Source organism: Balaenoptera ricei, chromosome 9 (assembly GCF_028023285.1).
Source record: "Balaenoptera ricei isolate mBalRic1 chromosome 9, mBalRic1.hap2, whole genome shotgun sequence".
NCBI lineage: Eukaryota > Metazoa > Chordata > Mammalia > Artiodactyla > Balaenopteridae > Balaenoptera > Balaenoptera ricei.
The window spans coordinates 24,051,095-24,121,607 of record NC_082647.1 but is presented as its reverse complement, the minus strand read 5'-3'; the positions used below and the strand labels follow the sequence as shown (position 1 = coordinate 24,121,607).

The 70,513-nt window shown below is 46.9% G+C and overlaps 3 protein-coding genes and 1 pseudogene across 5 annotated transcripts; 1 reads left to right on the top strand and 3 right to left on the bottom strand.

Annotated features, from left to right (window-relative positions):
- Window positions 1–13,756: 13,756 nt before the first annotated feature.
- Window positions 13,757–14,394, bottom strand: LOC132371265 (ADP-ribosylation factor 1-like; annotated as a pseudogene).
- Window positions 14,395–20,602: 6,208 nt separating this feature from the next.
- On the bottom strand, window positions 20,603–50,037 carry RBM28 (RNA binding motif protein 28). Its single transcript, XM_059933466.1, has 19 exons — window positions 49,823–50,037; window positions 47,492–47,650; window positions 47,097–47,191; window positions 46,586–46,661; window positions 46,066–46,158; window positions 44,913–44,984; window positions 44,089–44,275; window positions 43,774–43,916; window positions 39,996–40,065; window positions 37,575–37,684; window positions 34,878–34,951; window positions 33,943–34,078; window positions 32,898–32,962; window positions 30,918–31,076; window positions 28,883–29,032; window positions 28,496–28,570; window positions 25,354–25,613; window positions 24,673–24,772; window positions 20,603–22,204 (listed from the first exon to the last, which is right to left on the bottom strand). The coding sequence occupies exons 1-19, from the start codon at window positions 49,938–49,940 to the stop codon at window positions 22,070–22,072; spliced, it is 2,277 nt and encodes a 758-aa protein (XP_059789449.1). The 5' UTR covers window positions 49,941–50,037; the 3' UTR covers window positions 20,603–22,069.
- An 820-nt stretch (window positions 50,038–50,857) lies between these two features.
- Window positions 50,858–51,441, top strand: LOC132371405 (chromobox protein homolog 1-like). The gene has a single exon (XM_059932649.1). It carries the CDS (start codon window positions 50,884–50,886, stop codon window positions 51,439–51,441), a length of 558 nt encoding a protein of 185 aa, XP_059788632.1. The 5' UTR covers window positions 50,858–50,883.
- A 5,869-nt stretch (window positions 51,442–57,310) lies between these two features.
- On the bottom strand, window positions 57,311–67,371 carry PRRT4 (proline rich transmembrane protein 4). Of its 3 annotated transcripts, XM_059932648.1 has the most exons (6): window positions 67,056–67,371; window positions 65,098–65,821; window positions 64,908–65,012; window positions 64,463–64,582; window positions 59,443–59,669; window positions 57,311–58,920 (listed from the first exon to the last, which is right to left on the bottom strand). In XM_059932648.1, exons 2-6 carry the CDS (start codon window positions 65,747–65,749, stop codon window positions 57,844–57,846), a joined length of 2,181 nt encoding a protein of 726 aa, XP_059788631.1. In that variant the 5' UTR covers window positions 65,750–65,821; window positions 67,056–67,371; the 3' UTR covers window positions 57,311–57,843. The 3 variants fall into 3 exon arrangements, with proteins under 3 accessions (XP_059788631.1, XP_059788630.1, XP_059788629.1); XM_059932647.1 differs by having other exon boundaries at window positions 57,311–59,669; window positions 67,027–67,371; XM_059932646.1 differs by having other exon boundaries at window positions 57,311–59,669.
- Window positions 67,372–70,513: the final 3,142 nt, after the last annotated feature.

Genomic DNA, 70,513 nt, shown 5'->3' with positions numbered 1-70,513 from the left:
GACTCGGAGGACAGATGCCCAGCCTGTAGGGGAGCTCTTGGCATTGACGCATCCTGCAAACCTCCCCAAGGTGACAGCTGCCTTTTTGGCAGAGGACCGGGGAGTCCTTAGCCCAGCCTCTAGGATTCCATCCTCTCCTCCTTGGGCCCCAGCACGGCTCTTGGGGCAGAGCTCCCTCATGGGGCACGGCCCCCTCCTGGGGCACAGCCATGAGGCCCCACGGTGCCAGCATGGACAGGAAGGGCAGAAACTGTGCGATATGCCAGGCTCTGGGGAGACCCTCATCCTGGCTCTGCAGAAACACAGCGGGAGTCGGGGTGCTCTGAGCTGCAAACCCCAAAGCTGAGACCTGTCTGTCTCCATTAACTCATTCAGCAGACACATTTTGGCCACTTCCTTCTCCCCCAGCACTGCGGATGGGGAGGCAAAGACAAACACAGGAGCTTAGAGCCTGGTCCCTCATGCTTTGTCTCTCCTGAAAGTCTCTCCACAAAACTTCCACCACAGCTCTGGGCTGGCAGCTTTCCCTCCTAATGTGCCAGGTTCTCTGAGATACAGGGTCTTGTCCAAAGCCCTTCCCTGCACACCCCTAATTCCATCCAGCTGTCAGAGAGGAGAGAGACAGGGAAAGAATAAGCGGCTGCACAGTGAGGCTGACTTACCAGCGGACTCTGACAAAGGCCCAGGAGACCTGGATTGACTTTTTACATGTAGCATATGTCTATTGCAGGCTTTTATGTGCTGAGCCCTAGGGATACAGGCATAAACAGGACAACGGGTCCTTGCCCTGATGGAGCTTATGGTCTAGCAGGAGAACGAATTAGATAAGTCATAACAATCTAATAATAAATTAGGTAATAATAACAATATAGGTCATAACAATGAGATAAATAATAACAGTGTGATGAGGGTTAGGCTGAGAGAAGTGAAATTGCTGTGGCATAAAGCAAGGGTCTCAGCCAAACCTAGGGGTCAGGGGTCTGGGTCAGAAAAGGGCTCCACAAAGAAGAGGAGAGTGAGACCTGAAGGCTGAGCAGGGGCTCTCCAGGTAGAGAAGGAGACAGAGTAACAGTGTTTTTGAAATTCCCAGGGCAAGAGAGAGGCTCTGGAACCTTGGAAATGTTATGCTTGTATGATTCCATTTATATAAAATGTTCAGAATTGACAAATCCATGGGGAAAGAAGGTATATTCGTGGTTGCGGGTGAGGGGGTTATAAAGAGACTGCTAACGGATTCACGTTTCTTTCCGGGACGATAAAAATGTTGCAAAATTAGGGGACTTCCCTGGTGGCGCAGTGGTTAAGAATCCTCCTGCCAATGCAGGGGACACGGGTTCGAGCCCTGGTCTGGGAAGATGCCACATGCCATGGAGCAACTAAGCCCGTGCACCACAACTACTGAGCCGGTGCTCTAGAGCCCGCTAGCCACAACTACTGAGCCCGTGTGCCACAACTACTGAAGCCCGCGCGCCTAGAGCCCGTGCTCCTCAACAAGAGAAGCCACCACAATGAGAAGCCTGCGCACCGCAATGAAGAGTAGCCCCCACTCACCGCAACTAGAGAAAGCCCACGAGTAGCAACTAAGAACCAACGCAGACATAAATAAATAAATAAATAGATAGATACATACAGAGATAGGTAAATAAATAAATAAGAAAAAAATGTTGAAAAATTAAATAGTGAGGATGATTGCACACCCTTGTGAATACAGGTTTCCCCCAACATCCAAAAGTAAAGTGTTCCTATGAAACATTTTGTTAGCCAAATGGCGTAAAGCAAAGATGCAATTGCCTTAGGACACATCCAGCTAACAGATGCACAAAATACATCAAGATAAAGCACAGATGCTCACAGACACCATGTAAAGCTATGGCGGCTCGATGCTGAGTGCAGTTCCCAGGGAAGGAGCTTGGCGGGGCCACTCTCACTGCTCAGGGTGCGCGCTGCCTCTATAACCACTTGCTGCAAAACAAACGCTGAATCCTGTTTTTGTTTTTCACCTCTTTTCGTCCACTTAGGATTGCTTTCCATTAGTGAAAATAGGTACTAATGTAGCTCTTTCATAAAGGTAAAGTGACTTAGAGCAAACTTTCAAAAAGCAGGAGATACTTATATACTAAAAGCCGCTGAATTTTACACTTTAAAATGGTGAATTCTATGGTATGTGAATGATTACATCTCAATTTTTTAAAGGGGAGACATCCTGAGGCCCACTGAGCAACTGAACGACGTTCAGCTCACATGGGACAAAAGTGAGGGTTGAGCCAGACCAGATCCTGCAGGACCCCCTTCAGATGGACTTGATCAGAGGGCTATGGAAACCAGCGGAAGGTTTGAAGCTAGAGAGTGACATGATCAGGCTGGCACTTTAGGAAGATGGTTCTGGCTGCAGTGTGGAGGGTGCATTGAACGGGGGCCAGGAGGACCAGTTAGGAGGTTGCTGCCATGGTCCAGAGGAGGACCTGACCCAGGAGTAGCGGGGAAGGAGAAAGGCAGGATTCAAGGGAGAGACAGGAAGCAGAACTGACAGAGCACGGGGATTGTAAAGGGAGGGATGAGAAGAGGAATGATTTGAGGGTGATGAGGCAGATGTCACTAAGGGTGAGGTGCCAGGGCAAGTGAGACTGGGGTCATTTATTGGGAAGGGGAAGCCTGGGGGAGGAGAGGCGGAGGAGCCCCGTTCCATCCACTTGGGGCAGGTGGAGTTTGAAGCACCTGCAGGACACTCGGAGGAGAGTATCTTAGACTGCGGAGGAGGTGGCCGGCTCTAGGAGACAGTGCTCAGGAGACAGCCTGGGCAGGCAGAAAGACCCAGAAGGCAGCAGCATGTGAGGTCGCTGAGGCCTTGGGAGTGAGGGAGCCACCCCAGGAGAGAGTGGGAGAGGTCAGGCGGAGCCCTTGGGAACCCCGGCACCTGAGCACAAGATGAGGAAGAGGCCCCTCCAGGAGCCTGAGAAGGAGAAACCAGGAGCCAACTAGACATGAGGGGCACGTGGCGGGGGGGGGAGGTCTAAGGGAGGGGGTGTCTTGAGAAAAGGGTGTGATCAGCCATGTGAACGCCACTGGGGGCCCAGCCGGTGGGGATACACATGTATCCACAGGGTTCAGGGAGAGGTCAGTCACTGGTGACCCTGAGAAGGTCAGGGTGGGCACCACAACCTGGAGACTAGAGTAGACTGAAGAGGAAGAAGCGGAAAGTGATTCTTGGTAAAAGTTTGTGAAGGGGAGAAGCGCTGCAGGGGGAGAGTGTGAGGCAGGGTGGCGGGGGGAGGAAATTCTGAGAGCCTGGAGAGGCAAGAGATACAAGTTGTGCAGAGCCCACAGCATGGGCTGGAACGGAGGAGAGGGCCCTGAGGATGAGACGCCAAGGATGTGAGAGGCTAGGAATTGGACAGGTCATCTCCATGGAGGCTGGTGTCTCCAGGGATTATGGCAGGGCTTGGAGCAGAGGAAACGTCAGAAGAGAGAAAAGTGAAAATGCAGAGGGAGGGAGGGAGAAAAGGACCCAAGAGAAAAAAACCTATTCTTCAGGGAGGCAAGAAAGGGAGACTAATGTGTAAAGCTGGAGGATGTTTGGGGGCATCATTTAATGATATTAAATGTCTCTATTTTAATCAAAAGGGCTAAAAGGCTTGATTGAGAATCTAAATTACCCCAGGGACCAAGCTAAATTCCTGCCTTTGCACTTCTTAAATTGTCATAAAGTCTGAAATTATCAGATGCTTCAGAGTGCATCCCAAATTACAGGACAAAGGGTAACCAAGAAAATGAAGAGTGGCCGGGACTATCCTCCTATTGCCCTGGGACCAGCCCTGCCAGCAGCTGACCACAGCTCCCAGACATGAGTGTCTGCTCGCTGGGCTAGTCTGAGGGAGGAGGCTTCAAAGGGGGCATCAACCAGAAGGCGGGAGCTGGGGCCAGATCTCAACTAGACAAGTCTGACTTCTCCAAGGACCCCAGTGGGGACCCAGGAAAAGCTCCGCTCAAGCTCCAGGGGTGAAAGCAGGGTGGGAAGTTCTGTCAAGTTGCAGAAACCATGTCTTTCTTACTTATGTTTATAGTGCCTGGCCCAGTGTCTTGCATATAATATGTCAGCAGGTGCTCAGTCAGTGTTTATAGAATTAAGCAAATTTTATTTAAAAAGAGAGAGAGAGTTTCAGTCGTTGGATTGGGGATGTGATGTGTTTCCCTTCCAGACAGATTTTAAATTTAAGATGGGAAAGGGCAGGAGATATTAGCATAACTAACTCTTCACTAGTGGACTTCCAGCTCTCCGTGAAAGGTTTTCTTGTTGGTGGAGAAAAGGTGGGAAGAGCCTTTCCTTTCTTCTCGAATTACCCCAAGGGGCACCGGTCAGTTCAGCGAGCCATGCTTGTATCACCTCTCAGTTAACCTCGCAGCTAGGTGTGCAGGGCACTGAACGAGCACTTTCCAAGGACCCAAGCTCGTCTCAACCTCACCACAGCCCTTGGAGGGAGGGATGCTGTTATGTCCACTGTATCTATCAGGACCTTCAGGTTCAGAGAGGCCCCTGGATGATGCCACTGGCCAGGGGTGGGCCTGGGACACCAACCCACCTTCTGCCCTCAAAGCCTGAACCCATCGCCCCACACCTGCCCCCCACACACACACCTGCCCCCCCCCATGGACCCTGAGACTGAAGTCACAGCAAGTGGCCCTCTCCTCACTGACTCAGAGCTCGCTCCCTGTGACCCCTTTGGACAAACACCTGCCCCATCTTGTCCCAAAACTTGTGCCAAATCACGTTCTTGTTCTACAGGTAGAGGAGATGGAAAAATCTGGATTCCACTGCCAAAAGAACTTCAATCTGGGGGCAAGGGAGGGGTGGAAGGAGGAGAGAAGTATAGGAAATGACTCAAAAAGAGCTGAACTTGCAAAAACGGCAGAAAAATCTCTCGGGTGCCGCAGAGAAGTAGATTTTTTAACGAAGCTGTGCTAAAGGACTGAAAAATTGCTTATGAGCAGAGGGCAGCGGCCTAGGGAGCAGTTTGACCTGACAGGGCAGACAGAAGAAGTGCCGGGAAGGCAGTGAGAGAGTGGCATGGACATGTATACACTACCAAACATAAAAGAGATAGCTAGGGCTTCCCTGGTGGCGCAGTGGTTGAGAATCTGCCTGCTAATGCAGGGGACACGGGTTCGAGCTCTGGTCTGGGAAGATCCCACATGCCACGGAGCAGCTGGGCCCGTGAGCCACAACTACTGAGCCTGCGCGTCTGGAGCCTGCGCTCCGCAACAAGAGAGGCCGCGACAGTGAGAGGCCCGCGCACCGCGATGAAGAGTGGCCCCCACTTGCCGCAACTAGAGAAAGCCCTCGCACAGAAACAAAGACCCAACACAGCCAGAAATAAATAAATAAATAAAAAAATAAAAGTAGCTATAAAATTAAAAAAAAAAAAAAAAAAAAGAAGCCTGACAGTATACTAGTGGCCCCATTTTAAAAAAAAAAAAAAAAAAAAGAGATAGCTAGTGGGAAGCAGCCGCATAGCACAGGGAGATCAGCTCGGTGCTTTGTGACCACCTAGAGGGGTGGGATAGGGAGGGTGGGAGGGAGGGAGATGCAAGAGGGAAGAGATATGGGGACATATGTATATGTATAGCTGATTCACTTTGTTATAAAGCAGAAACTAATACACCATTGTAAAGCAATTATACTCCAATAAAGATGTTAAAAAAAAAAAAAAAAGAGTAACAGTCTTGGGGCTCCTGAATTCACCTGTTGGCCCCATTGTCTGGGGAGCCAGAGTAGAATGACAACAGCCTGATGGCAGTTCGGGGCTGGAGGGAGGGGAACGGGGGAGGGTATTCATTCATTTGTACATGAGTCCAGAAGCCTCCCTCTCTTTCCTGGGAGGAAGTGATATTTCTTTCCCATTTGGCTGTCCCTTTGGCACACAAAGCCATCTCTACGCTTGCTTACTCACTCGTCTGGGACTGGGGACCAGGTAACTCCGCGCATTATTTTCGTTGAGGTGGATGTTTGTCGCCAAGACGTGTTTGCTTTTTAACTGAGTTTGGGGATTTAGAAAGGAGTGGGTATGGGGTTCTATTTTATTTGGGTTTTACCTGTGGCCTTGCTCCTGGGCAGCCAAGGAGTCCTGTGGCCTGTGGTTTTCCCGGCAGCTCCCCTTGGCCATCAGAGGGGCCGCAGGAGGCAGAGGAAGGCTGGCCTTGACGTGGCGGCCACAGGAACCCACCCCAGGCAAGGGCCTCCCCTGCTGCACGGGTCCCCCTGCGGAGTCAGCCTCGTCCACACACCCCAGCCTCCGTGCCTCTCTCTGCTTCTCCCCCAGCTTGCACAGGAGCACAGGATGGGGCCGTGTCCCCAGGTGCGCTCACAGAAGGGACCCGGCAGCTCCCGGCGCCCGCCTCGGCTGTGTGGAGAGACGGAGGGCCAAGGGGAGGTGGCACAGAGGGAGCCAAGGCCCCTTCTCATGTGCCTGTCCTTTCCCCCCCCCCCCCCGCTGCCTCCTTTTCGTCTCGCCCAGTGCTCCTACGGTGGGGGACGCTATAGGAGTCCCCAGCACCCCAGTCTGGCCCCGCAGCAGTTTGACTCTCCCGTTTGCAGGGGCTGCTCCACATTGAGGAGGGGAAGGCGGCCGCTGGCCCAGCTGAGGGTCAAGCGGGTGATTGCGGCTTGAGGCGTCCAGGCGCCCTACACTGACTTTTCTGGGGAGCCAAGAGATTCCAGTACTGTCTGAGCCCTCACGATTTGCTTTCTCAAGTCTTTTCCTTATCACAATGACACATGCTCATTGTAGAAAATATGAAAAATGCAGAAAACTATAAAGATGTTGAAAAACGATTACTAAGGGTCCATTACCTTGGAAGCAACCACTAGTAAAACGTCAGCATATCGTCTTCCAATCTTCTGTGCTGTTTCTTTTCCTTCACGTGGTTGAGCTCATACTGTACTCTTAATTTTGTGCAGCGCTTGTTTCTCTTAACAGTAGGTGATAAGCCATTCTCGATGACATGAAACATTTCGTAATGTTATTTTAAAGGCCAGCTGCGACGGTTCCTTTACTTTCATGTGTCAGCTTGACTGGCTGCGGGTGCCCAGATTAAACGTTATGTCTGTGTGTGTCTGTGAGGGTGTTTCTGGATGAGATTAGCATTCGAATCAGTGGACTCAGTAAAGGGCATGAATAGAACAAAAAGTGGAAGAAAGAGGAGTTTGACCCTTTTTTCTGCCTTACTACTTGAGCTGGAACATCTCATTTCATCTTCTCCTGCCCTCAGACTGGGATTTACACCAATGGCTCCCCTGGGTCTCAGGCCTTCGGACTTGGACTAAGTTACACCACTAGCTTTCCTGGGTCTCCACCTTGCAGACTACAGATTGTGGGGCTTCTCAGCCTCCATAATCACATGAGCCAGTTCTCCATAATATATCTGGATGATAGATGATAGATAGATAGATAGATAGATAAATAGATAGATAGATCCATCTCTCCTCTGGAGAACCCTGACTAATACAAAAGCTGTCACTGAGCCACCTCATGTATAAGAAAGGAGAAGTACATTCCACCTCTCAGCGGATGGATTAGCAAACAATTTGCAGCCACCTTTAATCCACCACAACAGGTGTATGAATGCTATGGTGCACCACTGGGTTCACCAGAGAAACAGAACCAATAGGAGATACAGATACAGATATAGATACAAATACAGTTATATATCTCATTTACAATTCCTATAAGGAATTGGCTCATACAATTATGGGGGTGAGAAGTCCAAGATCTGAAGTTAGCAAGCTGGAGACGCAGTGGTGTAAGTTCCAGTCCTGGTCTGAGTCCGAAGGCAGGAGAAGTCTGATGCCCCAGCTCAAAGACAGTCAGGCAGAGAGAAAGACTCCTTTATTACTCAACCTTTTATTTTATTCCCACTTTCAACAGATTGGATGAGGTCCACCCACACTGGGGAGGGAAATCTGCTTTACTCAGTCTACTTGGATTCAAATGTTAATCTCATCCAGAAACACCCTCACAGACACACCCAGAATAACAGATAAACAAATAAATATCTGGGCACCCCGCGACTGAGTCAAGTTGACACATAAAATGAAGCATCACGGTCACCCAGCACCTCCTTCCAGATGAAGGCGTTTGTTTCCCTGCTGGCAGTGTTGGCTGCTCACAGCTGGGTGTCTCCCCAGAAACTGTCCTCTCCCAAAGTTCCACCCCCCTCAAAGCACAGCTCCCTCCCAGTGACTGGTCAATGTGAGGGATTCCAGAGCCCAGCCCCCTTACCTCTATTTGGGACAACTCTGAAGGGCCATCCCATCTTTAGATCTCCTCATGGGATCAGCTGGTGACTCTGTCGTGACTATATCGCAGTTCAACTCTCCTCCTGCCCAATCTTCTTCCCTCACTCCCTGCCAGATGCTGCTCTCAAAGTCCTCCCTAATAACCAGACACAGATCTCTGCCTCAGAGTGTTTCCCACCAACCTGACCTGGTCAGAGGAAGAGGAGGCTGAGCTCTGACTGGGGCAAGTAGCCATGTAGACAGACTCTGAAATAAGATCAGAGCCTTCTGCAGCCAGTGGGATTTGTGAGGCTGCGGTCTGAGGGAGAAGTCGAGGCCTGGGGTGGAGTGGGTAGAATGAGAGGATCAGGAGACAGGTGAAAACAGAGTAAACATTGACCTAACCAATCCGCTAATGTTAATCATTTAGGCTGTCTCCAATGTTCACTGTTATAAATAACAAGCATTGCAATACATGTCTTGATTCCTAAGTTCTTTTGTTCACAGTTCTGATCACTTTTTTAGGACAGATTTTGAGCAGTGAAATTATGAATGAAAGACTATAAGTTTTTTGGAGGCTACCAGAACTTGCCAAGACCCCTATTCACACTGCATTTACACAGCATTCTCCTTCAGCCAAACTCCTAAATTTATAAGAGACCTGATTTAGGGAAGGTCATTGACTCAGCTGGAGAGTTAATTATTCATCTGAATTGGTCTGTGCAAAAGGCTCCAGAGAGCCTACAAGAAAAAATTGAAATGCTATTAGAACTAACAGGCGAATTTAATAAAGTGGCTGCATGCAAAATTCAATAGCTTCCTCATCAACTAGCAATAACCAATTAGAAAATACAATGAGGGTGGGTGGATGGGGGGATGGAGAACATAGTCAAAAAACAATTAACAGTAACAAAAATACCCAGGACTGATTTTAGCAACAAGTGTGGGAAACAGGAAAACTAGATCTTAAAAATGTACAAACTTTTCTAACACACATGAAATAATTAATTAGATGGAAAGGCATGGCATATTCCTAAGAGGGAAAAGCGAATGTACTGTAGGGTTAAACTATAGATTAAACACAGTCCAATCAAAAGTCCAAAGAGGTTTGTCATTTTCTTGTTAAACATGCCACAGTTGTACTAATGTTTACTCAGAAGAAATACATATGCAAGAGTAGCTAAGAAAAAACTTGAAGAGGAATGAAAAGGAATTTCGCTCCAAAATAATAAAATGCTATGCAGCCATGAAAAAGAATGGAATATCTCCAAGAGATGTCATAAAAAGGAAAACCCCTGGTGCAAAACACCTAGTGCAATATTCTCCACTGTACATACCTAGGTGCCTGTAAGTGCAGCGTCTCTCTAGAAGGACCCACAAGAAACCCTAACATGGGACATCCCTGGTGGTCCAGTGGTTAAGACACAGCACTTTCACTGCCAGGGGCCCAGGTTCAATCCCTGGTCGGAGTGCAAGCCGAGCGGTGTAGCCACACAAAAAAAAGAAACCCTAACATGGTGCCTCCAGGGAAGGGAACTCAGTGTCTGAGGACCTAGGTTAGGAGAGACAGAGGAACAGTATCTTTTATTTTATTTTTTTGTAAAACTGCCTTTTATTTTTTTTATTATTTTTTTAACATCTTTATTGGAGTATAATTGCTTTACAATGGTGTGTTAGTTTCTGCTTTATAACAGAGTGAATCAGCTATACATATACATATATCCCCATATCTCCTCCCTCTTGCGTCTCCCTCCCACCCTCCCTATCCCACCCCTCTAGGTGGTCACAAAGCACAAACAGTATCTTTTAAATTGGGGCTTGGTCGATAGAATGTGAGCTCCAAGGTGGCAGGAACTCAATTCAATTCAGTGCCCTCTGCCACGCCTGGAGGTGATCAATTAATACTTTCTGAGTGAATGAAGGTGCAACCTCCCTCATGCCTCATTAGATCATTAAATAAGCACGCTAACAGCATCTACCTCCTGACCTTGTGAGGACTGAAGATACTCATGCCCATGAAATACGACACGATGCCTGGAATGAAACAAGAGCTCAATAAGAGACAGTTATTAATATTGGGTTACTTTCTGGCAAAGAAGGATGCTCCCTTACAGCAAAATTGGCAAGTAGGTTTCACCTCACATGCCAACTCCAATTGTCTGTATGGTTGCCTGTACTTTTTTGTTGAAAAAGATGCTGAGGTCAAGGCTGGGCTGGATGGTAGGAGGGAAGTGATGAGTTAGCAGTGATTGCCACAGGCAAAGGAGGAAGTAGGGTGGCCTGGGTGCCCCTTCTTTGCTGTCTCCTCACAGCACTCAACCCCAAGGACCTCCTCAAATGGCATTAGCCAGCTCCTTACAGAGGTAAAACGTCAAGATGAGACAGACTTATTCTCCCTGCAGTTTGGCGGGGAGGACAGTCTCCGAGGAGGGCAGATTGCCCTGGGAGCAGAGCCTCGCCCACGTGTCTGGATCTCCCTGCAGAGGCCGAGGTGGGGTCACTGCTCCCTTGAGGACAGGATGAGCTCCCTAAACCCAGGCAGGAGAGAGGTGGAAATTAGCCAGTCATCTGGAGGTGGGCAAAACCTTTCTAGGACAATCATCCTTTCTCCTCTTTCCTGTGAATTCACTCAGGTCATTGAGGGCAAAAGGCATCCCAGAGACCCTTCTTCCCCCATGTCCCAGATGCTGTGGGCCCCACCATCAACTTCCACACTCCCCTCCAACGGCTCTTTCATTTAGTGCTGATAACTCTGCAAAGTTGCTTTATCGCCTCTGCTTTACAGATGAGGAAAGAGAAGACTGGAGGGTCTGAGTGATTTGTCCAAGGTCACCCCCTTGTCTCTTTGCCGTTATCCTGGGGAACTGGGCTGTGAAGGTGGGCAGAGGGTGAGTTTCCTCATGCCTCCTGTCCTCCAGAACTTGGATTCTCTTGGGAGGAGCCCTGGCCTTTTGCTTTTCCCCTTTTGTCCCTCGCCCACCTGGAGCAGCTCAGATCCTTCACTGCTTCCCTGGGAAAGAAGAACATGGGTCCCTTGTTAAGACCCTAAATTGCCTAAATCTCACCAAGGAGCTCAAAACCCAGAGGCCCAGCAGCAGGTCCCTGGGAGCTATGTGGACCCTCCCCAGAACCCTCACCCCAGCCCCAGAACATTCATGCTTCCTGGAAAGACTGGGGTCCTGCTGGGGGCCACCTCTGGAGATCACCCTCAATGCATTCTCTTAAGCACCTGCTTGCTACAAAGCATGGCTAGGGGCTGGGCAGACGGAAGGAAAGACACCCCGTCCCACTCACCCTCCTGCAGCTCACACCCTAGCAGGGAGGGCACACCCAGTAATAGACTTTCAAGGGCACCACTGAAGGATTCATAGGCGCTCTGGGTGCTCCATTAATTAGCCAAGTGTGGACATGTGTTTCAAGCTGTGTGAAAATCTATGGCGTGCTTGGGGCAGGTGGTGAGCTTCCTGTCCCAGAAGGTCTGCAAGCAGAGGGAAAGGGACCTCTAGCCTTCCTACAGAGAGACTTAAGTCCCTTCTGTCCTCTTCATCTGGCCTCTGGCCGTGGGGATAGGGATGGGATATGCATTTTACTCAGTGGGATAATCCTTAGCGTATGCCTGCCACACAGAGTAAGTGCTCAGCAATTCTCAGCTGCTGTTATGAACTATTCTATTTGAGTTTAGTGCACCCATCCTCTTGCAGAGAGAAAGGGAGGCAAAGGGTTCTTCCCCTTCGCCAGCTGCACCCGTGCACAGCTGGCTGTAGACAGGAGAGCCCGGCTGGCAGCTGTCCCCGCAGATAGGAGCAAGGGTCTGTGATTTCCTGAGCAGTCACTTCAATCCTGATGTTCCTTCAATAGTCCTTGTCAAATTGCCATGGCTCTCCCCAGAGGCTTTCATGACTATGGAAAATAAATAGCCATTATCTGACCTCCAGGGGAATGGAGATGTCTGCAGAATTCCAGGAAAGGCAGTTATAAAACCGAGTAGAGTAAATCCACCCTTTCGATATTTGCAAACCCCAATGCAAAACTAAGGTATGGAGTCCTGGCTACTGCCAAAGAAATCACAAAATAAATGTAGTCACCACTCAAAGTCTTTCTTCACTTATTTTGATGTGCATGAGTACATCTGGCTTCTGGTAGCCAAGGAAACAGAGAGAGAGAGAGAGAGAGAGGGAGGGAGGAAAATAACTACAAAAATATGTGAAGACTGGTGTCTTTTGCCCTGGCGTAGGGGAGAAAGGAGCTGGTCAAGCAAAGGACTTAATTTTTAAGTTAATACTTTATCATAAAAACTTGGCATTATTGATTACAAGAAGTTTTTTTTAAATAGTTGAGATTTTATTCTAACAGCTATAATTACAGTGCTTGTTTGTCGAAATGAAAACTGAAAACAAGTATACAAAACAGTTGATTACTAATTGTGTATTGAAAGCAGTAAGAGGTTCCACGACACCAGATAAACCAGTTCTGAGGTTTTCCCCAAGATAAAGTTTAACAGCTCCAGCTTCTTCAGTGTTTATCAAAATACAAAAGAAAACAGTAGAGCTTATCATTTTTCGATGGCAAATCTGACCCTTGTAGGCTGAGGGAGTGAAAGCACACGTAGACAGGGGCTCCGAGGGGCTGGGGCTCAAGGATGACCACCCGCGCGCCCGCTGGTGAGACCCCAGAGAGCCCGGAGCAGGCAAGCAAGGGGACTGCAGGGTTCCCGCTCAAAGCAGAGAATCCCAACCAAAGTGCCCATGCTGACCCCAGAAAAGGCTGGGGTTCCTCCAAGGGGTCTGACAGCAGTGGCTGCAGCCTCCAGCCCATCTCCTGGGCGGCCATGTAAGCACAGAAACAAACACAGACGCTATGGGGTGTGGGATGACTCAAGACAGAGCAAATCACAGGGACCCTGTTGTGACCATGCAGAATGGATCATGGCTGGTTCTATCCCGTTTCACGTTCCCAACAGGAAACAGATCACTGGTGGACCGGACTCAGGCCATTCCTGCAGAACCTACGCTAGGCACATTTCTCCCTTCTGTGTGTTCAAGTGTTCTCCTTATCTTGTATTTGTAACTATTTTTAAAAATGCACTGAGTTTGGGTTAAAAACCAACCACCAAAATGGATTTCAACACAGATCTAAAGCCCAGGGGAGAAGCATCGGGCTTGTCTGACACAGTGACTCCTGGATGACCCGTGTGCCTAAAATCCCTTCTGAGTACTAAACAGTGGGTCGATTTTCTTTTGAAAATAAAAAAAGCTGAGTAATATTGCATAGGAGTACCAGAAACTGCCTCATTGGAAACAAAAACTATTTACATTAGATTAAAAACCCAGTTGCAGTCTGCGTCTGCACATTTACAGCATGGTGAAGCACACTGTGACCGACCATGGAGACAGCTTCTGGCACTCACACCCCAGGGGCACGTTTGCCACATGAGAGTAAAGCGAGGGTAGAAGGAGGGAGTGAGAGGGGAGGAGAGAGGAGTACAGCTCACTTCTGGTTCCGGGGCTGATTGGACAGCCCGTCCCCGCTGGTGGTACAGGTGGCCTGAATGTACCAGTTCCTGTGGCGCAGGGAGTGCAGCCCCAGCTTGTCCGTGATGTCGGCTGCATTCACGGCATTGGGGAGGTCCTGTTTGTTAGCACACACGAGCAGAAGGGCGTCCCTGAGCTCGTCTTCTGCCAGCACCCTCATAAGCTCCTCTCGGGCCTCATTCACACGCTCTCTGTCCTTGCTGTCAACCACGAAAATGAGAGCTTGTGTGCTCTGGAAGTAGTGGCGCCACGGAGGCCGGATCGTGTCCTGGCCGCCCACACAGTGAAGCCGATGTGCTTGTATTCCACAGTCTCCACGTTGAAGCCTGTAGTGGGAACGGTGGTCACGATTTCACCCAGCTTCAGTTTGTACAGGGTGGTGGTCTTTCCCGCAGCATCTAGGCCCACCATGGGAATGCTCATTTCTTTTTTGCTAAAAAGGCCCTTGAAGAGGTTTGCAAAGATATGCCCCACGCTGTAGACTCGTGGGAGCGACACTGGCCAGAGAAACCCTGGGCAGCCGCAGCGCAGCTGCTGCTCAGAGGCAGCTGCTGGTTTCGCTCTACGAGACGTTTTAAAATGTTTCACTGCCATCCAGAGACCACGTGAGGATGAAAATGTCCTTCCTTTTCTTATGTAATGTGAAAAAGAGAAACCTTTCTTTACCCTAAAAACACTTGGTGTACCTGGCAAAAAAAGCGGTTTCAAATAAAAGTTCCGTAAAAGGCCCCAGAGATAGAGCCCTGGGCCAGGTCGGAGCCCTGCCCTGGTCCTAGCTCAGCGGCCAAGGGATCCTAGGAGTGTCATCCTGTTTCCATCAGCTGTGAGACTAGGGTGGGAACAATTGCCCCTCAATGATCTAAGCCAGGATTGTTGTGAAGATCACCTGAGATGATAGGAAAGCCCTGCCCAGCCAGGCTTCATGAGAAAGGAGCGATGTCCAAACCCAGCGGCCCCCAAGGGGACACCATGATCACAATGCTGCAAAACTGGATTGAAAACCTGTCACAGCCAGACCACCGTCCCTCAGGTAAGCTCCATCCACTTCTCAAATGACCAGGCTGTCGCCACCCTGCCTGGGAAGGATCAGGAAGGGAAATGAGAAGGGGAGAGATGTTTTTCTTCATTCTGTCTCTCCCATCCTGAGAAAAGCTTCAAGCCAGGAGGGGATGCAGGAGCCCACCATCCCTCCCCCCTACTCACCCCCATGGGTCTTGGCTCCCCTTTCCCATGGGGTGGACGGCCCCAGGAATCCCAGGCTGAAGTTGATTGGCAGCCCCTCAGCCCTGCCTTTGCCCACACTCCGCTATTTTGATCCAGAGGCCATGGCTGTGGCTCTGCCCCTCTCGACAGCCATGGGTTCTTCTAGGCCACAACATCGGGGAGCTGGTGACAGGCAGGGCAAAGGAAGCCCACACTCCTTCAGGGAACTGTTTTTTGTGCAAAGGGGGAAACAGAGGCCCTGAGGGGGGCAGGCCAGGTGGCAGCGGAGATCAGATGAGGACAGAGCACTGGCCCAGGTGTCAAAAGACCTGGGCTTGTATCCCAGCCTCATCCCGTGCCATCTTCCTTGTCTGGGCCTCAATTTGCCATGTCTCTGAAAGAGATCGTAGTCTCTGACCTGCGTAACACATAAGGTGGGTCTGGGGTCTGATCTGACGAGGGAGGTTGCTTTCGGACTTCCAGCGGACCCCGCTGGCTTGGAAGGAGCCAGAGCACGCTGCCTCTAAGTTGCTGTTCCTTTCATTCGTGGCGTTACCCACCTCTGAAGTAACACAGGCCTACTTTGCTCCCTAGGGCCCTGCGGCGGAGCTGGTGGCAGCGCCATGAGGGCTGGACAAATTCACATACTCTGGCAACTGATGGCCACCACACTACTGGAGGAAGCATGTTTGTTGGGGTGCTTTTTTTTTTTTTTTTTTTAATTTATGGCTGTGTTGGGTTTTCGCTTCTGTGCAAGGGCTTTCTCTAGTTGCGGCAAGTGGGGGCCACTCTTCATCGCGGTGCACGGGCCTCTCACTATCGCGACCTCTCTTGTTGCGGAGCACAGGCTCCAGACACGCAGGCTCAGTAGTTGTGGCTCACGGGCCTAGTTGCTCCGCGGCATGTGGGATCTTCCCAGACCAGGGCTCGAACCCATGTCCCCTGCATTAGCAGGTGGATTCTCAACCACTGCACCACCAGGGAAGCCCCTGTTGGGGCGCTTTTAAAAGAATATTATCTATAATTCTGACACCAATTACAATTTTGCATCCAACCCCAATGTGTGTGTTTTTCCCCACACTAAGCAATTCTCCAACTGGGTGTCCTACATTCTAACTCAATGCTGACACTACCTACTTGGAGATAGTGTCAGATTCCACAGGTTAAGGGCTGGGTCCCCCATGACTGACCCCCACCCTCCAAATTCAGAAGCCAACCACAAGTTCAGGTTGTTACCTGTGCTTCTGACCAATCAGAGGTTCCAGTGACCCCCTCCTAATTTGCTAGAGCAGCTCACAGAACCCAGAGGAACATTTTACTTCCTAGATTACCAGTTAACTATAAAAGGATATAACTCAGGAACAGCCAGATGGAAGAGATGCACAGGGCAAAGTATGGAGAAAGGGCAGGGAGCTTCCATGTTCTCGCCAAGTGAGTTACTCTCCCCAGATCTCCTTCCACGTGCTCACCGACCCGGAAGCTCTCGGAACCCTGTTCTTTCAGGTTTTTGTGGAGGCTTCCTCAAATAGGTGTGATTGATTAAATCATTGGCCACTGATGACTGAACTCAATCTCTAGCCCCTTTCCCTGCATGGGCGATGGGGTGGGGGGCCGGGAGGGCCATAAGTTCCAACCCTCTAATCACTGGGTTGGCTCCACTGGCATCCTTAGGGACTTTCCAAAAGTCACCTTATTTAACATAACAAAAGAGACCTCTATTACTCTCTGCACAGGAAATTCCAAGGGTTTTAGGAGCTCTGTTCCAGGAACAGGGACAAAGACCATATATATATTTCTTATTGTAAATCACAATATTACATTATCTTATAAGAAGGGTGCATCTAAATCCCGTCCTTTCATTGCAAGTAGTATAGGAACAATGTTCTGGACTTCTTCCTCCATCTGAGGTGCCAACTGCCATGATAGGGTCTTCTCCAGTGCAGGCTAGAATACAAAGCATCTTTCCTGCAGTAGCTTCCAAAGGGAAAACCTCATCAAAAGCCCAGTATTTGAGTATCTTTTGGTTGAAAAGTGCATTCAGACAATGGAGTGTCAGACCCAGGAGAGAGGAGAGGGAAAAATGGAGAAAAGTTGAGAGTGAGAAGGCAACACTTGAGAATCAGCTGCTTACTAGGGTTTTTGCACATACAGCCTTTAACGTCCAGCCCTGTGCCTAAGGGCTGGGAGTCCCTCGGGCAGAGGGGGACAGGAATGCGATGGGTTCTGGCCACAAGGCAGATTAAGCAATATATGAGGGGAGTTGCTGGTAGACTGAGGCCCAGACAGTAGTGCAGGGAAGATGAAAAGAAACGGAGTGACAGGAACTGACATTAACTGAGCACCTACTATGAGGAACGAGGCTGAACTAGAAAGAAAAAAGAAAATACATGAAATGATAGGCTGGGGAGAGTTCACTGCAGCAGGTGACTGTCTGCTACACCCCTCATCTTCATCATCCTCAACAGCCAATCACTAAGGACACCATCGGCCACGCCCTGGGGCTGGGATTGCCATCACGGGGCTCCATCTACTTGGGGAGGTAAGATCTAAAGAAATGACAAGTAAGCCACAGTCGCATATGCTGTCAAGTGAGTAGACGTCAACCAGAAAGTGTCAGGGACCAAGGGAGGGACCACAATGCCCTGGGTTGGATGAGGTTCCCAGGGAGAAATGCTGGATAGCACGTGAGTGGAGAGGGACAAATTGGTGTGGACAAGGGACAGCAAAAAGAACACAGGTGGTGTGCTCAAGGGATTGTGACCAGCAGTTTATTATTCTTTTTCTATCACTTTGTATTTTGGGGCCCTTTCACATACATCACCTCAGGAAATGACTCTGTTGTCCTTCACAAACGCAGCTCCCTGGACCAGATGGCCTTCTGTTCCAGTGAGTTCAGTGGAATTAAACGAACTCCTACTATGTGTAAATCATTGTTAAGTATTGCAGGGTACACAGAAAAGTGTAAAATATAGTCCCTGCCCTCAAGGACAGAAAGGATTTTCCTTCCATCAAACGGCCAGGGAAGGAGATTCCGGGGTGACTCTGCAGCAGTGAAGTATTCGTCTGACAAAAGGCAGCAGGCTCTGGGCAGCGTGGACGAGCCTAAGGAAAACTGGATTTGCCATCTATCAAGATGCTCCATTTGGGGGTTGTCCAAAAGGTATTCTGGTGACTCTGCAGTTTCCTCCTCAGAACTGGTTACCAGGCTCAATCAGTCTGTGTCCTTCACATTCTTCCCACTATATTACTTCATAAGCACAGAAGCCTGTCCGCAGCCAAACACCAGTTCAGAATCAAAAGCTAAAGTAACTGCAGATGTACCTATAACTCATCCATGTCTAGACCACTGAATAACACCCCAATCAATGAGCAGTCTCAGACTCTGCAATTAATCCTGGAAAGGACGAGACATCAGGACAAGAAAGAAAGAACCAAAATAAGACAATGCATGCAAGTAACTTCTAAATCAGTCAACCTTGGGCAAAGGGAGGTCTGGAAATTTTCACTCTGCCTGAGAGAAACAAAGCAACCTCATCCTGGCCCTTTAAGCGCCAGTTAGGACTGAGTGAGAGAAAGCACAGTTGAGCATCATCTGAGACAAACTGAAATACAAACTTATCTTGGGCATCCTCAGTCTGATGATGTGGCTACTACCATGATGGAGCAGTCCATGGAGAAGTTTCAGGAACTTTCCAAGTTGGGTGGGCAGAGTTGCCACTTATATGACAGAATTGGCAGATGCCTGTCAGTCACTTCTCAAAAAGTGAGTGGGAGGAATATTAAGCAAAGAAGTAGCTACATGGATCAGCCAGAGGGCCTATGACTGAAGATTCTGGGTGGCCGGCACTCACAGAGGCATATTTGACCTCCTGCTTCCTCAGATGACTGAAGATTAAATACATGGTGAGAAGGGGATCTCTGGAACCTTGAGGTTCTGCACTCTGAATTTTTAGCTGGAAAACCTCTTTTCAAGGCAAATACATAGCAAAGGACATTTGGAAGTATTTCGAAGAACGAATTCACATGCACTAACTTTGTAACAGAGGAAGCTGCAGATCTCACTTCAAGACAGCTGAAACAGAATCCTCGCTGCAGGCGAAGTCTAGAGCAAGGGACTATACACCCTGGATCAAAGCAGAGTCTTCAAAATTACCAAGTCTCCCATCTACTCCCCTCCACACACCCCCCCCCCCCCCACCAAAAAAGCAAAGAAACAGCCAGCACACAATCTTAAGACTCTTTATTTAAAATAAGTATCTCTGAGTCAGGCTGCTGTATAACCAAGCAGGAAAATCTACTGAAACTTAGTTTTGTTCAATGGCCTTCAGTCTTGGATGTTAATGAAATGTTTGTTATTGTTGTTGTTTTTTAACCAAGCGGTCTGTAACTCCACTTTCACGTTTAATTCAGAAAACTCCATTTCATGAAACATCAGGCTCTGAAGTGAAGAAATGAGCATGATTCTCCTTGCATTAATACTCCCGAGGCAAGCGTTAAGAAGCTGCCCAGATAACCCATGATGAGGTGTCCCAGAGGAGGACACCATACAAGCAATCTGGTTGTTGAGAAAGTGGATGATTCATCTTATTACTTTTTTAAAGAACTGTGCAGTGTGTGTACTTTTAAACTGTATTGTAAATCACACATTAATTTGTTCCACATAGGAACGCCGACACTGAGAATCATTACACTTTTTCAGGTCAACATTCTTTAAACATTATTTTAGCTTGTTTTATGTTATTAACTAGTTAATTATTATTATTGCAAATGACCTTATATTCTCTTTCTTAAAGGTATGAAGTGAGCGGATACTGGCCAAATAATTTATACACATAGGTATTTGGCTATGTTTGTATCAATTAACATAAAAACCATAAAATATACCCATTTAAAAATCATATCTTGTAAACCTTTAGAAATAAATGTTACATAAAAAATAATTTACTCCTGTGCCTACCTTCTTTATAGGTAAGAAGACAGACCAAATTTACATTTTCTTTGTCCTTTTTCTTTAAAAGTATATATTTATTTATTACATTGCCTGCAGAATTACATTTTCTCTTGTCTCTTTTCACTGACAAAACTGATAGGGGTTCTGGCACACTATCCAGCTCAGAAATATTCTTGAGTAATAAAGTGAAGACAATATTGAATATGAATTCACCAAAACTGCCTCTGTGATTTAGTTCAATGCAAATCTTTTATGTATGCAGATTATATAATCCGATTTGCTATTTTTCTTTTGCATCTTTAAGCTTTCTAAATAATTTCAAAAGTAAACTATCAGACATAAGATAATTTTTTGCAAAATTATATTCACAAATAACCATATGCTGAAAGTTATATATTAAAGAGTGACTTTTTAAATGAAAATGATACTAGTATGTGGGTTTTTAAATATGCATAAAAAAAGGAGTTTTAATAGGCAAAAATTAGCAGCTTAAATAGTAATGGGATGAACAATAATTTTGAGGTTTAAGTTTTGTTTTCCTTGGGATTCTTATTATATAGTTGTATCTTAAATATAGATTTAAGAAATTTAGAAAACATATGATATCATTATATGATAAAGTATATAGAGAAATGCAAAATTGTCATTGTAAACGTTCAGCAATATATATTTTTTTAATTTAGTGATTCAAACATCATTTAATAAAATAAAATAAAGGCAAAAAAAAAAAGAAAAGAACTGTGCAGTAACTTTTCCAGCAGTTGAATGATGTTTTAAACATACTGGGCTGCTAAACCTGTCAGGAGAAAAGTCTGGATCTAAGAAAATCTGGCAAAGCTATCTGAAATGAACCCCAATTTTTATCTTATCCTAAATGTTAAGATTATTTTTAAATGTTAATTTATAGATATTTGTACACTATGGGAAAAAGTGTCTGGTGAGCAGACAGCTGGCCAAGGGAAAACAGATCAGAGGCCAGGCAGGCTGTGGATCTTCTATTTACACCTTTAATAAAGTGTCTGACTCCCTCACAGAGTACAGGTCATCCTAGGGTTGATGGGTTGCCAAGCTGCTGCCAGAATATTTCGAACTGCCCAAGTCGCACTGTCTCAAGGTAACTCTGGAGATACAGCCTCTGTCCTTTAGTTCTCTCCAAAAGGTTTCAGTATTTTCATGGTCTCTCTTTTACCCATCTTTAAACCAATTAAGGGCATTTCTGAGCATTCACTGGTTTCCCAAGATACTGCAATGAAATAGCCATATCCCTAGGTCAGCAATGGTTCTGAAGAAAGCATCACTTATTATGGCACCAGACTGGACTGGGGAATTAAGAGCTTTGTGCTGTATTTCCACCTCTTTCTCTGGCCATGCTCACTGCTCTCTCCACCACCCACCACCTCTCTTGAGTCCTCAGGAGGAGGTGCTGGAAGAGAGGAAATGCAGGTTAGCACCACCCAGGCTAGTGTCTGTGGGCCACTGCCAACTGATTTCTAGTTAACTACCAACAATTACCCACTCATTTGGCAAACAATTATCAGGTGTTGCTCCTGGCCAGGCCCCATGCCCTCAATTACTTTCCAAGTTTCTCCCACCCTCAAAGGTTAGGTTGGAAATCATGTTTCTCTGCTCTTTCTTAATCGATTCCTGCAGTATGTAGGACTACATGCCTGAATTAGAGTTAGGAATATCAAAAACATTTATAAATAATAAAGGATTCCCATATATTAGAAAGGAGAGTCTGTTATTCAAAAAGCCACAAAATATCTCATTTAGAGAAGACACTTAACAAAATATACATCTTAAAAATTCAGCAGTCAAGAATGCTTTTTATAATTGTTCCCATTTGAGCAACAAAGAATTAAAATGGATAAGAATTATAAACACAACTTCACACAAAATATGCAAGAAGCATCACCATGTTTTTCTGAGATTCCTCTTTGTGGTTATCTAACCACACACCAGGGAGGGACCAAAGTTTAGATGTGCCCCAGTCGCAGTGCCCCAAAGCGGCAGTGCACTCAAGGAGTTTCCTTCCCTCAGTAATGACATGGGGGAGACGGGGAGGCTTTACCAAGAAGCACACAATCCAGCTTCTTACCCAGTCTACTACCATCATCAACTGTCAAACCATTTGCTCCTCTTTGCAAGAGGAGCTCCTTTAGAAGGTCCCAATAACTTCTGCTTATATTGTTCGACCAGCTGGTTGAAGTGAATTTCTGTCTTGTTTCCCTTAGCTTTCTTCCTAGGTACCTACAAATGAAAGGTAAGGAAACATAAGATAATCAGTTTCAAGTATTAAGTATTACCTTACTCTTAGGCCGGCCAAGGGAGAAAGTAGGTTCAGAGATCTTGTCCACCACAAGAGGGACTTCCAGACAGTGACCCCGCAAGAATCATCCATTGGTAAGAAATCAGACCAGGAGTGCCTAAGAGAAGGGCCCCACTAAAATATCGTGTTTCAAAGGCCTCTCCCCCTTCAATTCCCAAATGTTCACACGAATCTCCTCCAAGATGAGTCAGCCCCAAGTCTGGATGGTCTTGCTTGTTGTCCTTTCCCTCACCAAGAATTACAGGGTTTCAAAGAGAGCTCTATAAGATAGTCTGATGGGTCAGAGGCTTCCCAGAGACACAGATTTCTTGAGTAGGATGAGAAGCTAATGCTTTTGTACCCTTCAAAGAAAGGAACTAGGCAAGAAAAAAAAGAAAATTTGACTTCAAATGATCAAGAATGCAGGACCACCACTTTCTATTAAGAACTAGGGCTCCTTGGAAGCTAATGCCAGGGTTGACGAAGAAATAGGTAAGTTGGGACATCCGGTTGTACTAGAAAGTAAGGACACTATCAAAGACAGGGTCATGTCAGAAGGACTCAGGAGTCAACCTGAAGGGGCTTCTGCTGGCCTCAGATGGGACAAGAATAATGACTGCATCTGACTGAAACACATCAAGTACATAAAAACTCAGGAATTCACAATACTAAAAAAAATCTTACTGGTCATCAGAGGAGGTTGATAGGGCAACAACTCATTACTCTGGAAACTGATAAAAGGAAAAAAACAAAATCAAGCATTTACCCTGCCTTTCCTACACAAATGATATTTCATGGGAACCAAACAGTTGACGAGGGAAAATTCTTTTTTCTAGAATTCTTCTTAAAAAACACAAAAGCGTTGATAAAATTAGAAAATTACCATGCTGCAACTCATATTGAAATATGGATCTAGATAGCAGTCATCAGTGGATGCTAAGACCCTTAGGTGGGAGGCTGATGGGGGACTTTACAAATGGAGGGATAAGGTAGACAATTCCTAAACTTACTGATGAATCACAGCATCACTAAAAATGGGGCAACCAGACACTATGCACCTTATGGTGCAATGCAACAGAAAGCACACAGCACCACCTATGAAATACTCTCGCCAAGAAAACTGAACTTGAATCTAATCAAGCCTCTAGATCTAACAACCAGTTTGTAGGCAACATGGGGTGTTAGAGGAACAAGTTAAATGACAGCACAAGGAAGAAAGCAACTAAATTCAAAATGTAATACATTCTAAGGCTAAGGACCTGGCTTATCCAACAAATTAACTGCATGGAAAAAATCGGGGTGGATGTAAGGAAGACTGGATATTATAGGGGAAAAAAAAAGATTTAAGAGATTTAAAAACGAAGTATAAGGAATTCCCTGGCGGTCCAGTGGTTAGGATTCTGCGCTTTCACTGCCGTGGCCCAGGTTCAAAACCTGGTCGGGGAACTAAGATCCCACAAGCTGTGTGTGGGGCATGGCCAAAAAAAAATTCCGAGTGTAACATGTGGACTTTGTTTGGGACCTGATTCATACTAACCAACTTAAAAAATGTATTTTTGGGCTTCCTTGGTGGCACAGTGGTTAAGAATCTGCCTGCCAATGCAGGGGACACAGGTTCGAGCCCTGGTCCGGGAAGATCCCACATGCTGCGGAGCAACTAAGCCAGTGCGCCACAACTACTGAGCCTGCGCTCTAGAGCCCGTGAGCCAAAACTACTGAGCCCATGTGCCACAACTACCGAAGCCCACGTGCCACAACTACTGAAGCCCACATGCCTAGAGCCCGTGCTCTGCAACAAGAGAAGCCACGGCAATGAGAAGCCCGCGCACCGCAAGGAAGAGTAGCCCCCGCTCGCAGCAACTAGAGAAAGCCCGTGCACAGCAACGAAGACGCAACGCAGCCAAAAATAAATAAATTTTTTTAAAAAATGTATTTTTGAGGCAACTGGGAACGTTTTAATATGGGTTACATATTAGCTATTAAGAGCTTCTTATTAATTTCATTAGATGTGATGATGGCATAATATGTGTTTGTGTATATGTGTGTTTAAGGCCTGATCAGCTCGAGATGAATTCAGAGATATTTTTCTGAGCAATACACCTCATTTCCACATGAGGCACATTTACAAGTGAAGTAGAATTCGCTTTAATATATTCACAGGGTGGGGTGGGGTGGGGGGGGTAGGTAAAACAAGATAATTGTTGAAGCAGAGTAACCAATACATGGGGTTCGTTTTATTTTTCTCCCCACTTTTAGGACCGTGTACCTCCACATCCTCTAAAAAGCTGCAATCCTGTACATAACTGCAATCTAGAAGCCCTTTCCTTTTGCACAACTAATCACGGCACAAGCGGCTGCCGACCCCAGCAGAGCTGTGCCATGCCAAAGCCTCAGGGCCTACAGAACTTACCTGCTTGGAAGATAATTTCTGCTTCTCTTGCTTCCAGTGGTTTATCTGGGGGTTTGGCTTCTTGGGAGGGAGAGGCTTCATTTTGCCTTTGTCCCGTAACCTGAAACAATATGGTCAAGTGTCACCCTGAGTTCCTCCTCTAATTGGGACCCCTGAGATTTTTCTCAGCCCAAAAGATCAAATGCCTTTTCTTACACTGGCTCTTTCTAAGCCCATGAGAAATCATGCTAAAAAGGGATACTGCAACAGAATGTCCTATGGCTCAACATCTGTATACTTGTCTTTTTGTTTTGGCTTAAAACCTCAAGGGGATCTCAAAAACCCTCATATACTTAACAAAAATTTTGTCAAGATCGACTTCTGTTGACAGCACTAATCTGTTGTCCCAAACAGAAACCTCAAGTAGATGGGCCTCAGCTGACAGAGACCGCCATCAGGACAGGAGGAAGCTCTTCAGAAGAGGAGAAAAATCGCGTGAAAGCCCACACTGGAAGGCCCCTCTGAGGCCCCCTCTGCCGGTCCTGTTCCGGCCTCCATTTGGTCCAAGAGTGACTGTGCGGGTGTAGAGATACTTCATGTGGGACTGGCGCACACTAAGCTTCCCTTTCATCCAAACAAAGCCACAAAGAGGAAAAAGGGCAAAGCAAAACAAACCCTCTGAGCCGCCATCCTGCATCTCACCTAATTTTGGGGCCTCGGTGTGAGGGGAGCACCAGGACCTTTCTTCTCTTCTTCCCATCAGACAGCTCCACGTGCTCCACTTCGGCCTTGGTCTGGAAGCCTGTCCACGAGACAGATCCTGCCTTCTCCTCCTGCTCCGTGGGGGCCTTGCTTTGTTGATGCATGTGGTTCTGAGCTGTTTTCTGTTGCTGTTTTTTTCCAAGCTCTGGTTGTTCTTGCTGGGGCTGCTCACCAGCTGCCGACCCGGATTTCACTTTTTGCTGCATAAGACAAGAGAATGCCATTTAGTTACTGGGTGAGGTTTATTTGCTGGAAATACTCAGAAGAGGAATGAGCTGGTGAGAGAAGGGGAATTCTTCCCCCAAATAGTTAGAGACTATAGGAAAGTGAATGCAAGTAGTTCACAGGCCCTGAAATAGTAACAGATGGTTACTGGGTGGGGGACACAAAACAACCATTTCCCTTTCCACATACAGAAATAGGGGAAAAGTACAGGTATGTCCAAAACGCAAAAGCCAGTAGAAAATAGGCCAGTAGCATGGGACAATTACCAAAGGTGTAACAAACGTATAATGGGAATGAGAAGAAAGAAGAGAAATATTTGAAGTAATAAGAGCTAAAGATTTCCAAACTTAAGGACAGACACTAAACCACAGATCCAGGAAGCTCAGCCAAAAACCAAACAGGATATTAAAAAAAAAGAAAAAGAAAAAAGTACATCTAGGCATATCATATCAAACAGCAGAAAATCAAGGAGAAAATCTTAAAAGAAGCCAGAGGTAGGGAAAATACATTACCTACAGAGGAACAAAGTTAAGATTACATTGGATTAAAAAAAAAAGATTACATTGGATTTCCCTTCAGAAACCATATAATAAGCAAGAAGAGAATCGAATGAAATATTTAAAGTTTGGGGGAAAAAAATCACCAACTTAGAATTCTTTACCCGTGTAATTATCCTTCAAAAGTGAAAGAAAAACAAAAACTTTCTCAGACAAACAAAAATTAAAGAAATCTGGGAATTCCCTGGCAGTCCATGGTTAGGACTCAGTGCTCTCACTGCCAGGGGCCCGGGTTCGAGTCATTGGGGAACTAGGATCCCACAGTACACACAGTGAGGCCAAAAAAAAAAAAAAACTTTAAAGAAATTTATCACTGGTAGACCTGCCTTGCAAGAAATACTAAATGAATGTATTAAGGGAGGGGAAATGACAGGTCAGAAACTCGAATCCACACAGAGAAAGGAAAAACATTAGAGAAAAGATAAATGAAATGAAGATAAGGAAAAGATGACATGAGAAGGAAGACATAAAGTATGTTACAGATTTATTTTGCACTGAAGTGGGGGAAGAAAAAGAAGATTCATGTGAAATTAATGTAGTAATAATAATGTTATTTTGTCCTTTTCACCTCAGAAATCTAGATAGGCACACTGACACAACAAAGATCTATTATATGCCTCTTATGTGCCAGTCTCTAAGTGGTAAGGGTACAGATGGACAGAATGAAGTGTCTACCTTTTAGCACTCACAGCCCAGTGGAGAAAAGAGACAGCCACAAAGTAAAAAACTAAAAAAAAGTTTAAGGAACTTCATGTAGTACAAGTAATAAAGTCTTATCTCTTTTGAGAGAGATGGGGAAATGCTACTTGTGGAATATGAGTATGGAAACTGAGTAGAAGTATCCTTGAGTCAGGGGAGAGGAACACTTTTACACAGAAAGATCAGTATGTACCTAAGTGTAGGCAACAAATAAGGCAACCTGAATTTTTTTTTAAGCCAGTTGCTACAGAATCACCTCTGACTTGAGCAGTAAATAATTCTATAACTACAATAATAAAGCTGCCTTGAATAATAACCAGAACTCAGGTTTTTCCAACCCAGGGCCATTGTATTAACCACTGATACTGCTCCTCTAAAAGTCATGCTCAGGGCTTCCCTGGTGGAGCAGTGGTTAAGAATCCGCCTGCCAATGCAGGGGACATGGGTTCGAGCCCTGGTCCGGGAAGATCCCACATGCCGTGGACCAACTAAGCCCGTGCGCCACAACTACTGAGCCTGCACTCTAGAGCCCGCGAGTCACAACCACTGAGACCACGTGCCACAACTACTGAAGCCCGCGCACCTAGAGCCTGTGCTCCGCAATATAAGAAGCCACCGCAATGAGAAGCCCGCGCACTGCAACAAAGAGTAGCCCCTGCTCGGCGCAACTAGAGAAAACCCGTGTGCAGCAACGAAGACCCAACGCAGCAAAAATAAATAAATAAATTTATAAAAGTCATGCTCATGATATACACCATAAAGACACCAAAACACTGCAAATGTTTGGTATATACGCAAGTTAAGGTATAATATCAATGAGATCTGTAAGAGTTATGGTGTCAAGAATAACCTGGCCTTCTATGTCCTGTGGCAAGATGGGTAAGAGAACGAGTACTGACTGTGTGCTGACCGTGTAGTATGCGAGACAACTTAACACACGTTACCTCATTTAATCCTCATCAACCATATAACATAGATGATGTTAATCCTATTTTTACAAACTAGAAACTGAAGCTGAGAGAGGTAATAACTTGCCAAGGAACTCAGAAAGGGGCAGAGCCTGAGTTTGAACATGAATATTCTTGTTCCCAAAGTCCCTGTTCTTTCCTCTATACTACACTAGATTAAAAAAAGTACTAAAACTATCAGGCATCAAACTTCTGGAGCCATCTAAGAAGAAAACAGAATTATGGAAGAGATAGCTGAAATCTACAGGTAATGTAAAACTTAACCTTGGCTATTAATTTTGACACGTACCATCACCAAACACTGCAGTACAAGCACTGCTGATTGGTAATAACATCAGTCTGATTCTCCTCTCTCCTTCCTCCCCGTTCTGTGGAGCTATCACAAGCCAGGCCAGCAGAAGAGAGATGGCCTGCAGAGTTCTAGGGAACTAAGAGTAAAGGGTAACAAAGAACCTAACGAGGAAGAGACCTACTTTAAGGGGGCAGAACCACAAACTGAACAAAACAGGAGTTTAAATATGGCCTGAAAAAAAAATTGTTTTAACTCAACTGTACACTTAAAAATAGTAAAGTTTATGTATATACTACTACCATTTAAAAAACAAAAACAGAAAAAACATTTCAGTTCTGTACCAGGCTGCGCTGGATCCTCAGTTCCTTTATTTTAAGTTTCCTTCGATCTTCCAAAGAGAACTCCACTATTGGTCTCTGTGGCAGAAGGGGACAGAAAGTCATTCATTAGATTTCTTAATCTCTGCATGCAATGAGCTGAGATATCGTCCCACCACTACCATCTTTCTTGCAAGTCAGGGGATGCTGCTCACTTCACTCTACTTAAAGGCAAGGGGCCAGTTCTGCAAGCAGTCTATCCAGTTTAGTGTTCCTTCTAATCATCTTATCACCTGAATCACTGATCACTCCTCCAACGCCTTGCCACTCTTACCCACCATACAAACGTCAGAGGGTTTTCCGCAAATGGCCCTCAGAGGAACATGCTCCCCCCCACAGGATGAGGCTCACCTTCTGAGGCCCAAAGATTTCTGGATTGTTGTTGATGTGGCGTAGGGCTGCCAGGGCATGCTCGTGCTCCTGGAACTCTGCAAAGGCATAGCCCAAGGACTGACCGTTAATTTTCCCATGAGCTCCTTTAAGGCCTCGCATTACCCGACACTACGAGTAGAACAAGAAAAAGAATCAGTAATTAGAGGATAAAGATCCTTAACAGCTTCAACAAGAAATCAGGTTATTGGAACAGTTTTCATATATGTCACCATCACAACAGTTTTACTGGAATAGCACTTATGAATGTCTGTTTTATTAGAATACACCTACGGAGAGCACAAAACGAGTTAAACAGATATTTTCTTGCTTTCTAAGAGCTTACAGACATCAACACAGACCCACAAATAAGCATGTAAATAAAATAAACTTCCCAAGGAAAAATTATAATAGCTAACTGTTGACACGACAATACACACAAGCTGAGAGGTACATGGTACTTGAGGTTGTATAAGTTAGAGCACTGAGGCTAAAAAGCCATCTGTGGATCTCCTCACTGAAGACACCACTCAGAAAGGAAATTCCTGAAGAAGGGAAGGATAAGGGCCTGATGGCTGTAGATAAGAAAGACAATTCAGGTATGGGGAAGATCCTGCCCAACATATAGCCTCAGAAATACAGGAAGGAGCTTCAGCTGTCTTTGCTCAGAGCTCAGATCCTCTCTGGCGTGATTTTTCCCTAAATCCTTAAGCTGTAATAGGCATCCTGGGGCACCGAGGAACAGTAGGATATTTTGGGGTAACTGATTGTTTACATGCTTTTACTCCTGGAAGCTGTAGTTGTCATGTAACGGAGAAGTCTAGGTATTGGGTACACATGGATGCTGCATTTGGTGTGTGTCCGGTATCTACTCTGTGCCTAGAACTGTGCCATGTACTGTAGGATAATCAAGAAAGCATAAAATGAGGCTCCTATCCTCAAGAGGCTTACTATCTTACTGAGACACGATATTTACACATATGAAAGAATTAAAGAGAAAATTCAATATAATGCAAATATTGTAAAACACACATACATTTCTCTAAATGATGGCAGGTGTTAAATGTGCAGACTCTTACTAAGTATTGTGGATGTTAATGAGAAATTACACAACTCACCCCTATGCCAGTAACAGCTGAACAGTTACCAAGTTTTACCAAGAGTGGTGTCGGCTACGTGCTGACATGTTCATATTCTCTCCTGGAATTCCCTGAATACCAATACCTTACATTTTGAAGAGGATTTCCAGGAGTAGGAAAATAGTTTACGGTGATGAATCAGAGCAAAGCAGATTCATAATATTGGCTAGGTTACTTATTCAATAAACACTAATCAAGAGATGACTATGTGCCAGGTATTATGCCAAGAACTGGGAACAATGAGATTAACGCCTGCTCTCCAAGAGCTCAGCCTGGTGGGGAGCAATGACCGGCAGACCATCACAGGACATGTAGCAGTCAGTACTATGACAGAGGTACGCAGGGGTGTTGTGGGAGCAGAGGAGAGCTTTCTGTATGCACACAGAGCCTAACCAAGTCTTGGTGTGAATCCAGAGTTTGTCTAACACAACTGCTGAAGACCCGGTGGCTCCCTATGCTCACCACGGGGCACTGAGGACTCTTACTACAGGGTAAGAGCCTATACGGCAGTGAAACGCCCTTCTAAAGAGCAAAGCACACAGATTATTTTCTCTGCAAGAAAACTAACCTTACAGCACCTGGTATAATGCTGAGAACACAGCAGGTATTCAATAAATGCTTGCTAAATTAATTCATGAGGGCAGAGACTTCCTCACATTCTGCTGCAATTTGGTCAGATGTGAAAGGCAGTTCTTAGAAGAGGTAAAAAAAAAATTTTCAACCCCAAAAAACCATAAAAATCACCAAACTCAGCCTTGTCTGCTGACAGTGTGTCCAAAAGAAAATCTGTCAATCTGCCAGCACCACAGCCTGAACTAAATACTCGATCTGACCCAGGATGAGTACCTAAGTTCTGAGTGGGCAGGGCCAACTCTCACCTCCTTGATGCGCACCCCCTTCTCCCCTCCAGTGGCATTCAGCAGCAGCTTTCTGAGCTGTCTGTCATCCACAGCCTTTGGGAGATTGTGCAGGCACAGCCTGGTCCGGGAGACAAAGATATTCTGGTCCTTGAGTTTCTGATGCTTCAGCAGCTCAAACTGAAAGAACAACAAATTGTTAACAATACAATCCACCCTTTAAAAATACAGGCTCATAATTCTCCAACAGGTAAGAATCATGACCCCTATCCAATAACCACACATCTAGAAAAAAGGAGGGAAACCACCCACCCTGCAGCCTTATGATACTCAGCACAGGGAAAGAAAGGGTCAAGGAAGCAAGATGATGGTGGGGAGGTGATAAGATCATGGGCTCTGGAGTCAGACTGAATTAGAAATCCATCTCTAACTGGAGAAGCTACATAAAATTGTTTAAGCCTCAATAATTTCACCTACAGAGTAGAACTGTAGATCAAAATATAAGATCAATCTTTCAGTACTGATGTGAGGCTGCAATGAGGTAATACACATGAAATCCCAAGCTCAAACCTGGCCCAGAGCAAATAAAAAATAATACTGTAGTTAACATCTATGCCAAGCCCTTACCTACCCATCAACTCAAACTAATTACTTACTCCTTCCAAAAGGAAATGGAATTTATTTAAAGAATTCTTGATAGAATATTGTCTCGTCTCAACTCTGCCACCTTGAGGCAAAGAAACGTCAATGGCCATAGAAACAAATTGCCTCTAGAGCCTCAACTATGCTGCACAAAGCACTGGTCCCAGGGCAACCTGTCTCTAAAGAGAAAGGATGACATTCTTCTCCTGATTTGTTTGTTAAAATTAGCTCAGTAGAAAAAAGTTTTAAATTAAATTTTTTCTTTTATCAAGTTTCATTCCTGCTGCTTCTTGTTTGGTAAAGGTACTAACAAATCATAAAATAAACAAATACCCTGGAAATGAATATTAAAAGGGCTATTTGAAGAGGTTATCATGCTTAAATTCAACAGTCTAATTTTTCTCCTAGGAAAAACTGTGCCTGCTCTGAATTACAATGTGTATACTCTAGTGAGCTTTTTGCTAGAAAAATTCACTCTAAGGGAGAATTAAATGTGTCACTATCACACTGTGATCAGAAAAGGGCATACAATGCCCTCCAAATAACCATGATTTCCAGATGTTCACTACCCAAAAAAGTTGAGAACACTAGTCTAGAAACTGTACAGAGAAAAGACATGCTGCCTCTTGCTGTCACTATATTCTCATCTCTGTCCATCATCTTCTGCACTTTCAGGTTCCATAGTTAATTCTGTTAATGATCATGCATCTTTACCATTCTAGGCTGGCTTAGCTTTTTGAAAGTAACCTATACGGGCAAAAGTAAAAATTACCGGAACAAATATCGCCGAGCAGCAAAGGAACTCAATAGGATCAGTTATCAGTGGAAATCCCATAACATAGAGTTTTCCTAAAATGATTTTATAATCTGGAGACACCACCCAACCCCCATCAAAACAGACATCTTAACTCTCCCTTCCAAGACCCACATCTATACCTCCTTCCCTACTAACTCTAGCCACCCTGACCTTCCTTTATGTTATTCTGCATTTATACTGACACCTAACCTAATTATATACAGCCTGAGCCTCTAGGTATCTACTCCATGATCCAGAAGCATACTATCTGGCATTAGTATGCTTAATACTGCTGAGTATTATGCCTAATACTGCTGAGCATTAGGAAAATAAAGAATAAGACCCAGTCCTTATAATGGCATATAATGCTGACGTGATATTATGTTTAATGCTGGGTTAGTTGCTGTTTCACCTGTGTGCTTGTTTTCTAACAACAGTGTAAGCAGCACCTGTGACCGATACTTGCTTGGCTCTTTGATGAGCATCTCTAGCATTCAATTATTATTATTTATGGATTTTATTAAGTCATGCAGAACGTGAAGACTGGTGCCTAATCTACTCACTCGTTCTCTTTTGGCCATATCAGCAGCACTCACACCCTCTGCAGCCTTCGTCCCAGCACGAATCACTGCAGAAAGAGGGAAAAAGGCCAAGACATCAGCAAGGGAATTTTCACTGAGCAATAAGAGGAATGTGATTTGAATGATGCAAGCTCTCTGTACAGGGCCCTGAGGACTATGCTGGCCAGGACATAGTGGCATCTGGGTAGGTCCAGAAATAGGCTACAGGGCTAAGTTCTTGTCTATGAGCTGCTCTCAAGGACTAAAACTCTGAACATTTTGTGATTTTGTTCCTCTCCTTCCTTTCCCTCAAAGAGCTTCATGTACATGCCCAAAGTCAGATGGAAAGGCCTAGAGGAAGTTCTGGAAATAAGTACATTTTAGGCATCTAGAATGCAAAAATGCTCTACCTATAACCTGTCCTTGGAATTTCACTGCGCATGTATTTGGGAGCCATTACTAAGCAGTGAGATAAGCCAACCTAGAAAACAGCTACATCGTAACACAGGGCCTAGTCTCAAAGGCTAATGGTCTCCCATTTGCTAGTCCAGGCTGGGCAGCTGTGCAGCAGGTGGCAATATTGTGTGACCTAGAGAAAAGGATTCTTTTGTCTTAATTAAAGCTCATTCCTGATTATCTTTCTGACATTAATGGAAAGGTACTCAGTGCATATTTAAAATCCATGAGTAATCCAAAAGAGTAATTTTAGTCATAATTTTCAACTTCTTCAGAAAACCTATCAGGAATGATGACAAAAGGCAAAGGTAATTTGAGTTTTTCCTCCCTCTTTGCCCGGCTAATCCTCTGACAAAAAGGTCTAAAGGCAAGCAGGCAGAAAGGAGAACGGGACTCGTTAATCCATGAACTGGGTGAAGCCTTCCTAACAGAAAGCCACATCTACTAAAGTGGATTAACAATATATCACTGTTAAAGAGGACGTAGGGTTTTTAATTTGAAACATGCCCCAAACATACTACTGCCAGGTCACTGTCACAGCAAGGGGCCAGCTACTCAGAAGCCTGGTTCCCATCTCCCTGCCACCACTCACAGCCTTCTCGGGCCAGATAGAGGTTCCGGGTCCCAGTCGGCTTCTTCACCTTCTTTGTCCGGAGCTTTGCAGCCTCATCACGGGTCACTGCCAAGTCAACCTTAAGCTGCCGGCCATCCAGTTTAAGCCCACCACTCTGTAACAGATTGCAACCTCTCTTAAAATTCATGATGAGTAGAAACTAAGCACCTGACAAGGAACACCAAGGAAAGGGAAAACAGCAAACCCCAATTATGCTGTGGAACCCAACCCCCAGGATGTTTTAGCCCAGCTGGTTGCAAGTAGATCACTGAGCCGAACAGTATTTAGCACAGCTGTGCAAAGGCCACATGTTCGTTTGTTTTAAGGGAGCTGATTAGTCCCAAAGTAGGCCCAAATTGAGGAAAATGATCTGTAAACTGGCAAATTTTTAGTACTCTAAAGAAAGCTAATGAAATGGTAGTATTAACTCTACTCAGGAGAATTTAAGAGACAATGGCAATACAGAGTAACTTATCTCAAAACAACTTATACTTGGTTATAGAATACACAGAAAAATTCTCCATCACCTACACACTTTCTCTCTCAAACATTTACTCCACTTCACAGATGGCCTTAACCCCTTCTTGTCCCAGTGTTTCATGTCATCAGCCTAGGATAGAGACTGACATACAGAGAGTGAACCATAAATAGATTATTATACCTGCTTCCTCACCTGTAAAGTAAGAATAATGATTGTACTTACTTTATATACACCTACAGGGCTGATGTGAGGATTAAATAAAGTAATGCATGTAAAGCTCCGTGCCTAACATACACTACGTGCTCAACAAGTGTTAGCTTTATTATTATTATATCATTGACAATAATAATAATAAAGCTTTGTGTAAACATCAGATGTCGCCCCTGGGAGCCACTACTGCCTAAGTTACAGAGTAAAGAAATGTCTTCCTTACCTCGGTATCTGGAGAGGCAGCTTCGAGGCATTTCTGAGCCGCTTCTTGAGTCATGAACTGGGCAAATGCACAACCTGCACAGAGAGACAAAACTAAGTAGATCCCAAACACCCATGGCCCACCAGGAATCCAAAGACAACACTACAAATGGTGGCAGCCTGACACAGAGTGGAGGGGTGGTAGCATCCTTTTGTTTAGTGCTATGAGACTTAACTAAGAAGCACTGTGTCAGGCGCTGGAGGTTCAAAGACAGGTAAGATAGCACACCTGCTCACAATGAAATTTTATCATTACTTCCTTCATCTTTTCTAAGGCTTCTTAGAAACTTTAGTCTCACCATCCCACTCCTTAATAAGAAATATCCACAAGAAATCCGAAGAAATTCCAGCCTAACGTTTAATTCAGCATCACTCTCTGCACGCCTATTAGAGGACTAAAGAAACAACCACTTAAGCCTGAAATTAAATTACAGAGCTCACTGTCATCACAGTCACTGGAAGGCATTGTACAAGGACAGATCTAGCTCTTGTAGTAAAAAAAAGTCCCTGGCCTCTATCCCATGAATATAGTGGTGAACCAGAAAGCCGCGAGCTCAACTCTTTTTTGTTTTGTTTTCATGAATTCAACTCGACTCATGCTGGAGAATTTCCACACCTTTCACTGGTTAGAGGCAGGGCCAATCAACCCATCCTAATTTTCTGCTCTTGATGAAAAGCAGCTTTTGTAAGAAAAACAAGTTCACCTTACAGTAAACTCAAAAAAAAAAATTAAGTTCCATAATATTTTGTTAGTATTCCTTTAAACTTTAATTATTCCCTCATATATGAAAATAATGCCATATTTCCTGGAGCTACTGGAGCACTGATCTTTTGCCCCTCTAAGAATGAATGGCAGCAGACTAACTGAAGGGACACCTGTGGCAGCCCAACCCAAGGGTCGCCATCTAGTGAGGTCTTCCCTGCTTCCTCCAGGCAGAGCCAAGTGCCCCCCTCAACCCCCCCGCCGGTCCTCCACTCTCATCTCTATTACAGCACTGGTCAGGTGGCATCTTCCCCAAAAGACTTGAATGTCTCTGGAAGAGGGGCCATGTTTCTTGGCTGTTTCTACATTTGTAGCACCTACCATAATGTTCAGCATTAGTAGATACTCAATAGGAAGAAACAAGTAATATAGAAAGAAATATGGGGGGAAAAATGTTTCTAACAGGCACATTAGCCTGTTTGTCCAATATGAAGAAAATAGGATGAGTTCCTCTCTCTGAATGGGTAAGAATTTTACCATTGGAATTTCCACGGTAACTACTGGGTTAAATCCTACCACCTTCCTAAAAGTCTTCAGACAATACTTAGCCCTTCCAGGCAGTGAAATAGCATGCTGACAAGGATGAGGTATAGGAGGAGGTTGTGTGAGGAGGCAGAAAAAGTGCCAGAAAATTTTAATATGAGCTCAGGAAAGACAATGCATTATGAAAAAAAAATAATGGAAACTATGCCTATCAAGACCATTAACTCTCAGCTAACATTAACAGACCAAGAAAGAGACTGAGCAAGTCAACTACAGACTCCATTCTGAAAATGTCAACCCAATACACTACCGCACCCAGAAAGAGACAAAAGAGATCATCAAAGTCAAGCAATATCCTACAGTACTTGTAACATTTTATGCAATCCTAGTTGCCCATTTTCAGAAAAATATACTAGAAATGGAGAAGGTCCAAGAAGCATAATTGAATATCAGAGCTGAACGCACGTTAAGTGATTAGTTGAACCCACTCGTTTTACAGATAAGAAACTGAAGCCCACGGTGGTTAAATGATTGCCAAAAATCAGCCAGCTGGTCTATGGTTTAGCTGGGATTAGATCCCTAATCTCCAGGAAGCAGTTCAGTTTTCTTTCCATTATACTACCTCATTTACATCCTTCATAGCTGAGTAAAAACCAAAAATGATCAAGTTTCATCAAACTGGAAAATAAGAAGGTTCAGAATGGAGGCAATTAATCCATAGATAGGCTCCAAAGAGCCCCAAAACAGTCAGAAATGGCATTTTTCTGAGGACAGGGTTCAGAGTTTTTGCTAGATCTCAAAGGAATCAAGAACCAGAATGAATTAAGAATTCACTGCTTTAGTAGAAGGACTGCAGTTGATAAAATCAAAGATTATGAACGGGTTGAAAAGGTGCTTACCTAACAACAGTATATTAGAATGAGGAGTGGTCAACCTTTAAGCTCAAAAGAAATAGCTTTGGGGGGGGAAAAAGAAAAAACTAAGGCAGCACTCCTGCTACATAGTTTTCCTTCTGACTGTTGCCACTGCAACAAAGTTTCTGTCAGTTTCCATCTCTAACAAAAGCAACTGAAAAATATCCCAGCAATTTCAAGCAATGTGGAATGATTAATACCGGTGAGATGCTATCACATCTGAAATTCAAAGAAAAACAAATGAAATTCATTACCCTAAAGTAAATAAGCAAGAGCTTAAAAAGCTGAGACAAAATTATGGCTGGCAGCACCATTACAGATGCTGAGTTTGACATCACGGAAGACAACCTCAGAATGTCCTTGGTGCTTCTATGGATCACAGAAACCTGGATAATGGCGGACCCCTCAGAATGGCACACATTATGCTCTCACGTAACCTAGTCAGTGCCCATGGCAGTGGTCTCAACCCTTTTGGGCCTGACCAGCTGACAGCAAATACCTTTAGAATGCTCTGTGTCTGGATGCAAGACAATGAGGACATATTTAAGATCTCCAAACTGCTGGAGGAGCTCTCCAAGGTCTTCTTCCTCTGAGTCGAAGGACAGGTTTCTGTGGAGGACAATCAGGTCACAAGAAAGGTCAGTTACAAAAGTGAGATCCTGCATTCCAGTACAAGGTGAGTGAGTTAGACATCAACTGGAGTGGTTCCCTTGCTCATAACCGCCCTTCCCAGGGACAGCACCAGGGGGTGGCTCCCACTAGCCAGGCCTCCAGTGCATGACGCTGCCTATCGGCCGTAAGCGACTGACCTTCCTCTGTTAATCAAATACTCCTTCCCAAGAATATAAAACTTGAACAGACATATACAAAGACCAGAAGTTGTAGATATAGATTCACTTCAAAACAGCAGTGTCCCACTTGAGGGAAACTTATGGGGAGCTGAAAATGTTCTATATCTTGATCAGAGTGATGGTTACATGGATATACATATATCCATGTATAAAGGTATATGTATATAGATGGTTATATACATGAAAAATGTCACTGATTGTACACTTTACATTAACACACTTTACAGAATACATGTTATACCTTAACAACGGATAGAAAAAAGGATGGGTGTCTTCAGAGAAAAGAACACATAGCCTTCTGCAGCCAGGGTCCCAGAACCACCCAGATCTTCATCCCCTTCTTGAGGTCTGCTCTTTGACAACTTTTATTCTGTGAGCCACCCTAATGTCCAACAAACCAGCCTTTTCACTTAAACTGGCCAAAATTAGTTTCCCTTACTACAACCAAAAGACTCACAGACAGCCAATGAAAAGTCAAATGTCACTCAACGTCTCCTCTGTACTCCTATGAAATCCAGGTTTCAGTTAAAATTTTACAGAAGTCAGAAAATCCTTCAAAATAATAACTCAAAACCAAACATGGTAAAGTTTACTAGCTAAGTGCAAAAAAAAAAAAAAAAACTACTATTTCTCTCGATGGGATTAAAAAATGTTGGAAGAAGATTTTGTTCTACTAAATTTCAACACAGTGTAAAGATTCCTCTTTTCCCAGCTATGCACAGCCTTCCAGGGGTAAGAAAAACAGTCCCAAATAAATATCTACAATTTTACTTCTCTTATGCTAGTTAACAACCCCATAAACAGTTCTATCTTATGGAGTTACCAAGATAAAAAAGATGTTCTGGAATAAGACATATGCTAGCTACATTATTTCTTCTAATTTGCCTCATCGTGGACATAGTTTTCTTTCTTCCATCCTTTACTTTCCTAAGTTCTTTTTTAATTAAAAGATGTATAAGGAATGGTATCCTTGGTATTGAGGTCACAGGCTTCTAAGTGTGGGCTTCTAAGTGTGACATTCCTTCTTTCCTGTTACATAGAATCCTTTACAAATACAAAATTATATGGAAATTACAAATAACACAGTAAAAAAAAAACCTGGAAAGACATGCTATAAAGAAAGAAAATGGGACATATGTACACTAATATGTATAAAATGGATAATTAATAAGAACCTGCTGTATAAAAAAATTAATTAAATTCAAAAATTAAAAAAAAGAAAGAAAATGGGCTACAGCACAGCATGTATAGGCTAAAATCATCTTTGTAAATATTTATGATATTATGAATATGTGTGTGGGTGTTCCCCAAGCAGTGATTAAGGTTAACTTTTTGCTTATTCATTTCCTATATTTCCCACAATAAACATAAATTACTTGTATAATGAAAACAATCTTAAAAGACTATACAGGAGAATAAAATAGACATCTCTAAAATAAGACCCAAATGGCCCTAGCACAATGGTACTTAAGAAAGGATGAGAAGGCATGCTTGAGGTATGCCGAAGATATCCCAACCTCCTGAAAATACCAACCTACTGCAGTCAGTAGGACTAAAACAGCAATGGCAACATGATACAACACCTATCTCCCTCCCTTAGTTTTCCAGGAAACAGATGGGATGCCTCACTATACTCTGGACATGACTTTAGAAGATAAGTTAGGCATGAAGAGAGAATTCGTTTGGGATAAGTGGTATCACCCTTCCCCAGCACTCACCCTAAAACAAAGGCCAGAAGCAAGATGGTTCTCATAGTTGAAAAACTGATTTGTTCCAAATGATCCCACCCCAATTACAAAGAATGAAATCTAAATGAGGACAAGATATAAAGACCCCTGCTATTTATCTTCTGTGTATAGTTCTGATTCTCCTACACATTTCTCATTGTGTGCTATGTTCCTAGGCAGATGTGCTAATGGTCTTAGATGCATCTAACTTTTTGGCCTAACTAACAGAATTAGTGCAAAAAGAAGAAGACGAAGAAAGGAAAGAAGGGAGGGAGGAAGAAGGGAAGAAAAGAAACCTATGAAGGCAACACAAACAGCAGTTCTCAAGATAGAAAGTCATACCTGATAAAGACAGTTTTCCCTTCATTCACATCAGAGGGTAATTTCCTCTTCTTCTTCTTCTTTTTCGAGACTTGTATATCCAAAGTAAAAAGAAAAACAACAAACTGAAAAAGACTAGTACAAGCCTTACAACAAAGGCTTTTAAATATATAAAGATCTTACATAAATTAAGAACTCCAATTAAAAATGAACAAAGGATATGCAACTAAATATTCAAAGATGCTCAAACGCACTCATAATTAAAGAAAAACACAGCACAAGAAATGAGATACTATTTATCACCAACACATTGGCAAACAACAAAAAAGACAGATGAAATCCATTGTGGTAAGGGTGTGGGGAAAAGAAGAGATTCCCATATACTGTTGTGACAGTGTAAACTTTCTGGAAATATAAAATGTAAAAATTTGAGGAGAAAAAAAATATATCTACATTCGCATACACAAATATACATTATATTCTACATAAGTGCATATACATTCATGTTTTTGCTTATAAAAGCATTAACTATCCTTAGATACACAAGAAACACTGATTGTCTCTGGGGAGGGGCCCTAAGTGGCTGCGGATTTGGGTTTAAGGGAGACTCATTGATTTTAAGAATAGACATATATGCTTATATATACACAGAAAATTTCTGGAAGGATACAAAAGAAATAACAGATTATTTTGGGGGACTACTGGGAGGATTGGTGAGGAACTTTTTTTTTTTAATAAATTTATTTATTTATTCATTTATTTAATTTTTGGCTGCATTGGGTCTTCACTGCTGCACGCGGGCTTTCTCTAGTTGCAGTGAGCGGGGGCTACTCTTTGTTGCGGGGCACAGGTTTCTCATTGTGGTGGCTTCTCTTGTTGCAGAGCACAGGCTCTAGGCGTGCGGGCTTCAGTAGTTGTGGCACACGGGCTTCGGTAGTTGTGGCTCGCGGGGTCTAGAGTGCAGGCTCAGTAGTTGTGGCACACGGGCTTAGTTGCTCCGCGGCATGTGGGATCTTCCCGGACCAGGGCTCGAACCCATGTCCCCTGCAGTGGCAGGCAGATTCTTAACCACTGCGCCACCAGGGAAGCCCGTGAGGAACTTTTAAAGATCTTACATAAATTAAGATCTTACATAAATTTCTATATTACACCCTTCTGCACTATTTATATTTTTTGTACTGTATTTTTAATTAATTTTCTCCCATTATTATCCATCAGTCTTATAATTTTTTCAAGTGAAAGAATGGTAAGAGACAGCTGAATCTGGTTGTAGAATGCAGGGTCTCTCAGCTCCTTCAGAATAAAAGCTTCTTTGTTTCTAAGGTGTCTACTATTCTCTCCTCACAGAAAAAGCTTATTTCCTCAGATTTCTCATATGGTCAAATCAACGCCAGACTTACAGAAAAGGGAGAAGGGAGACCTGATAAGTGAATAAAAACCTCCACCCAGACAAACTAAAGGACTACTTACTGACCGCTCCTCATTCTGTAATGACCTGCCTCCCTCAATAAACTAGTTGAGTTTAAACCCAACATTCTTGATAAAAGTAGCAATGTGGTTTGGTTACAGTTTTACAAAATGCCCCAGGAAGTCCCTTATCCCGATTTCAGTTCAAAATTGTTGTTTATACTCCACCACTGCCACAGAACAGTAACAGTGACAATACTAGTAGTACAAGGCATTAGTCACACAAATAAGTTAATCTTCACAACAACCCTATGCGGTTATTATCTCCATTTTATAGATGAAGAAACTGAGGTATAAAGAGGTTAAGTAACTTGCCCCAAAGTCATACCTTAAGAAAGGAGCAGAGACAGGATTTGAAACCCTCTGCCAAACAAGCTATACTTGTGATCTCTAGGAAATGTGGCGTTTTATTTTCTTTTAACTCCTGTTCACCCAGTGTCTAGCACTGCAGGCACTCTGAATATTTGTTGTCTGAATAAACGAAGGTGTAGTAATAGTAAAAAAAAAAAAAGTACATTTTTCTTTCATGACAGGTTTAAAAATCACTGTCACATGAAGCATCTATTCCAACCTTTCCAAAGAGCAAACACATGGGCATTTACATACAACATGGGAAGGGTGTGCACATAAGTGTTCATTCATCAGTTCCAAATTGTTTCATCTACAGTTTTAAAAAACTCTGATGAAAGTGCAGAAGTGTTTTTGTTGGTCTTTGCTTGTCTTCTTGCCAATCCTTTGTGACTGAAAGTAGTGGAGCCAGATCAAAAGCTCCTAGAGAACAGGATTTTTTTTTCTGTTCAGCCCAAAGTTTAACATTAGTAGGTGTTCAATAAATGTTTCTTTTTAAGCAAATGATGAGGAAAGGAGACTTGATTTGCTCAACTGAATGGAGTAGTGGAATGCTCAGACTGCCTCCGCCTCCCTCCCAGTGACCACTAAAGGCAGAAGATTTTATCAGCAGCCATCTTACATCTAACTTAATGAGACTCACACATTTTTTAGAAGATTGTTGGTGGCGGGGGCGGCGGGGCGGGGGGGGGGGGGGGGGCACATAAAAATAAGATTAGTAGCAACAAAGGCAACTAATACTGTTGGGAAGGTACTCTCCGCAATGTCAGGAGATAGGGACCTCTAACATCCAATCACAGATGAAGTAATGTGGAAACTAGAGGCAAGGACTTGACCAGAACCAGACAACTAGAAATGGAAAAGCCAGGACTTGAACCCACATGATTTGACTCCTAAGCCCATGATAAAAGGCAAAAAAGACTGCTTAAAAGAACTGAGCTTTTCCAGATAAGAAATTCTGAGTTCAGTAGTGTGTTACTATCATAATGGATTATTTTATTGTTGTTGTCAGTCTTCATCCTGGAAGGTGCCAGTGATTCAAGTACCTCTGATTCTGAGTAGAATATACTAAGCTGATGTTCTGGGGTTTGCTAACACTGCAGACATACTTAAAATAATACCTCTAATCACTGAGGGGAAAAAACACCATCTTTGGGCTTTCAAATCTACTCCATATAATCTGTTGTTTACAGACAACAGCATGGATGGAAAAATACAAGTGTTTCCCTTCCTGAGTTTGTTACATTTAATAAAATGTAATTTTAGTACAGAAGTAAATAAATTAAATTAAATTAATTGAATAGAACCCATTTTAGTGGTAGGATGCAATATCCTGTTTATCCAGTTATTCATTCAATTTGGGTAATTGAGAGAGACAGAGGCAGTGCCTCAGCATTAAGCTAGGTTTTAAATTCCCTAAGAATCTTAATCCTCAAACACTATTCCAAACTCATTAAAAAAAAAAAATCTTTAAAAGAAAGGAATATAGGGGCTTCCCTGGTGGCGCAGTGGTTAAGAATCCGCCTGCCAATGCAGGGGACACAGGTTCGAGCCCTGACCCAGGAAGATCCCACCTGCCACGGAGCAACTAAGCCCGTGCGCCACAACTACTGAGCCTGAGCTCTAGAGCCCGCAAGCCACAACTCCTGAGCCCACGTGCCACAACTACTGAAGCCTGTGCGCCTAGAGCCCATGCTCCACAACAAGAGAAGCCACCACAATGAGAAACCCGTGCACTGCAACGAAGAGTAGCCCCCGCTCATGGCAACTAGAGAAAGCCCGCCCACAGCAACAAAGACCCAACGCAGCCAAAAATAAATAAATAAATAAATAAATTTTTTTTAAAAAAAGAAAGGAATATAAAGGTTTCATTTTCAGCATTTAAACATAAATTTGACAGGACACCTTAGGGTCCTATTTAAAAAGAGGACTGAGCTGAACTGATGCACATTTCTCAGTAACTTATTTTAAATTTAAGGCAAACCTTCCTCCTCTTGCTCTTCAGTGTTGGTATCACTCTGAGCCAGGTCCTCTCCACCATCAATACTGTCGCTTTCCTCCAGGTCGCTGTTGTCATCGGAATGCTCCTCTTCACTGCTTTCTGCAGGTGCTGCCCTCTTGACTGCTCTGCAATGGCACAGATCAGAACTAAGGTTCTGGGATGAGAGAGGGGCCTGCCTATCCAACTGCACCGCACATGTCAATTCTGCAATGATGGGGGCAGGGAAAGATATCATTTTCCTCTCAGGGACAACCCTGAATCTTCCTCTGTTGCCTCAGAACACACTGAGCCACTTACCTCTTCTGAATGTGCACAGGCTTGGTCAGCTTTGATTCTTTATTCTCCTCCTCCTCCTCATCTTCTTCTTCATCATCTTCCTCATCATCATAATCACCATCGTTCTCCTCCTCCTCCACATCCTCTTCTTCCCTGCCATTCTGTTGACCTAATTCCTGACATTTAGGTTCAGGCCTCTTCTCCTCACCTACATACATAGTTGGTAAAGAAAGTTAGGAATTCATTTAGTATCCAAAACAAGGTTATTTAAACAAGAGTAACTAATACCCCAAGTTCCCGGTTCCTTTGGTTTTACAGAAGCTCATATATTTTTCTTACTGTACATAATAGGAAAAAGTATGAGGAAAAAAAAAGCAAAAAAGCAAACAACAAAAACCCCTCATCACTGAGATTCCCTCGGAGGCTGTCCCATTCATCAGAAGCCTTACGGTTAACCTGGCTCAGCAACTGAGCCTCCGCGAACAGCCTATCATCGTGCACCACGGCCAGCACGATGCACGCTCTGGAGCCCAGCCATGAAATTTAATCTCTGTGCGTTCTGTTCTCTGAGCTCCTGGTGGCTTAAAAGCCAATTGTTTTCTAAATAAAACTCAAGTTTTAAGTTTCCCTATTTTTAATGTTCCATCACTCCCTATTATGAAAGCTGGGAAAGGACAGCAAGTAGTAGGGACAATGAACTTGGGCCCCACTCTTCACATCCACATCAAGGAGTGGGCTTAGATTCAAAAGATCCTGTTTTGGGACCAGATCACCAGATGGTACAATACAGACTGACAAACAGTTAGGACATAAAACCCCTCCTACCCAACACCACTGCATCTTACCTGCGACAGAGGCAGACTGTGTATTTTTATATTTATCCTTTGCCACAGCCCAATCCACAGCCACTGTCCGCCCTGTCAGACAGAAAAGTAGCATCAGAAAGGCCTTCTCTTTAACATTCCTATTTCCTATAAATGACTTCCTATTAGTCAAAGATAGTAATGGAACCAAAGGAGACAAAAAAACTGCAGATTCAGAGACTGTTGGTCCTAAAATAAAACTCCTGGTAGGTGTCTACTCTTTTAACCCTTAACCGTTTTATCAATGAACAGAAGTTTTGCCTTTCTACACAGCCACTACACCTGGAACAAGACAGAGTAATAATCAGAACAGTGCTTCCAGTTAGACCAAGTTTCCAGTTATACTAGCAAGAGGGAAAATAGACATTCTGGAATAACTGCACGTTACTCAGAAGTTAGAAAGTCTCCAAGCCAATCCCTTCTTTAGGCACTGTACCTGGTAAATCAATACCCAGAGTAACGTCAAGGTCAGTTTAAAAGCCCACAGGTGGACTTCCCTGGTGGCGCAGTGGTTAAGAATCCGCCTGCTAATGCAGGGGACACAGGTTCGATCCCTGGTCTGGGAATATCCCACATGCCACGGAGCAGCTAAGCCCGTGCACCACAAGCATTGAGCCTGTGCTCTAGAGCCCGTGAGCCACAACTACTGAGCCCGCGTGCCACAACTACTGAAGCTTGCACACTTAGAGCCCATGCACCACAACAAAGAGTAGCCCCCACTCGCCACAACGAAGACCCAATGCAGCCAAATAAATAAATAAAAAATAAATAAATTTATAATTAAAAAAAAAAAAGCCCACAGATGCTGAATAGTGATCATAACCAAGAGGGAGGAACCTGCTAATCCCACATCCTCTAGACAGCAACCTGCCTCTATCAGTCAGGGACAGTTTTTCATTAGGGATTTAAAAGGACACTCATCACCAAAAAAAGAAAAGAGAAGGACAGCATGGGTCCTTTCAAGTTTAACCCTAAGATCAAGTACTAGGACTATTTCACCAAAACAGCTTCTATATTAGCAATGAGACTCTCAACAAGGCAAACACCTTTTGAAAATGTAGAACGTGGGTTACTGTGCTAATTTGCCTAAACACCAGAAATATCTGAGTCAATGGTACGGGCATAGAAAACTTACCTTTTATCTCTTTCATGTTCATGCTTTTGAGAGCCTTTCCTGCTTCTAGGAGGTTTTTGAACTGAACAAAAGCAAAACCACGCATCTTTCCATCTGTGTGCAAACACAACAAAGAAGTTAGAGGTAGCAGGTAGGGAGCCAACAGACACTAAGAAGATGTTACAGCAACCTGGACTGGCAAGAAGACCCAAATCCTATCAACCAGTCAGCCTCTTGCCCAAAGCAAACGCCTATATCCTGCTGAGGTTACCCTGACAGGCTTGGGGAGAGCAATGCATTTTCTCAAACTGTAACTTGCCTTCTAAAAGTAGTTCTGATCTAACTAACAATACCGTAAGGGGACTAAACACTGTTATTTGTCAAGCACTGTGCCTGATACTTTACATATATCATATCATCTGGGGCTCACAGAGTATGACCTGAACCTTGTATTTCTGCTTAGTTCAAAGGTGATACAGAAAGAGACCATTATGTAAAATAACCTTAATCTAATCCACACAAAATAAAGGTTTGCCAGTACCTGGTTTCCTAGGGATGTTTACTTCCAGGACAGCTCCAAACTGAGCAAATACTGTCTTCAAGTCATCTTCTGAACACTGAAGCCAAAAGTGAAGAAAGAAAAAGAGATATTATCACAGCAAATAAACACAAAACATCAACTATTCAATTAGTTCACCAGGAAGAGCTTGAATATTTGTATTCCTTCTTAAATTTTGAGACTAGGACACCAAACATTTCAAAATAGACGACATCTTGCTTTGTACCTATACAGGCAAAAAGGACAGATAGCAGAGAGCTTTTCCTCCCCTCCCTTTCTCAGCAGTAGTTTCCCCAAGGCATCTTCACAGTCTCTGTCCTTAATAAGTTCTCGTTTATACAGGCCCATTTTCTGAATTCAACAAGGCTAAAAAGTTCGTTGCCAGAAGGAATTAAGCCCAATTATACCATCTTGGTGAGGAGTTCGACCAATGAGCATGCCTTGGCTCCAACAGCCTTCAGAACACTCACTGTTAGTTTTCTCTGTCTCTTACCTTAAAGCTCAGGTTCCGAATAATTAATCTGGCTTTCTTATCTGCCACTTTGGCTTTTTTAGGCTGCAGCTCCTTCTTTGGGGACTCTGAATTTTCTAAAAAATAAATGGCAATGAAGTAAATCTGTGATCCCCTCGGCCCAGAACATCACAGGAAAGAAGCTACTAGCAACAGATGGCATTTAACACAAGGTTAAGTATGGCAATGCCCAGGAATACCAGGTTTTCCAGACTCAGAAGTAAACAAAAGACTAAAATGAGTAACAAAATACATTGGATGATTTTGGACATCAAGAGGAAATTCAGGAAGCTTTTAGGCCTAGACACTACTCCCAGAGCCAATCCACTGTCCCCTCAATCCTGGGGGAAAACTCCCTTCGGCTACTAGAAACTCACCAGTTTTCCCCTTTTCCTTGGACTTATTTCTCGGTTTTTTCTTGGCAACAGTCACGGTGATCTTGCAGCCTTCGAAGGTGGTAATCTCCTTGAGGGCCCTCTGAACATCTTCCAGCATAGAAAAAGTGACATAGCCGAAGCCTCGACATGCCTTACTTCCTGGAACAGTATGGGGATGGGGGAAGGGGGGATTAACAGTAAGCCAAGATCCCTAAACCAGTATTCTCACAGCCTTAAACTAGCAAATATACAGCCAGGCCAGCCAGTCTGCCAAAATTCTCAAAAGAGAAAGAGACAAGATTAGCATGAGTGGCCCCCGTCCCCTCTTTGCTCAGAAATTGTTAGGCTTCCTCTTCTAATGTGGTGTCTTTGCTGTTAGCTCCCTTTCTTCCCTCTTTCCTGATAATTTCAAGAATATGGAGGACCCATGATAATGCATTACACCCCCAAAGAAGAACTCAACATCAAACAGAACAAAACATCACCAGAGAAGGTAGGAAAGGTAAGTATGGTAGCTTCAAAAATTACAAAGAAATAATTCAGCCACCGCTCCACAGAACAGATCAGCAATGAATGCCAGGGGCCCTGAAAAAAGAACCTCAAACAATAAACATTGCTTCAGAAGCCTGCAGACACTATTACCATTATTACCAAGCCCTAGAAATCAATATCAAATTAAACCTTTCTAAAGCGGCTGTAAACCTCTTACCTCATTTTGTCAGAACACACCAAGAAGAGAAAAGCCAATATCATCATCGCTTTTCTCCAAACGAATCATTTAAGACAAACAGTTGCAAATATCAACTGTAACCCACCTTTGCCCTTTTTGGTATTTTTTTTTTCAGTTTAATATTTTTGTGCAGTAAAATTTTAAGTAATTTACTGCATCAAAAAAGGAAAGGACAGACCAAGTAGTCTGCTTACTACCCAAAGTATTCCACAAGTCAGTAAATATCTCCTGCGGCTCAAGCCAAAACCCTTGAAGTCAGACTTGACTCCTTGACACTCTCTTTTTTCTCATACCCCACATGTGATCCATCAGCAAATTCTTTCAGCTCTACTCTCAAAAATATCCATATTGCAATCACTTTTTACCACCTTCACTGCTACAACAGCTGGTCCAACACCATGACCTCTCTCTCACCTGGATTACCACAGGAGCCTAATAACTGGTCTCCCCGCTTCTGTCCTATTCTTAGCAGCCTATTCTCAACACGGCAGCCTGAGAGAATCTTCCAAAATGCAAGCCAGATCATATTTACTGCTCCCTGCTCAAAACCAGTGGTTTCATATCTCAGAGTAAAAGCCAAAGTCCTTGCAATGGCCTATAAGGTCCTACATGATCTGGTAGCACCAGATCTCATCTGCTAATTCTCTTCCCTTCACTCACAGCATTCCAGTCACCCTGGTTTCCTCACTAGTCCTCCAATATACTACACACACTCTTCTTCAGTATCCTTTAGCTTCCTCTGCCTAGGCTGCTCCTCCCACTGAGAAACACATGTGCCCTCTCTCACATCAGAAAGGCTTTCCCTGGCTACTCCTCACTCCTCTACAGCTTCCCCACCACCACACACACACATCTACAGAGACTCCCTATCCTTTTTCCCTGACTTATTTTTCTCCTCAACATTTATCACCATTATCACTACATATTTTGCTTATTTGCTTATTGGCTGTCTTCCCCATCTTGAACACAAGAGCAAGGTTTTTGGTTTGGTTCTGTGCACTGCTGTATCCCCAGGACCTACAATAGTTGCCTGGCACAAAATAGGCATTCAATTAATGTTTACGGAATAAATAACTGGGTGAATGAATAACATACTGGTTAAGAGCTCCGGGTCTGGTGATCAAATTCTGAATTCACTACTTACTAGCTGTATGAACTTAAGCTGAAATTACTAAATTTCCCTAAGCCCTAGATTCCTCGTCTGTAAAATGGAGTTAACTCTCCACCCAACAAGACTGATGGGGAAATTAAATGAGATAACACATGGAACTCAAGCACCGCACCTGGCTATCAGCTGATTCTCAATAAGCCTTACTGGTGTTTTATTAAAAGTTAGTTATTTACTACCAAATAAGATCTTATATGTGAGCGCGCATAATAAACGGAAAGCGCTACATAAATTTAAGGGACTGATTTGACTTTCAGAAACGGCCCGTATGGATCCATCTAAAGCAGAGTCCGTTTAGAAAACAAATTCAACTTCCAAGTCCTTTCACTATGCGGCAGGTAAAGGACTATACGGGTCGCTTCAATTTGGGTGTCCTCGCCCCCACCCGGCTCCCAGGAACCCCAAATTTGTCCTCGACCGCCCCGCCCCCTACCTTTCTCAGTCACCACGAAGCACTGCTTCACCGGCCCCACCTGACTGAACAGCTCCTCCAGCTGCTCGCTGCGGGCCGAGGGCGGGAGGCGGCCCACAAACAGGGTCAGCCCGGCCATAAGGCCGAGAAACAGAAACACGCGGCGTCGCGCACGCGAGTCAAGTAACAGGTTTTAGTAAGGGGGACCACGCCAAGTTGCCGGGAGACTCCGGAAGTGCTCTTCACTCAAAAGAGTCCGGAGGAAAACGTGGTAAAAGGAGAAAAAACATTCCGGAAGGAAAAAAATCATGACGCCCGGGGGCGGAGCTTCTTGAGCGGGGTTCCACCCCTAATCCAAGTACCGCCCCCGCCGCTGTAGAGAAATTTGGCTTCGCTATTTCCTACACTGCTTACGATGTAACCTCCTGGAGATCGATACCAAACTCAGCAGGGCAGGCCGGAGAAGTTGGTTTTACTCTGGCCCTAACCCAGGATCTAACATATAATGGATGTTTAATAAATATTTTCTGAAGTGCCACCCCAGACTCCCAGATAAAACACAGCCAGAATGCACATCAACGCAAGTACGTCACATACATCATTCGGACAATTCTCATGTTCTCAGAGAATATGAGACATCTGTCACACTATAACAGATAACTACAACTGTGCCTTTAACACTTCGCAGACAAATTATAGCTACTAAAGTACAAATAGGCACAGATCATACACTGTTTCAAAAAAATATTTACTGAGGTCCTACTATGTGCCAGGCACTAAGGATAAAATTGGTGAGCTAAAAAAAGACGGGGCGCCTACCCTCATGGGGTATACAGTCTCGTGGGGGTAGACAGACATTAATCAAAAAAAAAAAAAAAAAAAAGGAGGGCCGTTGCCCGGGGCCTGCAGTACGCCGCTTCAGTGAGGGGCTCAACCGCGGTCAACTGTCTTGTTGCTTTACTGGTCGCCACTCCCCCGGCCGGCCCGACAAGACGCGCCTGTAGCGCAGCACCGATTCCTCTCGGGCTCGTGGGTGCTGCTCTGAGCCCCGTCACCCTTTATACCAGAAAGCTGGGGGCACTATGGGGAAAAAACAAAACAAGAAGAAAGTGGAGGAGGTGCTAGAAGAAGAGAAAGAAGAATATGTGGTGGGAAAAGTTCTCGACCGTCGAGTGGTAAAGGGCAAAGTGGAGTACCTCCTAAAGTGGAAGGGGTTCTCAGATGAGGACAACACATGGGAGCCAGAAGAAAACCTGGATTGCCCCGACCTCATTGCTGAGTTCCTGCAGTCACAGAAAACAGCACACGAGACAGATAAATCAGAGGGAGGCAAGCGCAAAGCTGATTCTGATTCGGAAGATAAGGGGGAGGAGAGCAAACCGAAGAAGAAGAAAGAAGAGTCAGAAAAGCCACGAGGCTTTGCCCGGGGTTTGGAACCGCAGCGGATTATTGGAGCTACAGGCTCCAGTGGAGAACTCATGTTCCTGATGAAATGGAAAAACTCTGATGAGGTTGACCTGGTCCCTGCCAAGAGGGCCAATGTCAAGTGCCCACAGGTTGTCATATCCTTTTATGAGGAAAGGCTGACGTGGCATTCCTACGCCTCAGAGGATGATGACAAAAAAGATGACAAGAATTAACTCTCCTGAGTACCAGCCCCTGTCACATATGACTGTGGGTTTCAAGTGGGGAAAGAAGGAGTTCTACTTGTCTTGACAGCATAGAGGTGGCTTGAGAAGATGTCTTTTGAAGAGCCAGTATAGTTTCTGTACCCTACAGCAGCCCAAGTGCTTTAAAGTCACTCCGTGCTGTATAGTTTGCACACCCATCCCAGTGGAGGGGAAGGAGGGTCAGTGTTTCAAGGCAACCCATTCTGAACTTTGCTGAGAAAAGCAAAGGGCCTTCTATGAAGGACAAAACTTGCAGAATGGGATGTGGGAGAGCAAAGGATACTGTAGATCTTCAAAGAGCATCTCCACAACCCACAGCTTTCTTCCCAATAGTGTTAACTCTGCATTTTTACAGCGTAGCATATATGTAGTTTTTGGCTATTAGTGGTGTATTATTTGGGGTGGGAGGGATGGGGTGGGAATGAAGGGAGATGGGTTAGGATTATTTTTGTTAAAATTTGGGGCCTGATGGGGGAAATGGTGAAACAAAGGAAAGAACAACTAATGATGATTTGGTTCTGTGTCCAGAATATTTCATCCTTTCAAAAAATGTCATTGGCAACCTAAATGAGGACGTGAGAGACTGTTTAAAAGCTGTGAATGCTAATCATCAGAGAAATGCAAATCAAAATTACAATGAGGTATCACCTCACACCAGTTAGAATGGCCATCATCAAAAAATCTACAAACAATAAATGCTGGAGAGGGTGTGGAGAAAAGGGAACCCTCTTGCACTGTTGGTGGGAATGTAAATTGATACAGCTACTATGGAGAACAGTATGGAGGTTCCTTAAAAAACTAAAAATAGAACTACCATACGACCCAGCAATCCCACTACTGGGCATATACCCTGAGAAAACCATAATTCAAAAAGAGTCATGTACCACAATGTTCACTGCAGCTCTATTTACAATAGCCAGGACATGGAAGCAACCTAAGTGTCCATCGACAGATGAATGGATAAAGATGTGGCACATATATACAATGGAATATTACTCAGCCATAAAAAGAAATGAAATTGAGTTATTTGTAGTGAGGTGGATGGACCTAGAGTCTGTCATACAGAGTCAAGTAAGTCAGAAAGAGAAAAACAAATACCATACACTAACACATATATATGGAATCTAAAAAAAAAAAAAAAGTTCTGAAGAACCTAGGGGCAGGACAGGAATAAAGACACAGACATAGAGAATGGACTTGAGGACACAGGAAAGGGGAAGGGTGAGCTGGGACGAAGTGAGAGAGTAGCATTGACATATATACACTACCAAATGTAAAATAGATAGCTAGTGGGAAGTAGCTGCAGAGCACAGGGAGATCAGCTCGGTGCTTTGTGACCACCTAGAGGGGTGGGATAGGGAGGGTGGGAGGGAGACGTAAGAGGGAGGAGATAGGGGGATATATGTATATGTATAGCTGATTCACTTTGTTATAAAGCAGAAACTAACACACCACTGTAAAGCAATTATACTCCAATAAAGATGTTTAAAAAAATAGAAAGAAAAAAAAAGCTGTGAACGCCTGAAACTTAGAAGCCAAGGGGTTCCCTGCCTGAGCTTAATGCTATTCCCAACAAAGGACTAAGCCAGTTAAGAAGTTACCAAAGCTGCCATTTGAGGGATGGAAACTGGTTGAGGAGGAAAAGTCTTACTGGAGTGTATACACAGGCAGATCATTCTGTCTTAGAGGTGCTAATTCTTGAAATTGACAAGAAGACCCTTTTTTTCCAATTATGAAGTTATAAATATCAGCTTCTCCATCAAGCCACTGGCTGAAGTATTTGGGGAAGGGCAGAGGGTGGTATAGGAGGTGGGAGAGTAGGCAAAGACAAGGGCTGGTGCTCTTAGGTGGAAAACTCTTGGAGCCTCTGTTTTTTGAACTTTGAAACCATTGGTGGCAGGGTTCAGTCACTGACTGAACACAAGTTCACTGAATCACTTCAAGAATTGAATGATTTCAGAAGCCCTGGTCTCAGGAGAAGATTAAATTTTCATACTGGGGCAGTGGTTCACTTTAAAATAAAACAAATTTTTTTAATCCTAAGAATTAACTAGAACCCAAAATGCTGTCTTGAATCATGAGATCCATCAGTTCTTGACATCATCTAGACCTGCATCTAGAACTCCCTTGTAAAATCTTTTTAGGCACGTGTTAGGTGTCTGTGAAAACTTTTGTTTAAATGTTAACCTTCATACCAACACTGTCAGTTTTTGTCTTAATAAAACTATAGACTTATAAGGGAAAAAATTACAAATAAATCATAGCCTGCACCATGCAAGATCACGTGAGAACATACCCAGAACAAACATGACATCCAGCTTGCACACACAGACCTAGTACCCAGGTCCTCCCAGAGACAGGAGATCTTTCCTCAGGTCAGCTTATCAGACAGAGCCAAGGCTGAGGAATCCCACTGGCCAGGAGATCTGGGTGCTCCTGGATCCTGGAACACAGACAGTGTTTGCCATCCCATTGGGCCCAGGAACTGACCTGTGTGCAGGACTGCAGCACCCTGAAGAACATTTGTACAGAACAAAAGTACCCAATGCATTTTTTAAATAATTACTTTTAATGGCATAACCTGAACACAGGGTAGGTAGAAAATTCAAGAAGTACAAAAGGTACATTGAAAAGTGTTTCCCTTTCTCCTCAAACCCTATCTACTTTCAGCACATTTTGGTTGGATGGATGACTGGTTGACAGTGATAGGGGGAAAGGGAGAACGTTTAACATCAGATTTATGAAACCCTAGCTTTTAAGCATTTATTATATGCTTAAAAGAAAATGTCACAGTTATTTTTAAACACACAACTCAGCAGAGGAAGTATTGAAATAAAAAACAGATTTTTAAGGCCATGGGTTAATTCCATCCAGGATAAAGAGAGACAAATAGACAAAGGAAATGGGATGGATCATTTGAATACAGTCGGTTTGGAATTCCACATTCCTCTCTCTTTTTTCTCCTCCTCTCTTGCCCCTTCATCACCTTAGAGATCAAAATTTCATACCCAAAGTCTAAATTGCAAGCTTCAGGGCCCTAGCTATATAGAGGCTTTCCCAGTCCTGGCTGCAGTGTGCACTGGGGAAAGAATCCTGAGAAGGCTGCTCCAACATCCCTTTGGGACACACCCTACAATGCTCAGTTGGAAATACTTTGGACCCAAACCTTCCATAAAGAACAAAAGGAAACTGTGTCCCTGTGCCCATCAGAGGGCAGCAGCCACCCACAGTACGGAGGAGTTCTGTGACCCTAGGGGAGTATAACAATGCAACTGACCCTTTGTACTCTTCCCAACTTTCAGACCTGGCTCCCCATCTCAGTCTCCCAGTCTCAGCCTCAGCCCCATCCCCTCCTATACATTTGTAACAGGGAAGCCATGTGGTTCTTCAATCAGGAATATTTGCTCATCCATCTAACCGGGACACATGCAGGGTTCTTTATTAAATAGCAGGAGTCGTGGTACCCTGCACCACATCAGCAACGTGGCTTCCAGGGGAAATAAACTGCTGGCCTCTTCTCATCCATCACTTGCAGGAGCCTGGAAAGGAAGTAAGAGAGGCCTGGGCTGTGCTCAGCCATCCTCTTCCAAGCCCCATCCCTCTGGCTCCATTCCCGCTTGCAAGCCAAACCTTCTTATAATACCGCATACTTCTTGTTCTTAGCACTTCTCGCAAAGGTAATTAATTACTTGTGTAATTGTAATTATTTATACGATTAACTCTTTAATGTCTGCTTTCCCCAAAAGACCTTCAACTTCATAAGTTCAGGGCTGTTGTCCACCTAGCTCACCTGTCTACCCCCATCACCTAGCATATCGTAAGCATCCAATAAAATGTTTTAAAGAGATTGAACAAATGAAGGTGTTTGTTTCTCAGTCTCCTACAGTACTAAGAATTGGAACTGAGGGCGTACATATTACACCCTGGTCTACCCGGGCTCTTCTGGGAAACTGCTTTGGGTAAGGAAGGGCTGAGGCATGAGACAAAAGGGAAGGGTTGTCTCACCAAAGTCTCAGCCTCTTGATCAAGTAAAAGGGCTTAGGCGATTCTTGCTGAGGCAAATCAAAGAAGTGCTGGAGCTGGTGAGTAACAAGCTGTATTCCCCTGCCCCCTCCCCATCTCACCAGCCCCATTCAGAGCTTCCAAACAGAAAAGGAGTGTGTGTGTGTGTGTGTGTGTGTGTGTGTGTGTGCGCGCGCGCGCGCGCGCACGCGCGAGCGCTGCCCGCTTCTGTGAGAGAGAGACAGGCGGACAGACAAACATACAGAGAGACTGACTGGGGGTATGTGGGGCTTGGACTGCTTTGCTGAGAGGTGTGTGCCTGAACCCAAGGACCCTTGATGGGGAGAGTGAGAGAGTGAGAGGAGCTGGCAAGGATCAGGATGAGGAAGAGATGGCAGAGAGGAGTCGAGTGTGAGCAGAGGCAGATGGAAGGGTAAGTGGGGAAGAAAGGAAACAATTTCTCAGAGCAGCTCTGGTGCTGGGGCCGCTACAGCCACTACAACACCAGTGAGAAATGCCTGTAATTAGGAGGATGGCAGTTCTCTGGGCCTCAGCCCAGAGTGACGATGCAGCAAGAATTTCTGAGCCAAGCTGAGCCAGGTGATGGAGAAGACACAGTCAGAACCACTCCAGTCCCACTCTTCAGCTGTGCCTGCCCCACCCTCCTCTCATATTCTTCCCTACGATGACCCTCACTTGCCCCAAGCATCATTGGCTTCCCTCCTCCTGCTGAGATTCCAGGCTCTGAACGCTCCTTTCAGCCAAGACAGAGCTTCATGGGTGAGGAGAGCAGTGCTTTAATTCTTCCACTAGTGCATTGGACCTGGTCTGGTGAGGGCCCCCTCCCCTCCTGGCCTCCCTGCTTCCCTCTTGGCTCCCTTGCTTCCCTTCTCAAATCCCCACACGCTGATGGGCAGAGTTGGAAGAAAAACCATTCCTGTTCCTGTTTTTCCACTTCAAGCCTAGTATGTGTGCCCCTGTAGGCTTCCCTGTGATGTGCAGGACATCTGCCAAAACACTGCCAGAATTTAGTTTTCAAATCTCTGACTCTGTTTTAGTGCCACTCTGAACTTACTGCATTTTAGCCAAATGACAAATGCACACTACAGAGCTCAGAGCCAAATGTTCTGGACAAGGGAGGGATTACGGAGTGCCTGGTGGCCGGATGTATTCATGGGTCTCTGCACTGTGAGTTCTGCTTTGGTGGGTAGGATGGGGCTGGGGTTTGGCGAAGACAGGCTTTCTCCAGGGAAGATCTGCACCTGTGGGAGATGAATGCTCTCCAGGGGAAGGGGCTTGTTAGTCCAAACTTGAAGAGGTCCTGTTGGTAGGTGGAGCAAGTAGTTTCCTCTGTGAATTCCTCTGGGTACGTGGCGGGGAGATTGCTGTGAAACCCAGCTCAAAGTGATCAAGCCCTTGAGATGTGTATCAACATTTCCATGAAGGACTTTGACACTAACTAGTCCCTAACCACTTGTCCATCAGGACCTGAAGCCAGTTTCTTAGGAATGCAGACATTTCCACCAACGACTGTAGAGTTTCTGCCTCTTTTCTCAGGGCAGTGATCCAACTCTGAAAAGCCACTTCCCAGGGAGTCAGAAGGGTCTTCAAGGGGCCACTCCCAGGACCCTCACTCAGCCCAGATGGGCCATGGACTCGTCTATGGGGAAAGGTCATGTGGAGGACAAGACCCCTTGCAGTCAGGAGTGAAGGTCACTGGGGTCTGAGATGGACCCACCCCACCCAAACACTACTTCTCTTCCAGTTCTGGCAGAACCATTGCTGCTATTGCCTCATCTCAGCTTTTCCAAGAAGGTCAGACCTTTCTCCTCCGAAAATATTTTATTGATAAATTAACTCTGAAAGCGCTCACCTCCCACCCAACTGCTGTAGAGTCTCCTAGATGGGCCATGGACCCTTCTATGGGGAAGGGTCATGCGGAGGACACGGAGTCTCAGTCACGCAGGGATGGGATTCCTGGGCGTGGCAGAGGTGGGTGTGGGGACTGAGGCCAGTCCTGAGGTCTGCTGAGGACAGCCCCTCTCACTCAGCACCACAGTGGGAAGTGGTGGTCTGGAGTGGAGCACCTTGGAGCTTTATTGCTGGTGAATGCCAAGGAAAGTGGGAGCCCTGCCAGCCTAGAATTGCAGCTGAGGGCATCAGTGCCCAGGGCTCCAGAGAAGGTGGCACTAGTTCCCAATCAAAAGAGCCTGGCTGCTGACCCACCCATCCAGGGGTCCCTGGTGGGAAAGGAAGCGTGGAGAGGTATCTGAGCCAGGCGGGATTGGGGAAGGGTTACAGTGTGCAGGTCTCGGGCAGAACAGGCGCCAGAAAGGGGCGTATTGTCGGGGCGGCGAGGGGCCCACATCTTCACAGGTCTATGGTGTCGCTGCCCACGCTCAGCTCGTCAATCTGTCGGCAGGCGTCCAGGAATTGCTCCTGCAGCAAGGCCTCTTCGGCCTGCAGCTCAGGAGTAGGCTCTGGGGAGTCGCGGGAGGGTGGGGACAGGGCCTGGTAGGATCCTGAGACCGGGAGGCTAGGGCTGCTTCCTGAGGGCCGCGGGGGACTGAGGACGCAGACCAGCGGACAGCGAGGGGGCCTGTCCGGGCTGGAGCACAGCAGCATGGACGAGCTGTCCCGCGACAGTCCGCACAGCGAGCCGGATGAGGCGCTGCTGCCCGCGGGCCAGGCCCCGGGAGAGGGGAGCTCTGGGGGCGCGGGGGAACCAGGGGCCTCCCCAGACCTCCCAGTGGGCCCGGCCCCGGTCTGCGCCCCCAGCGAGGCGGTGCGGTAGAGGCCGAGCCCCGGCAGGGCTTCCCCGAAGGCCGGGCCCTGGAAGAGGCCGGGCTTCAGCAGGGCTTCGCTGCAGAGGGCCTCCTCGATGCTGCGCCGCAGGTTGATGGGGGAGGGCGGGCGGAAGTCCACGGTGTAATCGCTGCAGGGGGAGGAGGCCGGGGAAGGGGCCGGGTTGGCGGCCGCGCCGTCGAAGCCCCGGCAGCCTCCTCCCTGGAGTAGGAGGTCGGGACCCGACCCTACCAGGGCGCACAGCTGCAGCAGCTCCGCGTCGCCACGCGCGATGGCGCTCCCCAGGGGCTTCTTGTCCGGGGGCCCGGCGACCCAGCCTCCGGGCAGCAGAGGGGCGGCGTGGCCGGGGGACAAGCGGAAGAGCTTGGCCCAGCAGCGCGGCGGCACGCGGGGGCTGCAGAGCGCCGGGTAGAGGCCCAGCAGCGCCAACGGGAGCGCGACGCCCACCTCGCCCAGGCGCAGGCCGAGCTGGAAGGCCCACCAGGGCCAGGGCCCCTCCAGGCCAGGTTGGCCGCCGTAGCCCAGGGCGTGCAGCACCTCGTAGCCCTGCAGGGCTCCGCTCAGCAGCCCGAAGGTGCCCGCCACCGGGGCCGTGCGCGCCGCGCGCCGCCAGGACTCGAGCGGGCCGAAGGGGCTGCGCGCCTGCGGGAAAGGAGTGGCGCCCTTGAAGCCGGACGCTCCCAGGGGCGCTCCGGCCCGCCGCCGCCGACCCCCCCAGCAGGACAGCGCCAGCAGGAGCCCGGAAAGGAGGGCGGCGAGGAAGGCGTGCAGCCCGCGGGAGGCGAGCCGCAGGGCCCGCAGCGGGCGATGGGCGGCGCTCCCGAGGGCGGCGGCGGCCGCCAGCCCCAGCCCCAGGAGCAGCAGCGCGGCCAGGGCGGCTGGACAGCGCGGCGGGCGTGGCCGGGCCAGAAGCAGGCAGGCCAGGCCCAGGCCGGCGGCCAGGCAGGGCAGGGGGAGGTCCTGCAGCAGCAGCCAGGCCAGCGCCGGCAACCGGTCGCGGTGCCCGTAGGCGTCGTAGAAGAGCGGGAAGGCCCGGGTGGTCCCGGCGGAGAGCAGGAGCAGGTCCAGCAGCGCCAGGCAGGGGGCACCGGGCGGGCAGCGCCAGGGCAAGAGGGCCAGAGCCAGCAGCGCCAGCAGGGCCACCAGGCCGAAGAGCGCGCCTACCCCGTACACATGGGCCTCCCAGGCCAAACCCCAGCGAGCCTTGGCCTCTGTCCAGTCGGCCTCCAGGGTCAGGAAGAAGAGGGGCAGTGGGGCCGCAGGAGGCTGCGCTTCGCGTTCAGGCAGTTCTCTGATACCGCAGGACCCTGGCCCACATTCTGGCTGCACCGAAAGGTTCCCAAGGCTGGCGGGGGAGGGGTCATCCAGGCCAGAGGTGGAGGTGGTGGAGTCTGTGGGCAAAGAACGTTTGTCTGAGGCATTGCGTGCAGCCCTCCCCTTGCCCACCCTGCAGCCAGTAGCCTGTATGCCAATCGGAGAGTCCTCATAGCTTCCAGGAAGGACTTGTCTTAAATTTGAGACTCACTGACCCCGCAGCCCCTCACCTTCCCCTCCCACATCAAACTCCTCCGGCTGCAGTTTCAGCTCTCATGCCCTCCCCCCACCCCATCCACCCCCAGCTCCCTGCTTTGATCATTACCCTGTGATTCCACTGAAAAGGGTTTTTCTTAAGAAGTCACAGAATTTTACAAGTGGAAGGAGCTGTAGAAGCCCCCTCTAGTTCAATCCTCCCGCCAGGAAGGAGGCTTCGTGAGAACAAGGATTGCTTTGCTCACATCTGAATACCCATGCCTAAAACAGTGCCTGGCACAGAGTGGGCACTGAGCAGATATCCGTTGAAGAAATGAATCCTCTTATTTGCCAGATGAAGATATTGAGGCTCTGTCGAGAAGCCAAGTGTCTTGTCCAAGGTTACAAATTGGCAGAGCTGCAACTGGAATCCAGATCTGAGCACCAGTTTGAGCCCCTCTCCTTGATTTCAGAGGCGCTTCATAATACTAGTTTGCTTATCTCTTGTTCTGCACCCCTGACTCCCAACTCCCACCTTGGTGCTAGAAGAAGCTTGCCCTGCCTTTTTTCAGCTGCTCCCCCCTTCTCCCTGTCTCATCAGGAAAAGCCACCCCGCCCCGCCCCACCCCCCCACACACACACAGCAGAGGGAGTTGATATGACCCTCCCATCCCCAGCACCCTGAGAAAACACAACCTTCCCTATTCACTGGCCTTCCTGCCTGCTACACCTCCAACCTCGGCCTACCCATGGCTATGGTCCCCATCCTAACTCAACTACAAAGTCATCGGTCTGAGGCTCTTAATACAGTGCCCCTTTGGTTCTCACCCCCTTTTATAGAAGGTGACATTGAGATGGACTCCCCTGGGTCTCAAGACTACCCTTGAACTCTGAGGAAGGAACATTTGGGGGGATCACAGCTTAGCGAGTGAGCCCCTCAGGTGCTCTGGGGTTTGCTAACTTAGGCTCCCAGCCCCATCCTGTGCTCTAACATCTTCCCCACATCCCTTGAGGAAAGGGAAGTCAAGTAAGAGAGTGTGAGGACTAAGATCCCTAATTCTACTCTCCTGGAGCTAGAGAGGGGTGAAAAAGAGTTAGACCCAAGGATTTTCCATGGCCAGGCAGCAAGGGAAGATGCTTCACGCTGAACCTCCCTCCCGCATCTAGCAGGCTTAGCAGAACCGCAGCTGCAGGCAAGGATGGAGGGAGAAAGATGGTGGTGAAGGATGGGAGGAGCCAGCTGGCGATGGGGAAATGCACGGGAGACAGATGTAGAGTGAGGCGGGGAGGATCTCCTGACAAGCAGACTCCTGCCCCAACTGCTTGGCCATACCCAGCCATGCCTCAGCAGGACAAAACAGGAAGACTGCAGGCGCACCCCCATCCCTACCCCAGGCAGTGCCAGCTTGTGCTGGGGACATGGAAAACAGAGCAATCCTAAGAATAAGGAAAAGGAGTGAGCGGGCCAGAAAGCAGCCCTGGAGAGAGGGGAGGGGAAGGTAGAATTGGGCAACTGGGAGGGCAGAGAGGGAGCTGCCAAAAAATTACATATATACAGCTGGCTGCCTACTGCAAATGGCAGCATGTTCCCTGGTTCCTGTCCCATCATATGCCTCAAGTCTAAAATGGGGAAGAGCACCTACTGCACAGGGCTGTTATGAGGATACATGGCCAGCGTGTGCAAAGCTCTTTGGAGAGACTGGTGCATCATAAGCATTTGATATACAACTGTTGTTGGTCTGATCATTATGGGCTAATGTTTATCACCCGTCAGTCATCGGTGTGTGTCTGTTTGAGTGTGACCATTTCTGGCCTCAAACTAATTCTCGTTTTAACTAACAAAAGGCTGTTTTCCCTTAGAAAGTCAACTATTAGTCAAATGAGTGAACGTCAACGCACTGTCTCACTCTGTGAACCCTGTTTAAAGAACACCATTTGGATGGCCTGACCATCCCCAAACACCTACTGAAGACACAGCCGTGAGTTAAATGAGGAATCATTCAGCTGGGAACTGAGGGCTTGCTGATTCGGTGGGGGGCAGGGTCAGTCTAACACCAGTGGGATCAAATACACAAACATTTTCCCTCACCCCTCATTTATTGGTCCCCTCAAATACCCTTGCACAACCCACTTCTGCAAAGTGGATGAGTCTCCTTGGTCTTTCCGGTCTTGGTGGGCTCTGCAGAGAGGCAGGGAGACCCCAGCCAGGAGCCCACAGCCTGCGCCGACCTGTCGCCCCTCATGCCTCCTCCTCGCTCACTGTACAGACGAGTGCAGCTCTCAGAGAGCTGCTCCGCCTCACCTTCTTCCAGCGCCACTTCTCACTCGATGGCCACAGAAGACCCCATCTTTCACCTCTGGCCCAAAGCATTATGGCAACTAGAGCAAACTGCAATATTCCTAAGAAGCCAGAAAAAGAATGACAACCAGGAAATAGAGTACAGGCCCAGCTCAAGTGTCAGAGGAGAGAGCTCTGACCTAGGAGCACTGCTCCCAGGGGGCAGGGCAGGCCAGGTATGGGTGGGGACAGGTGAAGAAGGCCCAGCCTCTGCCTTTGACGGGTCCGCTTGACCTCATCGTCTGTCTCCCCATTTGAGGCTTCCACAGAAGGGGCCCTCGGTTTCCCCCAGAAGGTAGTGACTTCCTAGGATCCCTCTCCTGAGCAGGCCTCCCTTACAAGGTGGTCCCACTCTGGCCCTGTGGCTCCTCTTGACCTCAGGGGCAAGAGAGGAGATGGGATGTCAATGTGAGTAACTGGTGAAGCCAGAGCCGACTGGGGAGGAGTTGGGAAGAGGGCCCGGCTCAATTTATGGAAAAGTCCACTAGCTGCCCAGATCAAAGGGCTGGGGAATCACTCTCTACTCTGGATGCCGGAAGCTGCAGCCCGGATCAGTGGCCTGGCCCCATCCCTGCCCCCAACCCCCCACCTCCAGGATCACAGAGGATTGGTACTCCTTGTCAGGGTGACATTCGAAATATTTAACCACTGTTTCAGGTGAATCAGAACAGCTGCCAGCCAGGTGGTCAGGGAGGGGAGTGGTGCTCAGGAGGCTAAGGAGAGTGGATAGTTATCAACTGGTATGGAAGTCTTTTACTATGTTAACGACCTGCACAACTGTTCAGCGCTTACTGGCTGAATGCAAGCTCTGTCCGAGGTGAAGCAGACCTAATGCAAGAGAAGAGAAGCCCTAGGCCCAAAGGTTAACTGTACCAAGGTTAGAAAGTTCCTAGAGAAGACACAGAGAGACTCCCTTTATCCCCTAACTGCTTGCCACTACTCCCGCAGAAGGTGCTGGCAGGAACAAGGCTCTTTGGCCTTCTCTCCAGGAGGCCTGCAGCCCTCCGGGGTTTATCCAAGAGGGACAGCCAGGAAGAGGCTGGGTTCCTACAGCCGTGGAGAGGAGGGGGAAGGAGGGCGGGGCCACCAGCCGGCTGGGCTGCCTCTGATATTGTCCAGACTCATTAAACCTGCCTGGCCAGTGCTGTCACTAAGGCTGGCAGACCGCCACCCAGCATCCTTCCCCTGAGGCCACAGAGCCTGCCCCCAACTCCACAGCAGATCCTGCCACTGCTGCACACTGGGCTGGATGGGGAGGAGACGGCAGGCTCCCCACCCACATGCCCAGGAGTGCCGAGTCTGCTTGAGAGGAAGCGACAGTCAAGTGTTGTGTTAAGTCTGGAGCTGGAAGCAGCTCGGGGACCAGCAGTTTCCACTGCTGCACCAGTTCCTAGTGTGGGGTGCCTGAGAGGATGCCCAGCCACAGTTAACCCTTTGCATGTCTCCCTTGGCCTCACCTACCAGAACCTCTCCCCAAGCAGCGTGCCCTCTGCCTTTTGTGGTATGTGTTGTCCTATCACATTTAGGGGCCACGGTTGCCGTATCTGAGAGGTAGATCTGGAATGTACTTGGGACACACCGGGGAAAGAAGCAAGGTTAACAGACACTATTTAATGAGCGAATACTTTGTGCCCATTACATTATGTGGAAGCTTTACAATAACAAAACAGGCACTATTATTAAACCCCAGATATAGGAGAAAATTTAGGCTCAGAGAAGTTAAATAGCCTGTCCAAGGTCACCAGCCAGTTAGGAAGTGGATTGGGATTCAAGTCTCAAAGCCAAGTCTCAGGATTCCAGAGCCCCTGGTCTTTGCTCTGCACCACCAGCTTGTCTATGTGCGTGTTCTGAAAGGCTCCCTGGAACAAGGATGGCATCTGTCTGCGCAAGGTCTTCTCTTCAACGTCTTCCCAATGAGGGGCCCAACTCTGCCCATATCTGACAGCACGTCATGTCAGATCAGACGGCAAAGGACAGAGCCCCAAGGTCGGAGTGGGAGGGTGGGGAGGCAGGGCAGGCAGACTGGAGTAGAGGGTGGGGTTAGTGCTGAGGCTGTGGAAATCATGAAGGAGTTCCTGTGTCCGTTTGCCCCTGATACATTTGTCTACATCCTGCTCTGTCTATGACTGCAAAACTCTCAGAGGACCATTACTTAACTCTGTGTGGGACCATCCTCAGCAACACTTGTTCTCAGACCATTAATATATATCTCCATAGTGGTGATGAAGAGAATGGTGATGACAGTGAAATAAAAGGATCCCAGAATGCCGATGAGTGGCTAGCATGTAGTAAGTGCTCAATAAATAATAGTCAAGTTTAAATGAATTGGATACTTACCTAGTGATGCTGTTGCAATGAAGGCAGAGCTCAGGGAAGCAGCTGGGTCCAGTGGCCTTGGACTTGGGAGTTTTTTCTCCTGGGGGGATGGGGGCGGGGATAGAGTGGTGCCAAAGAACCCTGCAAAGGGAGCACATAGGACTAGACTGCCATCCTACCAGCCAGCGTTGGCCTCTGGAGCTTTGGAGAAAATCCTGTCCTTTCTCAGAGCTTGACCTATGGGAGCCACTGTCCCAGGAATTGTAGCCACATGTATACCAGAAGCTAAGCTACAAGGACCAAACCAGACTTAGTATGGCAAAGAGGGCATTTCCCCATAGAGCAGTGGCTGGTATCCCAGGTCCTGGGAGAAGGAATGCGAGCTGCCCTTGAGTCAAGGGAAAAAGGAGGTGCTGGCATTTAGAGGTGTTCCATAAATGCTTGTTGCAGTGAAATAAACACTCACCTGGAGAATCCGAAATTCCAGAGGCAGAGCTTGGGGATGTAACTGGGCCCGGGGGGCTCGGGCCTGATAAGTTCCGGAGTGGGGACACAGTAGTGCCAAAGAACCCTGCAAAAGGAGCCCAGACTGAAGCTTCCTCCCACCTGCCAGACTGGCCAGCAGAGGCTCTCCTGGGGTTGGGGTGGGTACTCACCAAAGGGTCCCAGGCGCCCCGCAATCTCTGCCAGGCTGGCCCGCAGGCTGGGCAGCAGGGGCAGTGTTCGATGTCCAAGCGTTGGGGCTACGCCTGCTCTCAGCGCCATGTCAAACTTCAGCTCCAGCTCGCTCTGGTGGAGCCTGGGAGCACTGGATGGAGGTGCTGTAGCCGTCAGAGCAGTAGCCCAGGTCACGGTGCCCATCCTGGGCTGGTAGGGAGCAGTGGGCCGGTCAGTGGGCCCAGCGAGGAGGGATGTGGACTCCAGAGGCCAGGAGGAGGCCCAGGGAGTAGAGCTGCCTTCAGCAGAGCCCCGCTCTGGGGGGGAGTTCCCGAGAGAGCCCACCAGTAGTTCCCAAAGGGGGTCAGTCCTCAGCCCACCGGCCACCTCTTCCTCCGGCTCCCGGCTCGGCCCAGGAGAAAGTGCCTGGGTCTCCGTGACAGAGCTCCCCCAAGCAGCAGCAGGTCCCCGAAGGTGGAATTTGAAGTTAAGTCCCAGGTTGAGAGACAGCACAGAGGCCTCACTCTGAGGTGGCGGGGCCAAAGTGGTGACATGGGCACCTGGGACAGAGGAGGCAGGCTGGGAGCCCACAGGGACGGCAAGCAGGACCCAGCAGAACAGCCCCAGCCCCAGACAGCCATACCCTGCCATGGCCCCTCCCGGCCTCAGGTGGCCTGGGTAGGCAGGGGACTCAGGTCTTCAGCACCTTTGAGCACGAAGGTCCTGGAGAGAGGAGAGGTGCTATGAGCTCTGGCTGCCTGGGATCTGATGCCCCAGAGAGGCTTCTGATCCCAGAGAAGCAGGTGGTGGGGATAGGACACAAAGGCTTCTGCCCAAGGAGAGTTGCCAGCTTCTTCCTGAACATTCAGGCCCCAGCACAAATCTCTTCCCTGCAGCTTCCCTTCTCTTCCAGCCAAGGTTCCTTCTCCCTAAGCCCCTGCCTCCCCCACCTGCTCAGTCTGGGACGGGACGGGGACTGGTCTGACTGCATCCAGCTGCCCTCGTCCTTGACTGACTCAGATCCCTTCCCTCCCTCTCTTCTCTCTTTCCTCCCTCAAATATCTGTTGAGCCCTACTATGTGCTGAGCACCCTTCTGGTAATACAACTGTGAACAAGCTGGCCCTCACAGATGAGTCTCAACATATTCCCACCCCAGCTCCGGCCCCCCTCTAAGATGTTTGTCTTCTCACTCAGACCCTGGGAGCCCTGGTCCCTGGAGGGATGAAGCACAGGGTGAGTGATCTGGCAGAGATGGAGAAGGCAGCTCTGGCCAGGGAAGCAGGGTGCCCTGGTCTGGCAGAAGCTCTGTCCCTTCAGCCTCTACCCTCTTTCCTGCGGCTTGACCAGCTCCCCATCCCTTAACCCTAGAAGTATTGGGGGGAGGGTCAGCTTGGCCATCTCTGGCTTCCGGGGGGAAGATGGCCAGGCAGGCAAACTGGACCAGGAGCTGCTGCCGTAGACTCCTAACTCCCCGGCCCCCACCCCAGGCACCTACCTCTGGTAGGGGAAGGGGAGGGTGAGCCAGGGATGGAGGTGCACCCAGCACCCTTACATCACACACGGCCACACCTAGCACCCGTGACACACTCACCTACTCACCCTTCACACACCCCTGCACGTAAGTGCGCACACACGCGCACACACACACACACACACACACTTGGTCCTGCCGAGCCCCCTCCCTCCTACATGGGTTCAGACCCAAGCTCTGTGAGCTCCCAGCCTGCTCTGTGTCACAGGCACACACACACCCCCCTACCTCACAGACACACACAGTATATACCGACACAGAGGCATACACACCCCTACACACACATTCGCACGCTCCTTACAGACACACAGCACACACCGTCATCCCCAGACATGCACATTCCTACACACCCACCCACCCCTACAGGCAGGCGCGCGCGCGCACACACACACACACCTCCCTCTCCCGCTGGCCTGACGGCAGACCTGCTCCTCTCGCTCCCTCCCGAAGGCGGGTCTCCTCCGGCAAGTCCCACGAGAAGGGGCGGTCGCGGCGGCCCAGGAGCCCCGCTGGGCGACGCTCCGCCGACTCTGGTCGGTTCTCTCTGCGGCCGACGCCCCCCTGGCTCGTCCCGGCCACCGCGGCTTCGCCGACGCGCTTCCCTGGGTCTGGCGCGGCCCGTCCCCGGCCCGCAGCGCTGGCCCCAGGCAGGCGGCCCGGCCCGGCTCCGGCTCCGCGCTCCCTCCCGCTGCGCCGCCTCCTGGCTGCGAGCCTCGCTCCCCGGCAGAGCCGCGCGCCGGGCTCCGCGGCAGCCGCGCTCTGACCGCCCGCCCTCCCCGCCTCCGGCGCTCCCACCCCGCGCGCCCGCCCCGCGCGCCCGCCCTCTCCCCTCCTCCTCCCCCGGCCCGCGGCTCGCGGTCCGCCCCCAACCCGGCCGGCAGGCAGGCGGGCGCGCACCGCAGCGCTGAGCCGCCGCCGCCTCTGTGCCCGCGTCCCCACGCGCGCTCATTCACCCGGCGCTGCCGCCCAGCCGCGGCGGGCGCGGGCACCGTGTTCTCAGCCTGGCGCCGCAGCCGCACGCTCCCAGGGCGGCCCATCACACACATCCACTCGTACGCCCTCCCCAGGAAACACAGCGGGCCAGAGCACCACGCGCACACCCATGTGCACACACACGCGCGCGCGCGCACACACGGCAGCCTGCCCAGGATGGCACTCCCGGCAAGAAGAACCACTATGTTTATTAAGCCGTGAGTGGAAAGTGTAATAAGCACGTCTGCACCCCTTATTTCATTAGTCCTCACCACAACCCTGTGGGTGTCCCCATTTCACAGATAGGTAAATTAAGGCCCGGGTGGGTGGGGAAACTCACGAATTTGCCCAAGATTACAAAGCTGGGCAACCTGAACCCAGTCCCTCTGCTGTTTTCTCCATCACCTGGTGGCTTTCAACAGTTGGAAGTGCCTCCAACACTTCACAGGTGAACCACCAAGTGTCAATCCGTGTGTAACATTTCTTTTTGCTAAAACTTATCTCTCAAAAATACTGAAGAGTTTCAGAAATGTCTCTCACCTTCTGGGTGGCTTACAACTTGTTACCAATAAGGGGCAAGAGGAGAACAGTGAAGTCAAAGAGTGTGCAGTCCAGGAATATAAGAGTGCACAGGCCAGTGTTGAAGATAACTAAAGAGCAGGGTGGTCACTGTGGATATTTCATGGACCCTATCATGCTGTCACAGTGACTGATTTAAGTAGTACTGGCTCGTTTACGCTGACTTGAATCTCTAAATCCCTCCCAAGGGCTTCCCTGGTGGCACAGTGGTTAAGAATCCGCCTGCCAATGCAGGGGACACGGGTTCGAGTCCGGGAAGATCCCACATGCTGCGGAGCAACTAAGCCCAGTGCTCCACAACTACTGAGGCTGCACTCTGAAGCCCGCGAGCCACAACTACTGAGCCTGCGCTCTAGAGCCTGCGAGCCACAACTGCTGAAGCCCACGCGCCTAGAGCCTGTGCTCCGCAACAAGGGAAGCCACCGCAATGAGAAGCCTGCGCACCACAAGGAAGAGTAGTCCCCGCTCGTGGCAACTAGAGAAAGCTGGCGCACAGCAATGAAGACCCAATGCAGCCAAAAATAAATAATTTCTAATAAGTAAGTAAATAAATAAATAAATAAATAAATCCCTCCCAAAATGTTAGTATTTGAAAGTATCAGGTGAACATAAAACACAGGAGGTTCCTTGCACCATACAAAGCTGTCCCAAAAAATCCAGACATCCTACTGTGTGCCGAGCACCATGCTGGATGATTAGGTGTCTCCCCACTTAGTCCTCATCATAGGCCACACAGAGAGAAAAATGAGTGTCACCAGGTAACAGCCTTGGATGTTACCCTGATCCCCCGACCTCGCTGTTCTGCAAGGTTGGGGAGAGGGTGCTTAAAGAGTTACCCAGGAGCTTCCTTGGTGGGGCAGTGGTTAAGAATACGCCTGCCAATGCAGGGGACACGAGTTCGAGCGCTGGTCGGGGAAGATCCCACTATGCCGCGGAGCAACTGAGCCTGAGCGCCACAACTACTGAGCCTGCGCTCTAGAGCCCACATTTAAAAAAAAAAAAAAAAAAGAGTTGCCTAGGGCAGATCTGTCTCAAGAATGGCTAGCATAGCACTTGGCCCAGGCACATGCTCAATGAATATTAGCAAAGTGAAAAACGAATGAATGAATGATTCTAGGGCCCAAATGGGCAATGGGTTGCATTTCAGAAAGGCATCCAGAACTCACTTTCTTATCACAGAATTCCCCCAATTGATGTAAGATAAACTCAGGCCACTAACTGAGCCCCTCTCCAGGGAACATCAACGATGAAGTCTGGGATTTATTCTGGGTCTCTAAACAAAATATTGCCAAGGGCATTCCCTGGATGCACCCTCAGAGATCACTATAGGGTCCCTCCTCTAGTAGGAATCCGCCCTAGTCATTTAGGGGCTGCCTGGAGGCTGCATACTGGGATCCAGCCTCTGGGTTTCTCTCATATACTTAATAAAAGTTATCCCACTAGAGACATTTTCCTTGAATCCTCCTCATAGAAAGGCTCATTTCCTGCTAATCATGTTCAGTTAAAGACTTCTAAATGGAAAGACAGAAATAAACATGCCCCAGTACATTAAAATAACAATCCTCCATGACCAATAACAATCCTCCCAGGAATTATATTTTTTAAAATATATTAAAAAGGGAAGTTAGGGTTCTGGGTTAAGATGGTAATTGAATGTGTACATCTAATTTCACTCCCTCCTAAAACCCCACTAAAACTTCCATAAAGAGATTTTTAAATCAAGAGATAAACCTCCAAGGATAGACAGAACAGGGAAAAAGACAACAGTCACAAAATTTTTGAAGCAGGATGGCAGACCAGCCATCTGGTTATTTACTGACTTACCAGCCCCAAGGAAAAAGACATCTCAGCTGGCAGTGGCGAAAATTGAGAGCCAACTTGATCTACATGGCAAGGTTCTCAGAGGCACAGAAATTGGGAGTCCAAGGTACCTCTGGATTCCCAGAGGTGAAAGGTGGAAGAGGTTGCTAAGATAAGTACCAGGATGAGGAGTTAGATCCCTCCATCTCTCCTCCAGCTCCAAGCCCCTGGGCAACAGTCCCTCCCCTACGCCAGCCAGAGTCTGGGGGATTTTCCTCTGAAGAATGTAAGATAGAAGGTGTCTGTGTTGGAGCACAGTTGTGAATGGAGATACCATACTGAAAAATACTGAAAACAAAGGGATTAAGTGACCGTGCCATATGGAATGCAGAATGCTGAATGCTGAGTTTTCTGCCACCATCAGGCTCCCCAAGTGCTGGGAGCAGGACCTAGGCAGGAAACTGGAAGACACTACTCTGGGGTATTTCACCAGTCCACGAGGAAAGACCTAAAGATACTGACATAAGAAACA

Bases quoted from the DNA above. Each gene is read 5' to 3' on its own strand.
- RBM28 (XM_059933466.1), bottom strand. From the start codon at position 49,940: ATGGCCGGGCTGACCCTGTTTGTGGGCCGCCTCCCGCCCTCGGCCCGC. The intron at 47,651-49,822 runs GTAGGGGGCGGG...ATACTGTTCCAG, and splicing joins CTTCGTGGTGACTGAGAAAG to GAAGTAAGGCATGTCGAGGC. The intron at 25,614-28,495 runs GTACAGAACTGA...TGTCTTATGCAG, and splicing joins TGAGGATCCAGCGCAGCCTG to CAAAAAGTGAAATCCGGGTC.
- LOC132371405 (XM_059932649.1), top strand. From the start codon at position 50,884: ATGGGGAAAAAACAAAACAAGAAGAAAGTGGAGGAGGTGCTAGAAGAA.
- PRRT4 (XM_059932647.1), bottom strand. From the start codon at position 65,749: ATGGCAGGGTATGGCTGTCTGGGGCTGGGGCTGTTCTGCTGGGTCCTG. The intron at 65,013-65,097 runs GTGAGTACCCAC...CTCCTTTTGCAG, and splicing joins GGGGCGCCTGGGACCCTTTG to GGTTCTTTGGCACTACTGTG. The intron at 64,583-64,907 runs GTGAGTGTTTAT...CTCCCTTTGCAG, and splicing joins TGGAATTTCGGATTCTCCAG to GGTTCTTTGGCACCACTCTA.